The 72,089-nt window shown below is 43.1% G+C and overlaps 1 protein-coding gene and 1 long non-coding RNA gene across 3 annotated transcripts; one reads left to right on the forward strand and one right to left on the reverse strand.

The window, feature by feature from the left end:
- Positions 1 to 28,003: 28,003 nt before the first annotated feature.
- On the forward strand, positions 28,004 to 40,233 carry LOC130142696 (uncharacterized). Its single transcript, XR_008819482.1, has 3 exons — positions 28,004 to 28,170; positions 32,363 to 32,510; positions 39,668 to 40,233. It is a non-coding gene; the product is annotated as an uncharacterized LOC130142696 (long non-coding RNA).
- Positions 40,234 to 42,235: 2,002 nt separating this feature from the next.
- Positions 42,236 to 59,368, reverse strand: LPL (lipoprotein lipase). Of its 2 annotated transcripts, none has more exons than XM_056324896.1 (10): positions 59,103 to 59,368; positions 52,057 to 52,217; positions 51,742 to 51,921; positions 50,820 to 50,931; positions 49,426 to 49,659; positions 48,960 to 49,202; positions 47,721 to 47,841; positions 46,726 to 46,908; positions 45,446 to 45,550; positions 42,236 to 44,420 (listed from the first exon to the last, which is right to left on the reverse strand). In XM_056324896.1, exons 1-10 carry the CDS (start codon positions 59,182 to 59,184, stop codon positions 44,375 to 44,377), a joined length of 1,467 nt encoding a protein of 488 aa, XP_056180871.1. In that variant the 5' UTR covers positions 59,185 to 59,368; the 3' UTR covers positions 42,236 to 44,374. The 2 variants fall into 2 exon arrangements, with proteins under 2 accessions (XP_056180871.1, XP_056180870.1); XM_056324895.1 differs by having other exon boundaries at positions 52,057 to 52,220.
- Positions 59,369 to 72,089: the final 12,721 nt, after the last annotated feature.

Below are 72,089 nucleotides of genomic sequence, written 5' to 3' on the forward strand. Positions count from 1 at the left end.
TATATTGCTTATACCATACTTATACTTGCCATTCCCTGTGGTCTGACATGCTGAAGGTACATCTGCAACCAGACAGAACAGATATGAGAGCCCTGTTGAGCAGGGGATGATCCCCACAGACACACACACAGAACAGGCTTAGGGAAGCCCAGTACGTGGTACAGTCTAGGGTTATCATATGAACTAATATACTTCCAACTTCAATATACTATCAAGAACACTAATTTATTCTCCTGTCCTCTACATCTCCCTGTTAAGTCCCTAAGGTTGCGAAAGGAGTTCTGCTGCTGTCATGGCACAAATCATCCCTGGTGTACAGATTTCTTAGAGTTTATCCGTCTCTCTCGGTGGCATTGCCTTTGAATAGACACCACAATTGTTGCTGTACACTTAGGGAGCCAGTTCCAGCAGCCAGTCTGTGGGCCATCAAGTCTGTGGTTTAAAATAAACAAAGATTTCTACTTCATTCACTAGCTCTGCAGGCACACAATCACTTGGCTTGACAGAAGGGAGCAGATTAAGGAGTTGAGGATGAATGATTGGGATTAGGATTAGGGTTAGCACCTCTTTCAGCAGCAGTTCATTATTAGGTGAGCTTGGCTGAAGTACAAAGCCATGCTTTTCAGCTATGGGTAAGACCTCTCTCCCTATAGAAACCAAAATATAACTGGTTTTGCCTTGTTGACTAGAACTTTGATACTTACCACTGCAGTTAAACATTCAGTTCTCTTACCTCTGTGGTGCAAAGTCAGTATCTACTGCTAGGCATGATTGATTAACACTCTTGCTCAAGACACCAGTATGTTTGCTTACATGCTAGGAAACTGTTGGCTGCCCTGAAAGCTTCTGCTGATTTTTGCACTAGCACTCTTCATCTGTCTTGTTCACTTTAATATGTGAAGAGTGGGTACTTCTTACTGGAAATAATCCTGAAATTTGGAATTTTTATTTCTCAGAATGTTAACTGAGCTTAGATTGGCTCATTTTTGGTGGATACAGAGACAACTTATCTTCTTCAGCATCAGTAGACTGGGAAGGGAAAATAGGTATATTGGCAAAGATTATCCTGAAAGTTCAACTCACATTGCAGAAACATGTGCACAAAACCGAAGCAGCTGGGTAGATTGTCACGTACCTTAAATAGGCAAGCAACTTAGACTGTGATATACAGGTGTACAATTTACAGGGAAAGCAACACTTGTGCCAAAGACATAAAATCAGCACACATTTGCTCATATTTCAAAGAGCTTCCTGGAATAAAACTGTGTTGTGAGAAGCTTGAGATTAGTGTCAGCTTTAGCAAATCTGTGGTAACTATAATAGTATTAGCAGCAATTCTTTTTTGATAATCCTGCATATTTTTAATCATGAGGAAGTGGAGTACCAACTTTCCACAATGTGTATTTTCCAATATGTGCGCAGCATGAGAAACAAATGGGATGAACTGGAAGCACTGTCCGGTTTCCAGAGCTACAATATTGAGCCATATTATTACTGAGACTTGGTGGAATGTGTCCCACAGCTGGAGTGCTGGGATGGAGAGCTATAGGCTGTTCAGGAGGGATAGGTAGGGCAGGCAAGGTGCAGGTGTCGCAGTATATGTAGGATAGAGGTTTGATTGTATAGCCCTTACAGATAGTGATTATGTGGCTGAAAACAACATGTGAGTGAGGATTAGGGAAATGGAAAACAAATGATATGTTGTAATGGACATCTACCACCAATCACCCAGCCAGGATGCAAGCACTGATGAGTTATTATGTAGGCAACTAAGTGAAATTTCTGGGTTGGTAGCCCTTGTCCTTATAGGAGATTTCAACTTCCCAGATGTCAAGTGGGAATATCATACTGCTGTGAAAGCAGGTCTTGAAAAATCATGAAGTTTGTAGGCAGTAACTTCTTGTCACATGTACCCAGTGAACCAACTAGGAAAGATGCCCTCCTTGACTCCTATTTGTGAATAGAGAGGGAGTTATAGGGGATGTGATGGCAGGTGGTTGTCTTGGCCACAGTAATTATGAAACATTTGAGTTTAAAATTTTCAGTGCAAAGAGAAAAAAGGACAGTGGAGTTGCTACCCTGGAGTTCAGGAGAGCAAACTTTAAATTATTCAGGGAGCTGTTTAGTAGAGTATTCAGGGAATGTGCTTTTGAGGGCTTTGGAGCTCATGAGTGCTGGTCAGTTTTTAAGAACGACCTTTTTATAAGGAAAGGAGCCAGCAATTCCACTGTATCGTAAGTCAAGCAAATGGGGCAGACCAGCTTAGCTGAACAGGGAACTCCTCATGGACCTCAAGAGGAAAAAGAAATTGTATGATCTCTGGAAAAGAGGTCAGGCTTCACAGGAAGATTACAGAGTACTGAAGGAGCTGGTGGATGTTATGGCAGGACCCCTCTTATCATCTATCATAGATCTTGGGAGTCTGGGGAGGTCCCCACTGACTGGAAGACAGCCAATTTTATTCCAATTTACAAGAAGGATGTGAGGGAAGACCCAGAGAACTACAGACCTCTTAGTCTAACCTCAGTTCCTGGAAAAATTATGGAGGTTATACCGGGTACTATCAAAGGCATTTAAATCATAATGCAATCATCAGGCAGAGTCAGCATTGGTTCACAAAGGGAAAGTCCTGTTTAACTAATTTGATATCCTGCTATAGTAACGTCATCTACCTAGTGGATGAAGGGAAGGCAGAGGACTGTATTTTTTTTGGATTTTAATAAGGCTTTTGATACTATCCCTCATAGCATCTTTCTCAAGAAGTTGTCCAGCTGTGGGATGAGTGGGGTGACAGTGCACTGGATGAAGAACTGGCTGAACAGCAGAGCTTAGGGGGCTGTAGTGAACTGGGCTACATCTGGCTGGTGACCTACCACCAGCAGTGTTCCTCAGGGCTCAGTTTTAGGGCCAGTTCTGTTCACTGTATTTACCAATGATCTGGATGCAGCAGTTGAATGCACCATTAGCAAGTTTGCTAATGATACCAAACTGGGAGATGCTGTTGACTCTCTTGAGGGATAAGAGGCCTTGCAGAGGGATGTAGATAGATTGGAACATTGGACAATGACTAATGGGATTAAATTTCATGAGTCCAAATGATGGATTCTGCACCTGAGGTGGAAGAACACTGGACACAAGCATAAGATCCCTGCAGAAAGGGATCTGGGGGGGCCAGCTGACACTAAGGTCAATATGAGTCAGCAGTGTGCCCTGGCAACAAAGAGGTGATTATCCCACTGTATTCAGCATTGGTGCAGCCTCATCTTGAATACTGTGTGCAGTTCTGGGCCCCACAAATTAAGAAGGTGTTAAGGCACTTGAATGCACCCAGAGGAGGGCAACAAAGCTGGTGGAAGGGTTGGAAGGCATGTCCAGTGAGGAATAGCTAACAACTCTATCTTGGTCTAGTTCAGAGAAAAGGAGGCTGAGAGTGACCTCATTGCCCTCTACAGCTTCCTGAGGAGAAAAAGTGGAGGGAGGTGCTGATCCCTTCTCCTTGGGATCCAGTTGTGGAAATGGTTCAAAGCTGGACCAGGGGAGGTTTAAACTGGCCATTCGGAAACATTTCTTTACCAAGATGGTTGTAACACACTGAAACAAGCTTCCTAGAGAGGTGGTCAATGCCCCAAGCCTGTCAGTGTTCAAAAGACATCTGGACAATGCCCTTAATGACATGCTTTGCCTTTTGTTCAGCCTTGAATTAGTCAGGAAGTTGGACTAGGTGGACTAGGTCCCTTCCAATTGAAAACATTATTTTCTAACGGACATCTCTTCTTTATGTGGGCAATGTTTTATCATTTCTGCAAGGATGGGAGCAGCAGGGCATTTGAAACCCTACTTCCAAACAAGAAGAGAACATGAGTTCTTTCTCTGCATCCTGATAGTCTCTGTGGGTTATTGAAATGGATGAAGAATGAGCAAATGTCTTTCATGCCAAAACCATGACACAAATGCTGAGGTTAATTAAACCACTAGGAGACAGTAAGTAAAGGACCAGTTTGCTGGTCCTTTTAGCAACACCAAGATGAGGAGCAATGTTTGCAATATATCTAAGCACACAGATGTGCATAATGATTTTCTAATGGTGCAGAACAAAAAAGCACTTCAAACAGCCAGACTTGGGCACACAGAGACAGTTGCTACCTTCCTGGATGGTGGGTTTGGGGCATCAGTGAGAGGCAAAACATTGCTCCCTCTTGTTCCTGGATTGGTACAAAGGCCTACAGGGAGATGCAAGGCAAAAGCTTATTCCCCACTCTGCAATAATAATCAGCCCAGCTGATCACAAAGCTATTGCAATGTTTCTCCAGTTTCTGCCCCATGTCAAGGATGGCTGGCCAGACTTGTGGGAGGTCCTCATTTCACAAAATGAAGGCAGGAGTGTCTGCAGCCTGGCTGAAGGAGCTCAGCACAGGCTAGTGAGAGGTGCAGGAGAACATGCCAAGGACTAGGATTGTCACTCCAATTTTTTGCTGTGTTCAGAAGCCCCTGACCATCCTAAGGGACATTAACTGCTCAGGGGAGTTACAGGTGCCTGTGGCAAAGGTCAGCCTGGGCCTGGACTTCTTCCTATCATTCAGAGCAACTTAAGAGTCCCTGTGTGACCATTTCAGACTGATTCCAGGACTGCTTTGTGGGCTTTCTCCAGTGGAGAAACTCATTGCTTCCTGTGAAATGGATATCCATTTCAGGTGAGGATGCCTTACTACTCAGTGTCCAGGATATCCTTAGTTAGCCCTGTAGTTTCATGTCTGAATTACCTCCTCCTGGGGCACCTGTCTGAGTATTCAGTATCAGGCATGATGAATTTCACATCTGCAGACTGCAGCTTCTAATTGTAAAGAAGTTGTGGTGGTAATGTTAGTGGGTACTATCAGACTCCAAGACATTGCCCACTGACACAGGTGAGTGTAAGGCCATGACAACCAGGCAGCACTAGGATTACTCGTCCTGAGACTCTCAGTTATGTTTAGCTCACCAGATGATGCCAGTATTGTAATAAAAGGTGAGGGCAAGGGTGTCTGCTAGGATTGTGCATTGCTGTGAAATTTTGCAGTCTAAAAATTCTCTGAAGGATTAAGTCTGTTCTGCGTAACAAAGCTGGCTATGAAAATTGATCTTAATGTTACCCTGAGAAAATAATTTTGTTTCAGACTCAATAGAAATGCTAGATTTTTTAATGCATTCTCCAAACCAGTAATTTCTAATTTCTAAAAAAGGGAAAGAAGATTTTCTCCAGCCACAAGAGGATTGTGTTGTCTCTGGTCTCATCAGAGGATGATATGAAAAATAAGCTTGTGTCTATTTGGAAGCTGAACTGGTTGAAAACAGTCTCTCAGTTCTTCTTGGTTTTACATAGATGTGAAAAATAAGACAGATATGTCTGGGAATGAAGGGCTTTTCATTATTTCTGTTTCTGCTCCAGCTAAAGAAGGGATTGAAAGATTCATGAATTTGAGATAAATAAATAGATACCAGGCAAACAATCACATACAAATCTAAGGCAACCTTTCATTCAGGTAATACCTAGCCCTGAACTACTTCATATTTCATCAGATTCTGTTCAACCAATAGTAATTGTTTTCCCAGCTCTTACAAGAGAAAAATATGTAAGTTGTCTGAAAGATGAGTTAGAAAACCTACAGGGACCTTGGCATAGCTGGATAATTTCATGGGGTATCTCTTTAGTCTGGAAAAAAGAATATTTGCTCCATTCCCCAAAAGGAAGAGGAGGGGAAAAGTGGATTTTTTTAAAAATTAAGACTTAATTAAAGGAAAAATAAAGATTATTTGTGGGTTCCAACTCAAGTACTATACTGTAACTGCTTTAGCTTGCAAACATAAATGCAGCTTAAGGACAGCACCAACACTTGCTTGTTCTTCCCAGGATATAAATCCAGAAAGACACTATGCCTTCACTCAATTTCAGCAACAGCTTGACACAGAAATACAGGACTTGGTAATCCATGTCATCCTGCTCCCTTGCGAAAAAAATAAGCAACAGCTGTAATGGAAACAGAGAGCAGAGTGAAAATGCTTGTAATTGATGGCAAACACCTTGCCAAAACAAATGAGCCTGCTTTCTGCTTAGAATAAGAAACAACTGTGTCTGAAATACAGTTGCCCATGTAGACCCCAGGCAATAAGCAGAGAAAATGCAAATAGTCTGTGTCTATCTGCAGCTGGCAGAATTGGAGGTGGTTTTCTCCTTTCTGGGCAGATCCTCGGTGACACAAGGGCTGCATGGGGAATGAAGAGGAAAAATCTATATCCTGCAATGTCAGTAATCTCGTTGCCCGGGATGGGATTGCAAGCCCAGATTTGGCTATGTGGGCATGCAGAGTTAAATCCTGGCGCTGTTGATTTGATATATGCCTTTACACAAGGGCCAGATTCCACATTCCTTCTTGATGCCATTGACTTAAATCACTCACTAGGGCTGTCACTTTGTCACGTTTGGCTTCAAAACAGAGGCAGGCTACAAAACCATTAGATTAGAGAAGAAAGATAATTTCACTCAATGTGCTGGCAATGTTCTTCCTAATGCAACTGAACAGAACATTAACCTTCTTTACCACAATGGCACATTGCTGGTCAACTTGATGTCCATCAGGGCTGCCAGGTCCTCCTCTTCCAAGCTTCTTTCCAGCTGTTTGAGGCACAGCATGTACTGGTGCACAGAGTTATTCCTCCCAAAGCACAGAACTTTGCACTTCTCTTTGGTGAACCTCATGAGACTCCTCTCTGCCCATTTCTCTGACATGTTAAGGTCCCAGTGAATGGCAGGACATCCATCAGCTTCATTTGTCTCTCATCACAGTTTTATATCATCTACAAACTTCCTCAGGGTGCTCTCTGCCCCATCATCCAGGTCATTAATGAAGATGTTAAACAGTATTTGAGCCAGTACCCACCCTTGTGGTACACCACTGGTACCTGGCTTCCAGATGAACTTTGTGCCATGGATCATAATGCTTTGGGCATGACTGTTCAACCAGTTTTCAATCCACCTCACTGTTAACTTATCTAAGAAGTACTTTGTCAGCTTGTCTACACAGATGTTACAGGACACAATGTCAAAAGCCATACTAAGTTGAGGTAGAAAACATTCACTGCTCTCCCATCATTCACCCAGCCAGTGATCTCATTGTACAAAGATACTAGGTTGGTTAGGCATGATTTATCCTTTGTAAATCCTTGATGACTTCTGTTCATCTTGTCCTTTATTTGTTTGGAAATGGTGTCCAGGATTAATTGCTCCATGATCTTCCCAGAGATCAAGGTGAGGCTGAGTCGCCTGTAGTTCCCTGGATCTTTCTTGCCCTTCCTGAAGATGTGGGTGACTTTTGCTCTCTTCCAGTGCCCAGAAACCCCCTCTGTGACCTTACAAAGACAACCATGAGCAGCACTGAAAAGGCAACAGCCCACTCAGCACTCATTGATGCATCTCATCATTCCCATGGACTTGTATATGTCTGGTCTGTCTAAATGTTCTCTAACCTGCTCCTCCATCACCAAGGGAAAGTCTTCCTTGCTCCAGGCTCTCTCTCTGGTCTCAGGGGCCTGGGATTGCTGAAGGCCGGTCTTACCAGTAAGGACCAAGGTAAAGAAGTCATTGAGTACACTGGCCTTTTTAATGTCCTCTGTCAGCAGGACCCCTGCATCATTTAGCTGTGGGCCCATGTTTTTCCTGGTCTTCCTTTCACTGCTCTTGTACACATGGAATTCTTTCTAATTCATCTTTACCTCCTTTGCCAGATTTAATTCTGGGTTGCTTTGGCTTTCCTAACCTTGTACTTGCATAACTGGAAGTATTTCTGTATTCCTCCTTGGTCACCTGTACCTGCTTCCATAATCTGAACACATCCTTCTTATGTCTAAGTAGTTAAGTGCTCCTTGTTGCAGCAAACCTAGAAATCAAACTGAGCCATTCTGGTTGCTCCCAGAGGAATGTGTCTTTGAACCAATGTCTGCATCCATGAATCACTCTCACTCCATTTTACTGGCAAGTCAGGAGCCTGTAGCTGTGCAGAGAAGGACTTGGTACAGTTTTCATGAACTGTAACATCTATACACTGAGACAGTTTTTAAATTCAGTCAGTAATTCTACAACATGGAATTCAAACAGACCAATGACACTTTGGATGGAATTAAGTTTAGGCCTTTGCTATGTAAATTCTTGTCCCTGGACAAATTGTCCAGATTTCCTTCTTATTCTGGGAAGTGGAGTGGATATGCGGGAGGATGCCTTTCATTTCAGCCCAGCTGGAAAAGAATTGCAGAAAGCTGTGGGAGCACCCTAGGAAATACAGTCTCCTGCTAGCCTTGGGTCTCATATTGTAGAATAGCTAAAGCACTCAGAGGAACTGTGTCCTATTTCTCTCTGTCTAGAAAGGAAGACTCAACAAACAGCTCAAGGAAGCTTTTTTGTTTTCCCTGCTTCATCTTTCTCAGGATTCTTTGAGCACAACCAGGTGAGGTAGGGCTGCTGGCCCGGTCTAGCCAAGAGATCTCAGAAACAGCTCTGAGATCCTCTGGTGCCTTTTAAGTAGCTCTGAAATGCTTAAATAACATATTCCTTTGGATGTTGTCTCTGTCCCCGCCTGATTCATCTGTGGATGCTGCTGCTGCACCAGCAATGTTGTCTGGTCTGGAAACAGCCAGGCAGGAGGCAAACCTCATCCATAGCTTACCTGCTGCTATGACAACAAAACCTTTGCATTCATGAACAAAATTATGCTTTACATTTGTTTTCTGTTTTTACAATTCTGGGGGGGAAATTGAAGGGTTTTGATTTTTAAGTTGTTTACTTTCTTCCTAAAATACATCTGGTGCCCTCTATACTTTGTTATCTGTAATAAATAAACATAGAAACTAACTAGGCCTTCCATGGCTTTAAAGTCATCGATAATTTTAATTTAAAAACCTAGTTATTTGAGTCAAAAAGGGCAAAGCTGATCCAGGACTAGAGCTACAAGACACAAAATAAATGGAGTTTCCTGGATCTTATGTAGATTTCATATATGATTTTTGATTGGATCACAAAATCTTTCTAGCCTTCAGCATTAGATTTGACAAGTTTTCCTTACATTCATGTTCTTAGTTCATGAACTTTCTTTATGCCCACCATGATCACTTTTCCCAGTCCCTGCAAACATACCTACTTTTGACCCAGCCATCATTCAGAGACTTTTTTCCTTGTTATGAAGCCAGATTAGAAAAAACTCATGAGAAACATCTGGAATTATTTGATTGCTGGTTTTGTATTACAGATTCATATTCCTGGCCAGCTCTGTTCTGCTCTTTCCTGCAAATTGGGCTTATCAAAGAATTTCTCATGCCCTGATCTGTATAGATATTCAGGTCAGAAGCTATGTCCTGCTTCTGCCATTCACTGTTGTGAAATAGCTGTCTTTCCTGGAAAAGATGGCATTCAGATGGTGCCACAACACCTACCTTTGGGAAAATAATATATTAACATGTGATTATTATATTACAAACATGAGTAATGTTTTATAATTCTTACAATTATAATAATAATAATTGTTATATTATAATCATAATGCAATTATAAATTGTTATTAATATAATAAATATAATAACAATAACTAAGAATTGTTACTAACAGAACCTCCCAAATTGGTTCACTTCGGGTTTGCATGGAAGGGAGATCTGAACCCACACCTAATCCTGGATTATAAGCATTCACTCTGGACTTTAGCACAATAAACCATTTGCAAGGTGGAAATTTCCTGGCTGGCAAGTGAGAAATTGAACTAGTGTTTGCAGAGTTAGAAGGATGTGCTACACTTGCAGGAGGAATACACAGCCTGCTCACATGAGGTTAACCAAAACCTCAGGAGTGCAGAAGGAATACTGGCCTTCAGGAGATAGTTACAGTCTCTTGAGCACAGGAAGTTGTTGGCTCTTGCTCCCAAACTACATTCAGTTGACTTAGTTGACTAAGGGCTCCCACAATCCCAGATTACATCCCAAAGTAAAAAAGACTGTACATGGTACCTGTATCTGCTGGGCAACATTATGCAAAGTACCATAACATCTGCAGGAGCTGCACAAGCTTGAACGTGAAGGCAGGTGTTTTCAAACCCCAGTGCTTTATATGTTCTTCATAAATGCAAAAGAAAAAAACATGCAAACCATTTTAAATAGCTTAGTATTTTGAGACAATCAAGTTTTTCTCTCGATGTTCAATTGGAATTCTACTCCTGTGTACCATTACAGCAGCTTTTTTATGACATTTCTGTTAAAAATCAAAGACAGCTCCTATCTGAGTGTAATTTCAGCTTCTGAGTTACAGGCATTTTCTCCACACAGTAGAGCAATGAATCAAAGTATTTAAATGGAGACTGCTGTAATATTTCACAGTCCTGCTGGAGGCAGGAACACAGTAGCCAGACTGCAAACAGCCTTGTTTCCTCGCAGTCTTGTCAAAGGCCATGCAAGCACTTATGTCTCTCTCTAGCACTGAACCCTATACAACATACCATGAGTGTAAATCTAAGCTGTGCATAAGCACTTGCAGGACTGGAACATTGAGATCTACCTTCAGGAAGCGCAGGTATTTTAGATGAGTTCTTGAGCATCATGGTGCAGCCTATAAAATATTGCAAGCTTTCAGATTCTCACTCAGAAATGGTCTTGGAGTTTGCAGTGTCTGAGAGAAAAAGTGGAATTTCAATTCATTAAAGTTTTTGTCCACTGTTTTTGTATTATTATTTATTTACCCCCAGAAACTGTAGCAATACCAGACTATTTTGAAACCTAGGACAGGGAAACCTATCAGACATCTTAGACACTTTCTATATCATGCGTCTTCATTCCCCAATCCCCCCCTTTTTTTTTTTTTTTTTTTTTAATTAAATGAGCTGCCCTAGGCAATTAGCCGAACTGGAGTCTTCACAAGTTACTTTTCAAACATTCTCAAGAGTATAGATAACATCAGGCAAGATTTTTATCCAGGAAATGAAAACTAATACTAATTAATTGCACCTCACTGTAACACAACTTATAGAAGGAATATGACAGAAAATTTTGACAAATTTGTTTGAGGAGAAAATGTTTTTTGTATCACCTGGCTAAAGTTTTGCTGTTTCTCATTGGAAGGACTCCTCTAGCATGCCTTACCCATGGATATAAACAAATCTCTGTGCAACAGAAAATGGCTTGATTTAAGTCTACTAACCCACAGCGGAGTAATTACATCTCCCAACAAGCAGTTTAGCTAAATATTTGCTGTCATTCAAGAACAAGACTTGGTTTACTGTAGAGGTATAGCTCTATGTTCATGTATTCAGGATCACCCTCAAAAGTACAGTCTTTCACAGGGTTGTCTTGCTGAGACAGCAACCTAGAAGATCCCTGAAGTCTTGCCTTGTACTACCAATCCAAGAAATTGTAAGAAATGAGTCTTACAACACAGCAGGGAACACTGGGAAGCACAGCTGCCTAGCCATGCCTTTTACTGATGAGAGAGGGAAGAATATACCTACAGCACAGCCCTCAGCTGTATTCATTTCAGCAGACCATTCACCACTTACTAACTCCCATCACGTTATGAAATCACAAAATTACTTTCTACCCAAACTAGATCAGTCCATTTTTAAATCTGCATTCTACTGGGGATCCAACCACTGTCCCTGGGACAATACTCCAGGATTTGTTGCAGCTCACTCTTGGGGATATTTAAAAAAAGCAAAATAAAAATACAGTTAATCTCAGGTTTTTTTGATCAGCGAAGTTAGCATATAAACCCTGCCAAACAAGAAGTGGGACTGAACATACTAGCAGAGAAAAGGTTCACAGATTGCCAAAAAGCAGATTACAGTCTTCATTCTCTGAATTGTTACCTGCATAAAAAACATTACTCTTTCTCTGCTATGTGTTTTCAGCAGAACTTAGCCCATTATCACTTTCAACCCTTTATATCCCTGCAGCAGGTGACTTACGCACTCCAATCTCAGGCAATACCAGGCTGCACCTGAATTATACGTGTTTACTTACAAAGAGCTCCAGCTATTTGCAGTGTCACAACTGGCCTCCCCAATTTAAACTCTGTAAAACAGACCAGCCAGAAGTCATTTGGGTTTTGCCCACCACCTAATGCTTTATCAGCTGCACTATCAGTCACACGCGTTATTATGTCTTGGAAGTGTTTTCTGCTCAAACTAAACCAAACCCAGTAAAACAAGCATGATCTAAACAAATCTGAACAGGTGTCACCTTGTATGTATTTGGGAAAGACCATGAAGAGAAGGTATGCCACACATTCTTGTGAAACCTGAGCAAAATATGTTCTAGGAAAACTCCGACCATGGTTTCACAGCATGTGCTAGGAGCCCATTACATCTCAAAAAAACAGGTTGATTTTGCAGGTAGTGTTTTCAGCTGACACTTTCCCCTCAAGAGATAAAAAGAGTCTTTAGAGAAGAGTTTCACTAATTTGCTATGAACATCAGAAGATTTTCCCGCTTTTGTTTTGAATTCTACTAAAGTTTTTTAGTACTTCTAACTAGCAACAGTGCGTGACTTATTTTTTTTATTTTTTTTTTTAAGCTAGAGTCTGGCCTTCATCATTCTTGAAATAGGCCTTCTTGTGGAATTTTGCAGTGCTGTAGTGAGAGGGATGTAAGAGATGCAAAGGTCACTATAATCAGTTTACATGTTTTAAATTGGATTTCCCCACTGCCATTGTTGGTCCAGTAACATTCTTGGGAGGAGTTTCTCTATACTAAACTGAAGTCAGATTGGCCAGCATCCTGAGCACTGTGGCTAGGATTCATGTTATCTAACTTCAAACAGCTCAATATTAGGCATCTAGACCAAACTAAGAGTCAAGGCTCTCTCTGAACTCGTCACCTCGGACAAGATGGCAGGTTGTCAGTGCAAGGGAAGTATTCATCCCGCTTCTCTGAGAACAGTGATTTGCCACCTTGAAATAACTAGAGGCATAGTTTTTAGTGGTCTGGAGTTTGGTCAGCAGATCCCCTTTCCAATCTTCGTTCAAAATTAAAATATATTTTTATACATTTTTAGATATATATTGTATTATATATAATATATATACATTAAAATATATTAAAATATAAAACTATTTGACTTTATGCTAAACAACATTGATCTTCTCAGCCAGCATCAAGCAATGTCAGAAAACCTTGGAGCCCCATACTTTATTTTTCAATGGGAATCAACAGTAGGTCTTTAAAAAAGGATGAAATCATTTCAAAGAATTGAGAGAGTCCATCTAATTAATTTTATGCAATTGGCTGCAAAGCTGTAATCTGATGTGTGCAGCACAACAACATCCAGGGGTTTGAAGAGAAACACACAGCATCAAGAATATAGACTTCACTTCTTTAGTTTGTACTGACTCACAAGCAGGATTTCAGAGTTCACATGTGACTGTAATAATAGTCCCCACAACAGCATCTCATGCAGCAAGTAAAGAAATCAGAATCCTTTCTGCACAAGCCATGCCTTACACATAACAAATGATCTCGTCTTCTGAGCCAAGGGATAAGGAAAAACTACATCTCACGTGGCACTGAGTAGTAAAGGCAGAGAACCACCAGCTTCACCTGATTCCCCAGGTGCAGAATCATCCACTTCTGTACTTCCCAGGCTACAGCTGATTTGTGATGGTTATTTGTGATGCCTTTGTCCAGTTTCAGGCAGGTGTAAGTGCTGAACAGGTAAGACTGAGCATTCCTGTGTGCTCCAGCTTGTCTCTGGCTGGCTTCACAGGCAAGACAGAGCCTTCACTGTGAGAAGCAGCAACCTTAGCTTACTTGCCCTCAGCATAAACCAAAAGCCTCATGCAAAGCCTGCCAATGCCACTAGGCTGCAACTTGTTCCATTTATCCTTTTGGTCTGGGCCAGAAGGCAATCTCTTATACTCTAACCACATGCTTTTGGATAAAGCAGCCACTGCTGATGCATTTCTAAGCAGGAGCAGGGGGAGGCTGGCATGAAGGTGTAGCTGAGGGCCTGTGGGTACACGGGACTAAAGAAGACAGGAGGAACATGCAAATACCCTGCAAAGGTACAGTGCCTTGCCTGCCCTGTGGCAACCAGGATGAGATATTGGAGAGTAATTTCTCATTGGCCTGCTTCCTACCTACATCGCTATTACTTTGTGTCCCTTCCACAAGTGTGGAAGCGTTGTCGTTTTGAAAGACAGACAGGTCTGAACTTAAAACAGTCTGAAAAGATTATCAGGTTTTGGACAATCAAAAAAGTGGCCAGCAGGTGTGATCACACCAGTCTTAATAAAGATCTGCTGTAAATAGACTAGAATGACTATGCAGGTTCGCTGCCCTTGAACTAGATTTCCTTGCTAAGTGACATGATTAGAAAGCAAACTTTCTTTTGTGCTTTTGCTCTAATCCCTTAAAAGAAGGGTAGGCCTATGCTGAGGATCGTTAGCCCAGGAATGGAGCACAGTACAAAGGTACCCCAGGCAGGGGTCTGGCCATGCCTGTTTCAGCATGATCTCATGCTCACATGGCTCTGCTGTTTGGAGAACTCAGGCAGTTGTGAGTTAGTGTGTCTGCACTACGTCCATCATGAAGAAACTACATGATGAAGAAACATAGTGTAGATACTTGAGTGTGCTTAGGAAATATGTTTCTGCCAAGAGACTACCTCTTCTGACAAGAAGTACCAGAACAGGTTAAGTGACCATGTTTTCACCCACATAGTCTTTGTAGGAAATGAGTTCCTTTTTCTGCAGGTTCAGATTGATGGTTACAACTGCCTCTAAATAAATTGTAAATTCTCCCTGCAGTCTTGGCCAGGGCATTTGGTCTGTTTGTTAAAATGTCATCAGATCCTTTTTTGCTCTGTCCTGGTGTGGACGAGCTGCCTTCTCTCTGCAAAAATCCCAGTTCATGCTAGGAGCTATGATTTGTTCCCTTCTGTGTGGACAGTGCTGAGCACTGTAGCTATTTTTGCAGGGTAGTAATGTGTCTTTTGGTGAATATCAATCACAAAAAGAATCCCACTTGTTCATTTGTTAGAAAACCCATCACTCTGTTAATAGTGCTAAAGGATACATCTTTCTGGTGGTTACCAAAAGAAATTTAAAACTAGGCGGGGAATACAAAATAGCTCCATTTCATTTTCCAGAAGATAAAAAGCATTACATCCTCTAAGTTCACTGGGCTTGTCAGTCATCTCTTCCCTGCTCTTTGAGTCTACATGCACTGGCACAGACAGCAGGATGCTCTCTCTGCCTCTTCTTCTCCCCTTTGTGTGCCAGGAGCTCTCTGGAGCCAGAGGATGGGGTTCAAGAATGCAACCTGGTCTTTTGGTGCCACCTCAGCTCTGGAAGTATGAAAGACGGCCCTGATCTAAGTGTCTTAGTCCGTGCATGATGTTTATTGCCAAGGAAACAGTCAAGTCCCATCAGAATAACTATGGGAACAAGAACAGAGCTTGGCCCAATCTCACTGTCAGTCCCTGCATGAATGCTTTGCTCCAGGAATAACAAGAACAAGGCAGCAAATCTCTCAGGCAGATATGCCAACTCCCTGCAATAATCTGAACGCTGTGCTCACGACATAACAGCCCAACAGCAAACTGCTAGACCCCACCCATCCACTCCCCCCCTTAATGGGTCAGGGTCTCCTGACAACTACAGATCTCTCTGGGGCAAGATAAGGAAAGGCAGAGCAGTTTTAATTCAATTAATAGTTCCCTTGGAAGCCCTAAGAAAAGGTACTATCACAGACAGAAGGCTCACCCTGCAAATGCAGGATGAGAACATAGGTGTTCTCTGCTGCCACCGGGATGAAATGTATGTACTCAACCAGCAGGTACTTGCAGTGTCTGCAATAGGAACAAGACTCATAGCTGAAATCAGGCCTGGCAAGGGTTCCTACTCCCTGAAAAATCTTGCATGTGCTGAAAGAGGGAGCAGGAAAAGAGCATCTCAAGCGGTTTATTTAACGTGTTAAATAAAATCTGTGCTGCTTCTTCACAGTAGCCCCTGCTCAAAAGGTTGTTACATAGTCATTTCAGCCCAATGGAAATCCGTATCACCACAAAGAGAGGCAGCCCCATCTCACACTACAGCCCATTGCAATTCAGTTATGCTTTCCTTGTGCTAGCTGAAGGATACAGGCTATTTTACAACAGCTCAAGTCTGACATTTTTCCAGTATTTTTTAAATTATATTTTTCAGCTAATCTGCTCTTAGACCTGGCTGACTGTTCAGTTGCACAAACATTTATGCCAATACAAGCAGAAGAGTGGGACCTGGAATGCTAGGGTGGGGAGAGGGTGGGACCTTCCCTTGGGGCACTAATGTAGGCATACAAAAGTTTAACCAGAAAACCACTGGGTTTTTTGTAGAAAGCAATACCTAGAAAAGAAAACATCTTGTTAATATATAACCTTGAAAATCAGACCGTGCCCCTGAGGTTCCCAAATGTAAGCTAAGTTCTTCATAAAACCACTTCCCTTTTGTTTACCATTCTCTTCCCTCTAGTAAGCTTCATAGCACAACAAAGGAAAATAACAAGTAAGTCCTTGACAGTTAGGTGACATTATGACACAACACTGAATAATACAAATTAGAGCTTTGTAGTCTCTAAGACTGTGATCCTTGTTTGAGGCTCGAGCATCTGGATGCCAGATTTCTGGGGACTTTAAAGATGAACACTGAAGTACAGCAAAGAAGTAAAAATGCAGCAAGGGAGAGCTGTTACGACAGAAAGCTTAGTGGGAAAGATTTTTCAGGAGTTACTGTAATTCAGAAGACTTACTCCTACTCCTCCTAAAAATGTGTTAATATAAGTAGACAATTATTCTGCGCTGCTGTCTGCCAAAGATTGCCAGGATAAGGCAGCTGGGATTTGGCTGCCTAAGAGAAAGAAATTTTACTGGAAATCTTTCTTTCTCCCTTGGCTAATTGCAGACTCTGGCTCTTTTCTGTAACATGACTTTGCAAGCTGATTCTCCTAAACTCTTAAGCAAAAATTTGAATACATGATACCAAGTTTCCTTGTTCAACAGAGCATGTGAGCAGCTGGCAATAGGGCCTGTGTCTGCTGTCAGTGAAGAGCTCATGAAGTGCTTTTTTGGATAGAGATGGATTAATGGACTGAGACTCCAAAGGTGAGTACAGCAAAGTGTGTCTCTGTGTTTAGCAAAATCATTCTTTGAAATATATTCTCTCTTACAGCTTTCCCTTTGGGTCACATCCAGTTTTTGAGTGCAGGAGAAAGTGATCATACATACTTCTGCCTGTCATTATCCTTCCGTCCTAAACATCAGCTTAACCCTTTGTTAAAGTACCAGTCTAGTTTAGCCTTTCCAGAGAGCTTTATCTATCAGTGAATCCCAGAGCATCCCTCTGCAGATCCCTGAATCCTCAGAGATAAACAGCCCCCAATCCACTTACCAGTATAGTGTTATACTCAGTTTCTTAGTAGAAGAAGTATTTAATACAGCCAGAGAATGCAACAAATGGAAAAAAATTAGCTTCTGGAATATAGGGAATGTAAAAGAGTATCTGTCAATGCATCTATGTATCTTCCCTTTTTATTGCTGGCACATATTGCTGTATAAAACCTACAGAACTATGCTTTATCATTGATAAAGCATAGTTGTAACATTGATACAAGCACACTGGATTTTGCAGGGTTTGTGTGGATTATCTCCTGGGCTTCACACTGTATCCTCTGTATTTAATGCAGGGGCTCTGGACTCTTCAGAGCTATTGGAGAATACCAGGATTTTACCCACCTCATAATATTTCCAGATCCTGTCAGCAGACATCTTGCAATCATCAGACTCATTAAATCTTTGAACTAAGGCTTGGACATCTAAATTGCTAGTGACACAGAAATCTGCAGGTCAATGACAGCCTCAGCCATCACAATACAGTTATCAATAACTGTGTAAGTCCTTAGGGCTTTCGTGAACCAGCCTGGAGGCTGGCTCAGAAATTCGGGGGAAGCTGAGATTCACCACGAGATTTTTCTTCCCCATGATGAAACAGACATGCCCAAAGATTGTCCTCCCAATTTCCAGATACCTCTGGATCCATGCAATTGAGTTGTCCTGGTCTGCCCTTGTGTACACATGCGAGGAAATAATGAGCTCTCCAGAACCTTTAATTGACAAAATTTGTTCAGGTATTCTGCAATTCTGCTATGATAAGCGGACGTGCTCTGAATGCTGCCATACTTATGGTGAGAGCAACAACCACTTCTGTACAAGTTTCCTCCCTAGTGCTCATGTCTCTTTCCTCAACAAAACAATTCAAAGACTGTAATAGAAAGCACATAAGGATAGTCACACTGGATCACACAAAAGGCTCATTTAGTCCTGAATCTCTACAACACACAAGACCAAATTAAGAAAGCACATAAGGTCAGGAAAGACCTGCAATGATACTACCATAGAATGTCATCACAAACATTAACAGTTTTGTGGCTCTGGAAACTTCATAAACCACAAGCATTTTTCTATATACTAAGCCCCTTTCAGGTGGGACAGAACAAATTCTCTTCTATGAATTTTTCCTGCCTCCTTCTGAATCCATGGAAAATCAGCCCCATAACACCCTGGAGTAAGTAGGCCCCCAACTCACCTACATATTATGTGAAAAGCCATGTATTTTATGTTGTTATGAACATGCTACCTTTGGTCTTTTTGGGGGTCCCCTGTTTCTTTTATTACAAGAAACAGTAGTTTCCTTATTTACTTTCTCCACTCCTCTCAGGGTAGACCTCTATCTTATTGACATCAGTCAACTTTTTTCAAGCCCAGAGCATCCTGGTCTACTTAAGCATTCCTGCTTTGCTCCACACCTTCAAAATCCCTGCATTACGTACATAGAAAGCACCACAGGGCACTGGTACTTGAAAGCTACTGTAGCACATACAATAACAGATAAAAAACCCTGCAAATCCAAATCTAATATTGTCCAAAAAATATTAAAAAAATAACTGGATGGAAGAAAAGCTATCAGAGTATCTGTTTTCACAGCCTACCCTTCAGTGCAAGGCAAAATCATCACAGCAGTTTCCCTTTGAATTTCAACCACACTTACTTTCAGACAAATGTGTGGGCAGGGCTGCAAATCAGAGAAGACAATAATGTTTCACTGCTTTATCAAAGACTCTGGTCATTGTGTCAAAAAAATCACTTGTGTACAGCTAAGCATCAGCAGAACTTGTTATCATCAGAAGCCTTAACTGTCCCACTTTTCCCTCTGGTAAACTATGTCTGTGGGATTCAAAGCACATTCGGAAACAGCAAAAAGTAAATCTCATTAATCATAAAATCCTCTGATGACTGGACTGACAGCTACTAGGAGAAATGTCAGTTTCAAGTAACACAGACACAGAGAAGAAGCTTGTAATGGAAAAGCTGCCTTACTTGTAACTAGAACATCAGGAATTAGAGGCAATAATTGGCCCTACAAGCAGAGGATAATGTCATCATTACTCTTAGTACTTGTCACTTTAAATCTCTGTATTAGATGATGGCTTTAAGATGTTCCCAGTTAAAAATTTCTGGCTTTTGTCCCTGCAAACACACTATCCCCTGTCTATGTGAAGCAGAGGCTGTAAATAGCCTCCTCTGTTGACGGCTTCAGGAGTGCAATGCTGGAATTTGAGCTGACATCATCCTCACTTTGAAATAAACTTTGCTAAACTCTCTGTGCATGCCTCTCAAATTAGTGTATTTTTTCTTTGGTGGAGCTTCTCATTAAACTGAGTTTGAACAACCTATTCAAATACAATTGTTCTTCCTGAGAAGAATCTGTAAGCACAGATGGTAGCAGGATACATCTGGATTTCTCTGTAAAATCATAATGGGAGTTAACTGTGTAATCTGACCAGGCTGACTGAAAAGTAATTCAGGGTAAACTGCATGTGATCATGAGTCAGATATCACTTGCCAGATCTTTGCTGTGATGCTTGAATACAACCCTTATTTGTCCAGTGGGTACCAACTTTGTACATCTGCCCCTCTCACCACCTCTTATTTGGCCTAGCCCAAATCAGTTTGGGTTGTCATTTGTTGGGTTTTTTTTTCCTTAGCTACTCCATGCCCTGCTGGTTTTGGGGCATTTTGGAAGTAGACAGTATCTCTTACCAAGTAGGGTATGTCTATCTTCTCCCTTAGGCATCTAATGTCAGTGATCTAAATCACAGTGGCCTGGAAGTGCCAGGTACAGAGGAGATGTTGTGCACTGACTTCTTCCCTTGAACCACATGCAGAAAATTCACAAAGTGGATTTTCTTCCCAACATGATGGGGAACATTTTCACGCTCTCTAGTCTCATCACACTACTGACAATGAATTAAGATAATAAAGGAAGCTGTCTTCCACACTCATCCGATAGTGTTAAGTCCTTATTCCTGCCAGGCAACAATACCCATTTTCACCAAACGGACTATTTCTTGACGATCTACATTTGTAAGTACAGCCAAGGTTTTCCAGTCTTCTAGGCTAGACCACACAGTACCTGTCTTCAAACTGCGTGGTGCCTTTTCCAGTAGTGAAGCAGCTGAAGTCCACCAGGTCTGTACCTAAAGAACTGAGAATGTGATGTAAAAGTAGATGAGGGGATTTAAAAACAGCCAGTATCACAGTTACCAATGAATGTCTTCCTTTAACATCCCATCATATCACATGAAAGACAGGGAATCAAAATGTTATTTGTCTGACTTCCTCAGGGTTTTATTTTAATGCTTTTCCTCACAGAAAAAAAGGAGACCAAATCCAATTGAATGTAATTAATCACAAGGAAAATGTGTTGGTTCAAAGTCCAGAGAGTTATCACTTAATTAAAAAATACTAAAGGAGAGCAAAGGGGTTTGAATAGCATTAAAGTGAATGTCATTAAAATCAAAGCAAGACAGCTTCGCTGGACTGTGTGAGAGACATCAGTTTCCAAGGACTCTGGGCTAGCCAACAACCAATGCAGTTAACAGGTCTTCGCTGGGAGAAAAACATCTTCAGCCAAGCAGGGCAGTTAAAGTGATCTAACAGGAGCCAGTGGCAGGACAGGCAGCAGCATGATACCTCAGTCTGCTCCACCTCATGACCTATCTCAAGCACCTTGCAAAACTGGCTTAAATCCACAGCACCTCTTGCAACTCTGATAGTTTGAGAAGGTATGGTTAAGACTGCAGCAATTTATTAGGCTTTGAAATAAAGCACACGGAGAGATGTGACACTTTTAGTTCAGCACTGAAGAAAGCTACTGGATCTAAGAACAGGAGAAAATCCTGGTTCTAAGCAATAATTATGATTGATGTGCAGTCCTAGAAAAGAGACAAAAAGATATTAAGAAATAAAATTTGTGATTCTGTTTCCCCATATCTGAAGTGTCTGTAGTGGGCCAGACACTTTCTAAATTAGATCTGCAACCATGTAATATTTCTTTCACTCTGGGAGAATCTGTGGTATGGTTAGAAGGTGGGAACTGGAGCATTCAGTTCCCTTAGACTTCTTTGGAAGCCAACACTGTCAAACCTGAATACTGAAGAAACTTCTGAGATAGGATTGCTATCTATATAATCAAAAGACTAATAATTTATCCCATTTCTGAAAGCCTTGAAATTTAAGATTCCATAGACAGAAACCGGCAAAATACATCTATTTCCCAGATGAAAAGGCATTCTTCAAATTCCTTACTGGAAGTGTATTTTGCAGCCAAAGTATAAACATTATTTGAATCAGAGGAGGAAGCAGAGCTGGGAGGTCCAGCCCCTGAAAATAGTCTGTAAAGTAAGGAACCAAGGAAAATGCCAAATACGAGCCCGCCTCCGCATCTTAATGAAACAGTCCACCTGGAGAGAAACTATTTGTGAGGGCCTTGGCCATGACATGAGGAAACTGGAACTTAGACTCATCACATGAATTAAATGTAGCCATGTCCCAGTTCAACATCAGAGGGGTTTCCCCTCTCTAACCTTTTGATGTCTGTTACTCTCACCTAAATGTGTCACTACTACGGTAGCAGGACAGCAGATAAAAGAAGTGCCTTCTACAATGGCTGTCTTCACATTATCCTGCTGTGCCGCAATGCTCTTTTCATCAAGCGCTACGGGAAACCTGATCATGGACACCACAAAGGCTTGTGGCTGAGAGCTCCTTTGCTAGCCTTCTTGAAAGAACACACACACTGTCACTGAGAACAGTCCACCCTTCTTTTCACCTTCCTCTGTGGGGTCCCATCTCTTTATAAAGCTAAATATGAATTGGCTGGCTTCTCTTCTGAAGGCCTCTCAGACCCTGCTCATGCTCCAATGTTCACCTCATGGAGTACCTTGGGGGCCATAGCAGCTGCTCAGGACCCCTGCAAACCTCACTACAGTAGGTTTTCTAAGGATTATTAAGATTGAGGGAGGCTAGTCAGATGAGAACATTTGTCCTGTTTGCAATGATTAACATCTGTAGAACAACCACACAGTTCTTCTTAGCCCTCCCAAGTGCTTCCCTTTCTTGAGATGCCTCTCAAACTAAGCTGCAGGGATAACACAACAGTTTGCCATGCTAATCAGTGTTGTCTCCTTGTGCGTGGTCTTCTGGCCCTGTTCCTCTGTCCTTTTGTGCCTAACACTCAAACTGGATGTCCTCTGGAAAGGGAGACAGCCTTTATGCTCTATTTTTTACTGCCCACAGAAAACCACACAGCACCAACATGGGCAAGGTTCTTAAACAAAACATCAGGCAACTTTATAATAACAGCTCTTAATTTCAAATATGGTTGGTGGTAGGACTGATTCCCTTAAGTCCTGAAAACCTTTGTATCAGATGGGCTCTGGAAATGTGTATAAGGGGGTCTCAAAAATGCTCATGCACACACACATGCCTCTATATATTGATGACATGATAAAGGGAGCTAGCTAAAAGCCCTAAATGTGCAGTAGACCTGTTTCCTGTCTCAGCCTTCTATAATCAAGCACAGATATCCTTGCAAGGCTCCGGATGCGTATTTATAATCCAGCTCTCCCCCTCTCCTATACTCTCCTCTGAGCTTGGCTAGTGCTATCAGCCGCTATGCCCAGATGCTGCCAGAGCACACATCTGCTTGCAAAGCAAGGTGAGCAGGCACATCTCACCAGGGGCAGCACACCCTGCTTTCTCCTCCCTCACACTACAGCAGAGCACGTGTCCAGCTGTTTGCAAGGAGAGACATGGCAGCAGGTAAAGAACCATCCCGTAGTCCACCCCTGTGCAGCACGAAGCAGGCAAAGAGGAGGATGTTCTACAGGCTAAGTTTTTCCATTGTTTTTAAAGTTCTGTTTGTGATATGAATGGGCACAGCTCTGGGCAGGGAGTCATAGTAATACAGAACCATTTCACTGTGGGTACACTAGCTCTGAGAACCAAATAGCCACCAAAGGAGAAACCATCCCTTAAGGCCTCCCACAGCTGAATGGCTGAAGTACAGCCAGCAAGTCAAGGAGTGCTCTAAGCAAGTAGCACAAGTCTTCAAGACCAGGCATCCTGTGGAAAGTTTGTGTGACCAGGAATAAGAAGGTCAGATCCGTGAACTGGAAGTGTTTGGTAGCATGGATGAGGCGTCTGTGGATGGAAACCGGGCCCGTCATGGTGGCCAAGCCTCCCTGCTCTTGGGAGTCAGACAGCACACTTCATCCAGGCCTTCAACCCAGACCCACTGGATTTTTTGTTAAATGTCCTTTTAACTGTCCTTTCTACTTCTGGAGACAAAAGGGCATGGAACAATCTAAATTAGATGCATGTGACACATCGGGATAATTTAAACAGTCATTTGGAAAGAAATCGAGACACATTGATTAGATTTTTCTAATTTGGACAAAACACTCAACAACCTAACATTGTGTTTTGACCATCTGTGGAAAGGAGTCGAACTCTTTGAAGTTCTGGGAAAAGCTGGAGCTAGTTAATACGTGCTCAGAATTTTTTTGGTTTGTGGGCTGACTTGCAGTTGTTTGCCTTTTTTTCTGTTACTGATTTTGGTTCCTGTGTGCGTTCAGAGCGTGGTGTGTCCTGCCTGCTCCACGGGGTCAGACTGTCTCACATCTATGGTGGAGGCTGCCCTTAGAAAGTGATTTAGTGGTCTTTCTTATGTACGGGCTAAAACATACAGACTGTGTTGTCTTCTGAAAAGCTCCTTCGAACTATTGTGGCTGTATTTTTAATTACAGGTTCTGACTTTTCTCCAGAAGCATGATTGAGTTCTCTCTCCTGATTATTAAGATTTCTGAAGTTCTAGCACAGGCATTCTTTGATATCAAAAAGTATAAGAACTGTAATAATTGCCAGTAATGAATGGAAGTGCTTGTACTACCACAGAGAGTAAGACTGGCTTTTTTAACATGTGAATAGATCTGCAGCCAAGGGGAGACCTCCTGCTTTGTCTTTGTTAATTTTGATATGGAAGGTTATAGCTGAGGGTGCAATTAATAAAGTGGTGTTAAATCACAGTTCCTGGAGCAGATAGAGAACAGTCAAGATTTTATGAGCAAGAATACAAAAGATGGGCAAAAAAGAGGTTGAGTTGCAGAAAATACTGACACTGTGCAAAGACTGTATTTAAAAGATCAAAGATACAAATTTATGAATAATTTTGGAAGTTGTTTACAAACAACTGGAAAGTTGCATGAAAGAAACCAAACTATTCCTTGAAATGGAGGTAAATGATAAACATTCTGTATTTTCCACATTTACCTTACTTACTATTCAAGCAAGTTATTTTCTGGTCTTGTTGGTAGTGTTTATTTCTCGTAATTAAAGAGATTTTTCTTAACACTGTCAGGAGAGAGCTGCAGTGGCAGAAAGTTTCTTAGCCATGTCCTGATGTTGTTGTATATGCAGAGCATGTTTTCATTGTCAGAGTAGAGTCATTTCTTTGATGTATGCCGTGACAGTACCATACATTCAGCATTAGCAAAATGTGTAAGAAAAAGCTTTTGTTTTTTTACCAAATACAATTTTACAAAGCTGGCTCTGATTTTACATTATTTGTCTAGTGTCTAGCCCTACAGAGCTACAGAGCCTATGGAGTCATTAGACAAATATCAGAGACCTATAGTATGACCTTCAGTATGTTGCTATGTAGTCATTAGCCATATATAATTAAGCAGGTGTTACAAAAATAAAAGGAGCTATGGCAAAAATAACAACTGATACAATAATATTTGCTCCATGACTCACTAACTCATCATCGAGTCAAAGCTTGGACAGGTCCACAGGGCAGGAAAAATCCAACAGCCCGGAAGATGTTCTCCTCCTCATCAATCTCATCCCACCCGAAAGGGAGGACAGCATGACTTTGCCTTGCAGGATACCTGGCCATGGAGGACCTCCAGGAATGCTTGGGACCAAGTTCTTATGGTCAGAGCCACCTCACTCAACACCCTGCTCCTCCCACCTCCTGTTTACACAGAAAATTGAAGTAGGGATAACTGCTTTTATCTGACTTTGTAGTGTTCTTTGCATTACTACTTACTATTTCACAGAGGCAATGAACACCCAGACTTGTTCCATGGATCAAATCATGGTGGTGTGATTAACATTTGTGCTTAGTGTGCGCCAACTCAAACCATGACACCAGGTTCCAAACATCTCATGCAAAGTAACAGTATTGTATGGAGCAGCAGATAAAAGTCATGACTTTTTGTATCAGCTGCAAACATGATAAAAGACATCCTGTTTCTTCAGTAATATAAACAAAAATGTGCCACTGCATGGAACAACATCAACTGTAGGAGACTGCTCAATATTATAATCTATAATGCACTTTTCATAAAATTTATAATTTCTGGGTTTCTTTCTGTGCTTTGAACTTACATGGCCTCAACTTCGTATCTGAGAGGCACACAAAGCAGTTTGGTGGGATAAGTGTTAAAAACTTTGTCTCATAGCTGAAGTTATGAAGGCACAGACTATTCAAATTATTTGCCCAAGGTCACAGACACAGTCTAGTAAACTGATGCCAAGTCTTCTGAAGCACTGGACTGGTCCTTAGGCTGCTTTCTGAACCTTCTTTCTATCACTTGCCTCATATCCCGCTTTCTTGTGGTGAATCATTTCATGAAACTGTGTCACAAAATCAGCCTAGATGGGGCAGGATCTGGTACCACTGTAACATACCTGCAGATTATATCACGACTTAACTCTCAGAGCCACAACAAACAACAGACATCAAGCCTATACTGACCTTCTGAGGCCTCTGCATTTAGCAAAGCAGCTAACGTGCAGACAGCCTGTTGTGGCTTCCATATTTTTGATTGTTTTACCTGCCTTGAAGTACTATCTAAATGTTCTTTCACAAATATTTGGAAAGGTCATTTAGACTGTGCAAACCTCTGCATTTTCTGTTCATTAGTTATATTTAACTTCCTCAGGCCCCTTCCCTCCATGAATCATTGCATATATAAAAAATGTGGGTGGAAGGTAGTTTATATATACATATTTCTATGTGTGTATATGCATATCTGACAGATATACCATCATTCAGTATTATAAAATATACCCCCAAAAAAAAGATCAGTTTTCTTGTAAAATCCCCTATTTTTCACTTACCTACCACTTCCTGGGCATGTGTTACAAATAAGCAGAACAGTATCAGTACCCTACTGCAGTTAAGTTCTTTGACTTTGGACCTGTATCCTAGGTAGGTTTATCTCCTCTAGGTTGCATCTGAGCCAGAGCTTGCCCACACTCTCTGCCTGTGGGTGTCTCTGTGCCACTCTTCCACTGGATTTAGCCTGGACACAGAGAGCTATTTGACCTTACTGGTGCAGGCATTTGCTTTGTTTGCCTCACATGTGAAATTACATCAACAATTATTGAGACAAGTTTTTGGAGGAATCTCATTCCCTTGGGATGAAAAAGATTGGGTGGATGCAAAGTGGGATTATGCTTGAACCCATTTACAGAGAAGGTCAAAGCATAGCGTGCTCTCATTGCAGCTGGAAGCTCCATATGACTCTTGAGTCAGAGCTGTATGCCTCTCTCCTGTGGTTTCTTTTGAAGAGCCCAGCCTAAAAAGTTCTGTGTAAATCAGCCTGTTGTAATACAAAACCTTTCTGAGAATGTCTCTTCTCTTCACGGATAGACATTTGCTATCTTCTTTCCCAGTGCAAGTGAGCTAGTCCTGTCTGCCTTCATATGCGTTCCATTTGGAAATTAGACAACTTAATCCCATACCTTTTCTCATTGACATTTCTGGAGAGTTATTGCTAAGACAAGGCATATTAATTCTTCACAGCTGGTACATTAGGCTGTGTGTCTTCACAGTGTTTCTATTGTGATCAGAGTTCCAAGTGAAAGAAGCAAACAGATCTTATTTATACAATCATGCAGCCTTTCCATAATGCTGCATACTTCTTAAAAAAGAAAAGACCTTGCAATAGTCAGAGAATATGGGACAAAATTATTCCTACAACTGAAATTCCTCTAGAAGAATAATAACGAAAAAATAGTAACAGGACTTGGGGACACATGCAAGTAAATCTTGCTCATGCGAGTGCCCCTCTGTGTAATCTTGCCCATAGCCTAATGCCTTTGCTGTGCCTTGACGTCCTTTTCTCTCTCCTGTTCAGATGCTGAGCCCTGCAGGGGAGGGGTACACAACATCGGGCGCAATGGGGTCATCACTGCTGTGAGGAATTCTCACCGTTCTTGCAGCAAGAGTAGTTTCTTCCTTTCCAGTGGGAGAATTGTGTTAAACGGGGTTTAGATTAAGCTAGAAGCTCCAGGTTTCTCCCTTTTGCCATTGGCAGTCCTTGGAAGGCCCTGACGGCTTTAGCTGGCACTGGCTTGTTTTTATTGTTAGTGCATGGGCAGACGAATTCTTTAGTGGATTTCTCCCACTCTCAGCCTGTACCTGTAAAGAAAATGGAGCCCAGGCTCTAGCAGAGCACGGAGAGATGTGTACATTATTGCTTTACTCCTCTAGAGGGAACTGTTACTGTGTTTTAAATCTCCCCACGCATTTCTCTGTAAATGCTGCAGGCTGGCCGAGATGAGGGAAGAGCTGCAACCTCCTTTGCCAGAATGAAACCTGGCAGAATCCCACTCTCTGGAAACCAGCAGTAGCTGTCTTCAGGTGACAATGACTTCCAGTTTTGCCAGAACTCCTTTCTTACCCTGGCCTGGTATTTCCACCCCTAAGAAACATGCAGGACAGTGGTAAGTATCCCTCGGAGCACTGGATTTAGATCTTCTCCAGTCCTGCTGCAGTGCATGCTATATCAGGTTTACAAGCTGATGGATGAGGCTTGAATTCTCCTGTTTGTGTATTGGCATCAGACAATAGAAAACTTTGTCCTGGGGGTTTAACAGAAGAGACTGGGGGGCAGGGGGAGGACTGGGGAGAAGCGTGGGGAACAGCAACTGTACTGCAACCATTTCTAACCCAGACCGTCCCTTTACAAAGCTACTTTGTTAGCTGCAGAGGCTGAGGCCTCTTTTCCCTGAGCATCCTCCACTAGTTCCCGTTCACCCACCTGCAGTAGGAACTATTACTTAACTCAGCAGTGTAACTTTCAGGCCCCCATAGGTTTCAAGATCCACGGGTGGCAAATAGAAGGAAAGAACTACTCTGTGGGAGGGACAACTTCTGCATTCAGAACAGAGAGCAGTCTTTCTGGATATCATGGGGTCTCTGTTTTGGGCTGAGCTGGTCACAGTAGATGAGTGCAGCTCTGTCACAGGACCTCAGGGGAACGACTGGGTAATAGGGTAGGCTCCTTCCCAGTTCCCTCTGCAGTTCTGTGCTGTTCCTGAAGACCAGCATCAATCTGCCAGCTTCTTAGATTACCCTTATATGGAAAAGTCATAAATCACCACTTCTGTTCATGCTGCTTTGGTGCAGTGCCAGCCTTCCTACGCTCCACAGATATCTTTATAGGGAACAAGCTGTGACAGAGTGCAGATGCAAACCCAGTGGTGCAACCTTTGACTAGCTTACTACTGGGAAAAGGGACAGCCATGAATACAGAAGAGCTTTGGTCCGAGTCATCATCCTCATCAGCTGGAAATTATAATAAAGAAAATGGAGAAAAGTGAACAGCTAAGTCTTTGCTTTTGCATACCTTGTCTGCATTTTGCAGAATTCTCCAGTCTACCAGCTTGGCCTTCTGGTGTGAACTCCAAGAAACAAAGCATTCCAAGAAACAAAACTGAAGTTATGAGCAGTCTGAAGTCCCATCACTCAGCTGGATAGGTCAGGTAGTACAGGAGGCCTGTGTGTGCTTGGAACCAGAAAGAAAAGCAATAATAAAACCACAGATTTCTGTTCTTCTCAGGTTTTCTAGATGAACAAAGACTTACTGTAGGCAGGGATTTCAGATATACTCACTATACAGTGTGAACTGTGTATTCTGTGTGAATTTCAACTCTGTTCTGGAGCAGTCATTCCTGATCTCTAGCAAGAAGGCCCTTTTTGCAGATCACCATGACAATGCCATGCTGCTAGGTATACACATTGAATAATGTGTGTCTTGAGGAGGACAAGACAGATTTGAGCATGCAAGTGTTGTTGAGACAAAGCTGAAGGACTCTCATGTATGTGCAGTACAGTAGAACTCAGTCCAGACAGACAGCTTAGACCAAACTGTCATCACAACAGCTAACCTTTCAGAGGGAAGCCCAGGAGCTACATCGCGTGTGTGCACCATGATCAACAAGAGGACTTGAGCCCAGGAGTACAGTGGGGACTGAGCCAGCTGAGCAGTTGAATACACACACTGCTGAAAAGGTAGTAGCATGCATCTGCTTTTCTATGTCAGAGGGCAGCTGGCTCTGGGTTTTGCAACTGCAATTTCTCTCAAAAGCTTTGCAGAAGCAGGTGGCATGGTAAAGTACATGTTTTGTGGCAGCATACGCAGCAGTCATATGTGCCACTTTTGGTCTGGTGTCAATCTTCCCTTTCTTACGTGTGCTTGCACTGACATACTCCTCTCAACTTCACAGCCCACCTCTGTTCATAGTCCTTTGATGAGGGCTGCTAATCATCAACATGGCTGGCTGCACTCCTTGCCTACTCAGGGGAGAAACAAAGGTAGAAAGTCCCACCGCTGCTGTGTGGGCAACCCCACAGCATAACTGGCAGAGTGAGGGAAATTCATGTTCTCAGAACTTCTGTTCCTCTGACACCATACCACGCACATCGTCAGAGCACCTTCCTTCCCTAGCAAAGGGGAGGAAGAAACCCAAAACACAGAATAATCTGTGAGTAAAAGGAAATAGGAAAATGCTGACTCGTGAATCCCAGTTATCATGTGGCCAGCTACTGGGCTACTGTACCTAAATTTTATCCCTCACTTTTCCTACACCTTCACGGGGCCTGGCGCTTCTGCCTGCTGGGGCTAGAAGGGAAGAGGACATCTTTCCCATGATAGCATCTGTTACTTGGCACTGGGGAGAAGTCTATATGTACAGCTTTTGGAACATGATGATTTCAGGCTTCCAGAAATAAGTTATCTTTGCCTCAGGAGCAATGTTCCCTCAGCATGGAACAAATGCAAAATGTTTTCTCATGAGCTGAGAAATCATTAAACCAAAACCCACTGAGTGTGAAGATACTCCTAGCTGTTAATTAGCCTCTGTCTGCCACCTTACTGTCCTGGGATCTGGGATCCTTTTAAAGCTCATTTACCCAGTGAGACACTCCGGCTGTGTCTACATGTGAGGCAGAGTGGGTCTTCTAGGGGGGTCTAGGTACACTGAGCCATAGTGTAGAACAAAAATAAAGAAAAACAGCAAAAAACATTGCAAAGCCTTAGCTTAAAGTCTAACTCATTTGACATGTCAACAAATGAACATTCAAGGACTGTGTACCTTAGGCTTCAGTATAAACACTTTAGCAATAGCTGGTACTATTTAACACACTGTGCACCTGCATACGGTTGGTGTACAGTTAGGTACAAAAATTGTACTTCTGTGCTAGACTTGTCAGTTTACCCAGAGGCCTTCACTTTATAAACTGAAATCCTCACTGTCACTACTGAATATTTCGAATTTCCGTTAAGGCAAGCACTGTTGAAGAAGTTAGAATAGAAAATCAAAGATATTATTTGTCTATCATCTGTGACATTTCACATTTTAGGGTTTTCCACAGACAAGGAAAAGAAAAAAGAAAAGGGCCTACCTCCAGCGCTTTTCTAAGTCCGATGAGCAGGTTTTTAACCAAGTCTTTAGGGTAAGCCTAAGAACTGAGATGTTTAAATAAACTTTGTTTAAGTGTACTAGAATTGCTCTAATTTGAAAGGTGAATAACCAGTAAATAGGACTATCAGCCAGAATATATGACAATGGCTGGACCAGGTTACAGTTTTCCCAGCTGGGAATCCTTCTCTGACAGCCGCTAAAAGCAAATACCTGCACAACAGATCCAGTGTAGCCAGGTTTCTCCAAGATGCTTTCCCAGCCTCCAGTCATCTTATGCCCAGGGATTTCCAGTACTACATGTAGTACTGCTGTGCATGACAGCCCTAGATGGACTTTTCTTCCATGAACATGTCTAATCACTTCTGAACCACATAATCTTTTGGCATCTAAAATTCTTGTGTCAATGTGTCCCGCCTTTAAACTACATGTTTTGTGAAATATGTGCTTTATTTTGTCTTGAGATTTTGGGCATATCATAGATAATTGCTGTCACCATCTAGACTTGAAATGTGAGGAGGGAAAGTTCCCACAGGTCTCATCATCATGTGAGGGTACATCGCAGGCTGCTGCTTGGGTGAACCAGCTAGGTTTGTTGGCCACATAGCATGGATTTCATCTATTGTTACACATTAAGCAGGATTGCAGTAATAAATTCCCCTTCTTGAGAATACCCTGAAAGGTTTTCCAGAGAAGAAGAGCACCTCACACAGCAGCAGCACGGCTTGGAACACTAGTCTGTGCAAAGGCACACATAAAGCATTTGCAGAGATCTTTCTCTCCCTTGTAGGGCTGCTGTAGCAGTCTGGAGAAAATGGCGTCCATCCTGTCCCAAAGGATGCCTGTGGTCTCACTGCAGTGTTACTGGTCTGCAACAGTGGGGCAAGGAGTGGGAAGAAAGGGGAAGAAGATCCACTGTCTAACAGTGAGAAATGCAAAGCATCTGCCCCAGGGTTAAGCCTGTTTTATGTGGAAATTACATCAAGACACTATACAAATGCTCTGCTGTGGTCCTCAACACAGCAGTGTTCAGCCTTTCAGACCAAGGGATGCCATGTTGACAGCTCCCTGAAATGATGGAGTGACCAGGGATCAGAAACAGGAAAGAAAGTTGGTCAAATGAGGATGTTGCTTTGTTTCCTTTTCTTTCCTAGGACTCACTTGCTCTTGAAAGTGATCTGGAACATTTTTTTGCCATTGTACCTTTTTACAGAGATCCCAGGTTTTAATACACTTGAATCTGAGGTGACTGGAAAACTATCTTCTACTCTTAATTATGTTCAAAGTACCTGGCAGGAAAGAGGCTGATGAAAGAATTTTTATGAGCACTGGGAGACCTGAACTATCCACAGTCTCTGTAGGTGAGTCATTTAATCTACCCCACTATCTCTGTTTTACATTTCTTAAATACACTCTAATGAGAATAAAACTCATTAATGATTGTTGGATAGGCAAGCTGTAGGAAGGTGTGGGCCCACAAGTGCCTAGATAACAAAGTGGAGAAAAAAATAAAAAGAAAATAATATGCCAGTTAAAACCTATGCTCACCAGCAGCATCTTGGGGTAAAAACAGTCTTTAAGCTTTGTCTAACATTGTTCTTCAGAGTGCCCGTATCCATAGGCAAAACAATCCTTTTGTACATTTTACTTCTAAAGCCAAGTGCTTGAAAACTGCCTAGCATCCCAGACCTTGTGCTCACCCCTGCAGTAGCAGTAGTCACATGCAAATGGCCATCCTGCCACTTCAGCAGGAATTTGTCCGAAAGTAACCTTTCTCCCCTGAAGCAGAGGCATTGTTTAATTCCCTTCTCATGTTAGTCTCATGGTGGGCTGCTTTGTGGTGGCTGTCAGGCAGCAGCTATCCAAATGAAAAGATAAGCAGGGAAAGGAGCTTAGAGGAGTCAGTATGTAAATATGTATCTAATCCATGTATAAATATATACATATATATGTATATGTAGTGATTTTAGAGGGGGGTGGTACCAGAGGCTGCTGATCTCACGGAGTTCAAGACTTGCTCTCTCCTGGAAGCAAAGGAAGGTTTCATTTTCATGGCTAAAGTGACTGGCACAGGTTGTGTGACATATATTTGTATACCTTCCTCTTCACTCCTTTCCAGTTTCCCCTATGTGCCACGTTCTGGGAAAGCTGCTGCAGAAAGGGAACAGCCAGCCTGAAAGGTATAGGAGGGTCATGTTGTGATCACAAAGGAGAAAGAGGTCAGGAAGGCACTGGAAAAAGCTGTGTCCCTGGGCATTCATCCGTAGGCTAGGGACGAGGGACAAAATACATTTGGGAAGGTGGGTAATGTGACAAGGATACAGTAATGTCTCACTGCCCACTCGTGCCATTTGCATGCCATTTCTTCCAAGTCTATACTGTTTTCAGCTTGTTTCTTAATCTAAAGAAAGTGGTTCCCCTCCCTGCCTGCTTGTGTTAGCTGCTCCGTAACTGGCACTTTAGTTCCTCTCACAGCTCTCAGACAGCTCTAGGTCCTTCCTGTGAGATTGTGCCCCCCCCCCCCCCCCAAGCTGAGCCCTCTCCTCCTCACCCCAACTTATCTCCTCACCATGGGGCCTCTGAGGGATACAAACAAGTCTCCCAGGAACTGATAATGGGTAAATGGTCAGAGGGAGACATGAAGCCTACCCACAGCTCTGCGAAAATACCCCAGGCTCAGAGCCTCTTTTTTTCCTGTGAAAAGTATATAAAGAAGATGTCTTTTAGGGAGCAGTAGTCAAGGGTTGGTCTCACCAGGAGAAGCAAAGGCTGCTAAATCTGTCGACCTGATTCTGCCACTTACCAAGAGAGCACAGGGGATCACTCTGAATAGCTGAAGCAACCCAGTAACTGCTCCATAAACTATGAAGAGTCTGTGCACAGCTGCAAGAAGTTTTCTTTGGCCACGTCTGGCAGGAAATTTCAAAATGTATGTGTATGTATGTACACACCGTCTAGTACATTGTACTACGTTAAGCAGAGATCTGATGGACAAGTCTAGCAAAGGAAACTGGACCTCAAACACCCGCAGGGAGGGTACAATGGCAGACCACTGGCCCTCCTGCAAGGCTGCCCTTGTATGCACATCCCTGGGAGCGTTCTTGGTAGTGCTGTAAAAGGCCATTTTCACCTCCAGCTTTGTTCTGAGTGAAAGAACACTTTTTTCAGTGAAAGAAGGAAAACCTCTGAGCCTAGAAACACTGCCTGTCAATTGTAATTTGTGAACACAACAGAGGACAAGATGAGATTCCTGAGTTTACTGTTATGTAGTCTCAGCTTTTAAAGAAAATGGGTTGTTCTCATGCTGTCTGGAGGAGAAAAGGAAGATCTGGGGTCAGTGACAATGCAAGACAACATGTCTGGTAAGGGATGCTGTAAGAAATTCAGGAGCTCAGACCTAGCCGTGCTGTAACTAAGAAGGAACCAGCTAGCTAACTGCCACATCTTCATGGGCTGGGAGGGTGAGCATGCACAGTATCCCAGCACTGCACAGCAGTGACTAGCTTATCTTCAGCGTTCAGTCTTCAGAGTACTGAGTTACTAGGAAAGCTTTTTTCCCCCTCTCTCTTTCCCTCACTGGTTTTTAACTTTAACAAATGTGAAAGGTGCTGATAAATACTGCAAGTGAATGATAGAGTATTTACTCACTCATGCTCCCCCCAGTTTGTGAATTTGTCTCAGCATTGTTAAAGAGCAAGGATCTTTCCTATATTACATTACTCTTTCACACAGCAATGGCTGAAGCCTTAATACTGACCAGTCTTTTCTTCTGCATCAACCCTTGCTGCTTCCAGCTACTCAGGGTGTTACATTGGACCTTTCTTTCTTCCTGGAAAAGTTATTCTTGGGTGTGTACTCTGTTGTTAATTCAGCAGAGGTAGAAGGAACACAGCCATGTTTCTTGTCAGCCTGCTTGTGCTAAAGAGCTGTGGGCCTGGCTACTCTTCTGTATAGCACTTCACATGTCTCTCCATGGTGACAGCAATATTGACAGGTTTTCTCTTAGAGGAGAAGATGGTGCAGAATCAATGGAAGTGCCTTGGTAAAGGCAACAGAAATATTGTTGACAGAAGCTGCCTTGTGATGTGTTCTCCTGTGTCAGTCCTTAAACAAAAAATGTGGTTTACTCTTGGTCCTGGCATCCACTGTCTGTTTTCTGGCATAGCTACTCTCACAGGATGGCTTTCCTAAAGGCAGAGAGCTGTGTGATGCTGTCCCCAAAGCAGCAACACTTGAAATCCACATCTTGAGAACTACAACAGTGATTTAGGTGTTCCCACAGGTCAAGATGTTTCACTCCCTAATGACATACATTTATCAAGAGATAGGAGTAAGGGATCTTACTGTCTCAGCTTTAATGTGACAGTCGTTCACTACTTGGTTGTATTGATTCTTTCAAAGTGTATTGATGTAGAAAGGACTTGTATCATAGGGAAAAGGTGCAGGAAACCGGTTACGGGATTTTTATTAGGCTCAGTTGCACACCTGACCAAGCTTGACCTGTAGGGAGTAATTAACCCTCTTCTACTGTAATCAGACTGTTTTTAATATAGTTATGAGGATTCATCAAAACCCTATTCCAAATCTTCAAGCATCTCCTCCACAAACAGCTGAATTTATTTCCACTTAGCATCAGTTTACATAATGTAAAAAAAGTCTAGTCTGGCACAGTGGTAGGAGAGACCTGAACTTAATGCAGTTCTTACTCCATGGGCAGCCTTTCTTTCAGTCTAATATAGCATGTGATACTTAATTCAATTATTAAAGTGTTTGTCTTTCAGGATTTAATATTCTGTGTCTCATCTTTAGAAACATTAAATATGGGACTCAAACTGAACTATATAAAATACACATTGGTGAGGTTTTGACCAACACTAGACAAGCATATAAAAGTTAATCCCCCCAGCGGCATACATACAAGACTTTGTAGGGAGAAATGCATTCCTGTTTAACAACACTGTATGTACCTCAGCAATGAATACTATAGAAAATAAGACACAGAGTGAAGGAGATATTCTCTGTAGGATATGGATCTAGAGTCCTGAAGATTCCAGCAGGTTGCACAGAGCAAAGTCCAAATAAGAGACTACTGCTATTTCTTTAAATGAACATACAGTGCAATGGACAGAAGATGGTTTAATGGATAGGTTCTCTTATGCTGATTTGTTAGGAAATCAGCTCATGGAGGACTTGGAAACACCTCTACTGTTAGCTCAGTATGGTTCCTTTCTCTCCCCATCTGTGAAGGCTTTTAGACCAAAAGCTGGGGTTAAAGTGAACCTAACAGGAAAGGCAAAAAAAGTGTTGCAGAGTCCTTGGAGAAGCAGCTGATGCAGACTCATCTCCTAGCTGGCTGGAGGGGGTATAGTCTTGCAGAGGGTAACGCACAAATTCACCAGGATCCTATGAGGCCATGGGACAGGGAGCACAAGGGCATTGGTAGGCGGAAGGATGACGAATTCTGCAAAATTGGTCAGAAGATAAGTGAAAGGAGAAATGGAAAACAGGATTCAGCAGCAAGCTAGTGTAAGTTTGAGGAGAAGGTCATAGAGGCTTAGTCATACCTACACAAAGATGTCCAAGCATCTGGTCCAAGCTTGGTAAGGAAATACAAGTTCTCCTCTCTGATTATTTAAAAGCTACTTTTCAGAGCTCTTTGCCAACTTGGTTACGCTTTGTCTGGAGGAAAATGCTCACATGTAACCACAGTTATTGCTACCCCTAAGATGCCCAAGAAAGTCTTGAAGGCAATGGGACTACTACCTTGACAGCTAACACGGTGCCATCACGTGGACCCTGTCAGTGAATAGGCAAAAGCAAATGAAGTGATGGTCAGGAACCAGTTACTCAGAAGTGGTACCACTCCACTCAGTAACTGAAATGTCTCAGAGAGGGCTGCCTCAGCACTGACAAAAAGCCCCAATTAAACCTTGTATAGAGGTTTTGCCCTCTTGCCCTCTTCTAAAGCTCCCACACGAATTCAGAATGATGCTTTCAAATGCAGAGGGGAGAAAAGGACACAAAAATGTGAATGTGATTGGGTGCTTAAGCCTTTCCTTAAAAATATCCAGCCATAAAAATGTCATTGTTTTTATGCTCCAATTTAAATCTTCATACATTAAGTAAGGGAGTAAAGTTACTGTCAAAAGAATGTTCCCCGGCATTTCCCTGATTTCTCCCCAGGGTCTTTAAATTCACTGATGTCAAAAGAAAAACAAAGAACTACAGCAAGGCACATGAACACAGCTCTATAAATAAAAAAGAAAATGGGTCTGGGTGGGGGGAAGCAAGCATCTTCCATTTCTTGAATTGGCCATTGTGTAAGCATTTGCTTACTCCATCACTGCTCTGTGCTCAGGACATTAAGAGAAGACTCATATTGGAAGCAGTCTTTCTATTGCACTGAGCCCAGTTTGTGTCTCCTGTCTAAGGTCTGGGAAATAAAATCAGAGAGATTAAGATCTACTTTTTACCCTTGAACTGGAAAACCTTGCAAGCAAAGGGCAAAATTTTGCCAAGATAAACAAGAAAATTTGACTTAATTTTGTGTCTGGGTTATAAATACAATAAAAAGCGGGAAAAATTAGTCATATATAAATAATAGCTCAATTACATTCATGAAAATGTGGGTGGGTGTTCTGGGTGGAATAATTTGCTAAGGCAGAGCTGCTCTTCCTCTTAATTTATTCTTCTTGCTGAATTTGTGCTTCTACTTTTTAACCTTGATTTATATCTTGCTCTTCATTCTATAATCTGGGTGATCTTTCTATAATGGGTCTTTACATACTTTCCTTTAGGACTGGTTTGTTATGGACTAAAAATTTTTAATAGATACAAACATAGTGTAAAGCACTTCAGTGTATACCTAACCTCAGGTGCACACTTCCATCTTCCTGATGTCAGGAGAATGTGTATTTAAAATCAAGAGAATGCTTAACAGCTTTACTGTGCTAATCTTGGTATGGCTGATTTTACTGCGTTGAAGTGCAGTACTGTACAACCTGCTGCAACACCAAAGACCCCTCTTCCGTCTTGCCTCTTCTTAGCTATTTCTGCTCTTTCTTTTTGCTTTTTGTTTTCATTTCTCTCAAAATGGATGCTGACATGTAACATAATGCTCCAAAATTTAGACTTTTTTCAAGCCTCCTGGCTGTTGAACCTCACTGCTACAGATCAAGAAACCACCTGCTCCAGCTATGCTATTACCCACTTTGCAGCTTGGCAGCCAGTGAGGAGTTTAAGAATCAGTGTGACCGTGGTTGGCTTCAGAGCAAGACCCAACAAGGGGCTGGAAGGGGAACACCACCTGAGACATGAGCGTGCCACACATAGCAGTGAGCTGGAGTTACATGAGAGCATCCCTGAGATGGCTCCCATTGCCCGCGGGAATGTCTGGCCTGCCAGCAACAAGGCCAAGGCAAACAGTGGGGTTCGCTTGGGATTGTCTTAGTCTCATACCCTCTTACAGGGGTCCCTAGATGTTACATGAGGTGCTATGTACCATGTCTTTCTCTCTCTTTCTCTCCCCCCCCCACCTTCTTAATTTTAATTGGGTGCTATTTACATCACTGCAATTATGCTGTTTGTTCTGGCCTCCCATAAATAAGCAAGTCTGTACTGGCCAAGAGATGCTTGGAATATCTGTGGGAAGTCATCCAGAGCTGGTATTTAATCTAGAGCCTGAGCAGACCATGACTTGACATTGTATACACTCAGTCTGATAACAACGCATAAGAGGAGCAAAGGCAAGAAAGCTTGAGCTGTGCTTTCATTTTAAAACTGGAGTATCATGCCAGGTGTTAGGAAAGCACTCAACAACCCCACTGTCAACAAAAAGACTTTTCCCAGCCTCAATGAGATTTGGATTAGGCCTCACACTGTGAGGGCAGAGTTGGCCTTTTCACCTGGAGCACAAGCCTGGCAGCCCTCTCCTCACATCCAAAGTCAGCTGTGGGAAAGGTTTTTAATCCCAGGGGTTAAAGAAGCCTTGTGAAGCAGCAGCGTCCCAGGCTGAGGGACAAAACACCAAAAGCTCCTGAATGCGGCATGTCACAGGAAGGAAGCAAGGGCCTCACCAAAGGCTGAGGATCTAACAAGGAAACGTTCTGAAGTCTTTTTTTCAATGTTTCTTTCGAAAAATTGTAGCTATTCTTAGCATCTTTTCAACCTGTTCTAGCATAGGAATCTGTCCGTGCTGCAACTAATTTCCATGGCGCGCCTGTGCATACAAAGAAGCAAAGCCAGCACTGGCAGTCCTCTCTGTCTGTGAGAGTCCTTGTTTCACTACTTGTAAGATTCCAGGTTTACAGCTAATTGTGGGTAAAAAAAGCCATTGGTAGGTGGAGCAACACAAGATGTGTCCTCACTTCCTGGCGCTTTTGAGGACAGACACATGGCCAGCCAGGCTGTCTCACTGCTTAAGGAGTGGTTCGACAAGGTGGGGTGATGAACAGTAAGAGAGACTTTCCAGAGTCATTGGTGAGAAGCAAGACTAATGATATCAGGTTACTTCCCACAGGAAGGGTCTACAAAGAAGAACAAGGTGTTTATCTGATGAGAATGGCTGGGAGATTACATCATTGGACATACACTGCACCCACACAGTAACACCTGCTACACCCAAAGTGGTCCCTGTTTAGCATCTGCTTTTCTGATGTGGATGCATTGTTCTGGGTAAGCTAACTTGAAATGATTTAGGGAAGCATCACAAGCATTGCTGAACAGAGATAGCACCACACACGGATATAAAGGCATTGTTGAGACAAGCTCTACGTGGGATGTTCTGCCAAATGGTTCCCTTCCCTTCCTCTTCTCATTTCCTTGTTCTCCTTCAGTCAATGGAGAATGCTAATCCCTTTATTTGTTTATGTGTATACTGGTGACTTTCCAGACCTGCTACAAAAGTCATTTGACTAGAAGACTTTTCTGGAAAGAGGCAGCAAGGGAAGCTGGAAATTTCTTTCCTGAATGATGACTTGGTGGCAGTTGGATTGGTCCCCTTGGACCTGAGGATTTTGACATTGCTGTGTTTGGATTGACTATGGACAGCCCTGCACTGACAGCTGTAAGCAAGAAGGAAAATATTACAGCTACTTTAATTCTTCCCTTTTGTATTGAAAGTTTGTTTTCAGTATCTGGTTTTGACCAGTTTTAGAAACAACACATTTGCAATGTCTTGCTCATCCAAAGCAGCAAGCTTCTGACATTTTGTTCACAACACACAGAAAAAAGCAGACACACAGCTATAAGTGAAGGGAGAAAAGTATTTCCCATAGCTAGTCATCACAGTTTGTGAAGGGAAAAAAAGCACTGGTATACAAAGATGTGAGATTTATACAGGCCATCATGATTTCAAGGCTCATGGAAATCAACCACCCACTTTACAGACATGGAAAGAGGAATAGCTTTCTCACTGCTAAATCAATTTAAGTGCTTTCTCAGCTTTTATAGAGGAACTAATTTTGGATTTCAGATGATAAGCTATTATTCTTGCCCCATGCAGTCTAATGTTTAAAGCACGTGCCCCCTGATGCGAATCCAGGTGCCACATTTCAGGCTTCTATGAAGAATGTGCTCCCTCAGCAAGGCAGTCAAACCATCTAACTAACAAACTGCTAACTGAGTATGGAGACACCTACAGACAGCACATTCGTTGCTGGTCTAAACAATTTCTCAGAATGAAATATGCAGGCAAAAAATCTAGGCACTAGGTACTTAAGTCAGGACTTCCTTGCCTTGCAGGTACGTTGGCTGAAATTGTTTTCTTCGCCCTTTCTTTCTAGCTAAGAATGGCTTTTTCTGCCTGTTCAAGCCATTGGTTAGCCATGGGACAGCCTGTCTCCTCCATAGCCTTCTCTGGAGACAGCTGGCAGGGTGAGCAGGGATCATCACCCTTCTTGATGTGGCTGTGCACTGCAGAGCAAGATGCGAGAGTAACAGGGCCAGCACGGCTCTGAAGGCTCGCAGGGGAGACCTGGGTTCTAGTCCCTGCACCAAAAAAATAGTTCTCTTTTACCTCATAATGTTTTTAGCGTAGCGAGATTGTTGTGGCTTTAAAAGAGTACTAATACCACGGTGCTTTCCAGAGATGTGGTCACAGGCCTTATCTTGTACAAATGCAGGAGTCCTTCCAGGCACCCAACCCAGCTACTAACACAGGGAAAGCAGCAGAACCCTCAGAACACCTGCTGCCAGCATTTCCATGCACTCCCTCTCTGCAGTCTGGATTCCTCCCACTTTCCCCTCTCCCATTCATTCCCCCAGGTGACCCCCCAGCTCCCTCCCCTTCCCTCTTTCATCCCTCTCCCTCCATTCATCCTTTGCCTTTGTGCCCATTGGGGTTTCTATTGCATACATCCCCTCTGATTCCACAAGGAGTGAAGCTCTGCTTCCTGTGAAAGAGCTACACGACAGGGTGTTGGAAAAAGTTGGGAAGAAGTCCCAAGGCCGCTCAGAGATGCTCTAAATACTCCTCTAACATTGTCCCTCACATCCATGTCACAACTCTTCTTAATTCTGGCACTCCCCTGCCAAGGGTCTTAGTAGAGCCTTGCTACGTATTACACAGAGCAAACTGTTCTGGTGACAGCAACTTTTGAGCTCAGCTGTGCTCACATGTGGATCAAAGTGGGTTTTTCACTGTTACCGTCTTCAGCAGTAGTGGTGGTGAAGGACTGGTGTTTGGTGTTTGCCTCCTGTACCCACAGGGTCATAACATCTTTATTTTTGGTAGTGTTCTGACATTTGACAAAAAAAGAGGAAATGAGCCTTGCAAAGTAAGGGCTGTTCTTAAAAGAGCATGAAACTAAAACCACAAACTGCAGGTGACCAGCTACTCAGCTACTTCTCTTGTGATAGGGATACTTGCTGACACAGTGATTCCTTTGCATTTTGATAAGTGGATTTTGCATTTCCCAAAAGGAAATGGGAAGAAAAAAACCCCCAAAATCACACATTGTTTAAAAAAAAAAAATAAAATCAGAACTACCCCATCTTTTTACCCCAGACTCCAAGTAAATAGCTGTGGCCTTCACATAAAAGATATAGAGCAGATTGTTTCATCAAAAGTAAACTACTGACTTTGGCATCAGTTTGAGAATTTTATTAAAACCATAGGTTTCCATTCTGTACAAAACTGAGGAGCTTCTTTAAAAAAAGTATTAACCACATAGGAAATAATGCAGTGTAAGTGGTTTGTTGATAATAATCTCTCTGAAAGCTATATACAGGATTAATACCACACAACTGTACTAATGTGCTGACTGTCAGCAACTTTAGCAATATATACAAACTACCTTTACACACATAAATATCTTATTTACAGCTAATAAATAACATCCAAAGCCAAATCATGTGTCCTCATGTACAAGACCCTTCACTACTTTGTATCCACGTTCTGTATGTGTTTGTATTTGATCCTGTATTAAGAGCACATCTGTTCAGACACCTCATTTCCAAAAAAAAGTAACTCTTAAGAGAAAATTGCAACAAAATGTGAAGTCTATAGGGAATATATCATTGTATTTATTTTTAGAGGTCTCAAATGCAGTGGCTCAATACTCAACCCCACCCTCAGTGACTCATCACATCTCTGCTATAGTTTAAGGGTTAGGAAATCAAATGTGAGCAATTTCAGAGTTATTAATATCCCAACATATTGCACTGTTTCAGACTTTTATCCCCAAATACACTAGCAGCCATGGCTGGGAAAAAAAAACCAAACCGTGCATATAAATGCATACACGTTGGTTTTCCTTGCAAGATCGAATGACATTGGAGAAATCACCACCTCCACACTGTCTTGCACATGCAGGAAAAGACTACAAAAGCCAGCATCAATTGCTCACGCTGCAGTTCTCCAAGTGTCTACCTTGAAGACCTTCTGCCTCCCCAGTACTTTGTTTATCTTCTAGAAAGCTAAAAACAGGGCTACTGAACCTTTCAGAGCACTAGAAAAAATTACGTGTTACTTAAAGGGAATGCAGAATGCCTTCAAGATACCCATTTTTGGCAACTTGCAGGATGTCTAATTCAAGTGTTTTTCAAAGCATTCATTCTTGTGCATCACACAATCAGGCTCCTTTTAACTGTCACAGCTCCTGCTCCTTGCTGAATTCTACCTCATGTCAGAAAACTAAGCAGCTCCTAGGAACTAGCACTGTATCACAGTCAGGCACCAAACCAAGGTGGGTCACTGGCAGTCACAATTCCCGCATAAGGAAGCATGAGCATGCTTGTCACCTGTCAAGCAGTTTCACTTGCACTGAAGACTGCATACAGCAGCCACTCAGCTGCATGACTGACATTTGGTGTCAAAGAGCAGAGAAACTGTCACAGTTTTGGCACATGGGATGCAAGCAAGTAGTGGAGAAAATTTTTTTAAAAAAATAAAAATAAAAATCTGTTTCCTGCAGTTTCGGATAGCTCAATTTTCTTTGCAGCTCCTTATTCACAGTGTTAGAGGCTAGATATTTTCATTTTCAAGGAATGAAAGCACAGATGAAAAATTGAATGCCTGCACAGGACACTGGTATTGCTGTCTTCTCCTACAACTGCTACGTATTCCAGACTCAGCTGCATAGAAGTATATAGCTTAACAGATCATACCTACTGCTAAGCGGCACTGGCATCTACCCCCAGTAAAACACATTCATAACCACAAACTAGAAAATTCATCCCCATATCAAGTCAGTGCAGTGCCTAACACCTTCTGGTAATACAAAGGTGGCTTTTGATGAGAAACCTACTCATTTGCCAAACACACAAGACAGTGAAGTCTAGCCACTGAACTGTCTGAAAATTCAGCTAGCCAAGCCAAAAAACAACTTGTCCCATTTCAGAAGACTTCTGAAAAGAAAGAAAAGCCAGGTTTGGTTTTGCTTCTTTGCAATAAATACTAGAAAATTGCTATAGAACATCTTATGTCAAGAAACCTTGTCACAAGGCACCATGATTAAGCAAAATTACTTATTCCTTTCCAGCACTCAAGCCTTTGGCAAGTTGTTTTGTGGGTTTCTTGTTAACTATGTAGATAATGTATCTTTATGGTTAGTAACTCTGTATGCTGAGGCTTCCTTGCAAGAAGTCTCTTAAGATAGCTAGGAATAGCAGGCAAAAAAAGCCAGCAGTGGATAAATATTTCTATATATTTGGTTCTGAACATCCAGTCCATGGGGACGAACAGACTCTCTTCCTCCCCATTGTGGAAAATCTTCATTCTTGTCACTTAAGCAGATTCATGAGCAGAATTTTCTTTAGAGGCTTTCTTGGCTCTGTGGGGAAAAGACAGATAAGTTGAGGAAGAAGATGTAAAATACTTATTCCTTCTTGTCTTATGTTTGAAACTTAGGATTAAAAAAATACTACTTAACAGGGAAACAAGTTTTGTGATTGGACTTCTCCTGGCTGCTGCTTGATTTTACATATCAGATACACACAGAGCTCTCAAGGCCTCCCCAGGTCATTGTCCTGGAGTGAAGGTCTACACACATGCCTTTTTATCCATAACTAGATCTCTGTTTAGAAGCGTCCCCATGAGACCTTTCACACACAGCAATTGCACTAAAATAAATATAAACACTTCCCCAGCTCAAACTTTAGTGGATAAAGTCCAAATAAAGCTGGCCCCACATTTTAAAGTTTACTCTGGGTCAGAAAAATCATTGATTAAAAAATTGAAGTACATCAAAGGCTTTTAAACAATCTCCAGTCCAAGTCAGAGATGCAAATCTCAGAAAGTCACTCGCCTGACAGCTGCCAGCAGAAAGCAGCGCGCACCAAGAGCACACCTGTGTATGCTTGCTCAGCTTCTGTACTGGCATCTGAATCTGCTGCTGGCCAGTGAGGGAGAGTGGGCTCTGGACTGACTCAGTATGGGTGTTCAAATGTTCCTCAATTAAGGGTAAATGTAGGGCTTCTTTAGACAGAGGCACACTTTCCTCTTTTTGTTAGTGCCTGGCCTGTAAACCCTCCAACGGTCATTTGTACTTGGCCACCATATGAATGTGAGAGGCAATGACCAGTACTTGCTTTTCAGACATGCTAACAACCACACAAGGAGATGGTTAGCGGATAACCAAAGGGGGGGGGGGGCGGGGCGGGGAGGGGGAGGGGGGCGGTGATTTAAGCTGCCACAGCAGCCACAAGCAAACCTCAGGTTAGTCTGAGCTGTGATGTGATTCTTCTGAAGCCTTGAGAGGACTACTGCCCAAGTCAACTAAATCAGGAAGTTTTTCTAGATCCTCCTGCTACCACTCAAGTTTCCCCCAAACCCAAAAATAACAGTGATCACTCATACCCTTCTCTCTTCTTGTTGATGGGCTGCTCCAAGCATTTCACGAATATTGCTGCTTCTTCTCCCTTACTGAGATGTGAGGTTCCATCTCGAGAACAGAACACCACCCTGTGGAATAAATATTGCACAATCATATGGCTGAGCCAGATGTCTCTTTTTAACTGCAGGGACAGGACTGGTGCTTGGAAGCAGTCTTTATACTTTGCCATGTGGGGCACTACTACCTCACAAGCCTGTGAGAAAGTTATTTTTAAAAGAATTTTGTGACAAAAGAAACACTGAGCAAGAAAAACTGGTGAACGCATTATGCGTGGACCTCAAACTGCAGCCGTAACTTTTGCTGGTACTTTGCGTAAAATCTTCTTGTGGCTAAGGGAGCAGCAACTCCATCTCAAAGTCTCTGGATCTTTATTTACACAAGTCCTTGTGTGACTTTTGTCAGGTGAGTGATCTTGGAAGAAACCCTTACTCCCTCAAATGTTTGCAAACAAAACAGGTTGCCAATTCCAGCAAACCTGAGCAGTCACTTTTCTATTTATCAGTACTTTCCCCACCCCTATATTTGTTCAGCTCTGATAACTGTTCTTTGATCAAGTGACTGCCTTGTTTATTCAAGGGAGGAACATGTTATTCACAATACTGTACACAGGACATGCATACCCTGTTCCAGGTCCATTTTTCTAACAGATCTTACATCTAGTGCACATAAGTATTTAAAAAAATTTGGGTCAAAGCAGTTCTGTTCAGATTTTGCTGTTTTAACATTCATGCTTTAGCAATGTCCTGCAACAGTCATGTATTTCAGTTTTTACCCACCATTCAGGTATTCAAACCCCAAGAAAAATCCAGCTTAACAAAGCCATGATTTCTTGTGCAAATGCACTTTTGGACGGCTTTCTAAAAATCTCCTTTTAAGCATACTCTTCACAAGAAAACCTATGTAAATGCTCAGCAAGAGAAAGGAAGAGAGTAACTGCAAATACAATCAGAGATGCTGGTTCATGGAGATCCTCTCCTGCATATTGTAACTACCCTGAGGCATATGAAACAGTGGCATGCAAATTAGTTCTGTGGGAGTAAAACTACAGATTGCAGATCCCAGTGAAAGCAAGTAACTGAACCTGGCTGACATAAAAATGCTGGTTTGGTGCCACTGGAGCCCTTATTATCAGTGCTGCACCCATTTATAACTGCTTTCTGTGCTTTGTCCTGCCCTGCAAGCTACCAGGAATCAGGAAACACTGTCAATTATAACCAATACAGCTTATAACAATCAAAATTACTTTTTCTGAGTTTCTCCTGATTTCACTCTGACTCTCTGGATGTCAAATGTAAAAGGAGTCCACCAGTCTGACCAGCTGAAGAAAGTGTCTTTCTCCCACTGCAGTTTCAGCATAAGCAGGTCACCAATGTCCACCTCTGTGTAAATCAGGAAGGAGAAGGTCTTGTTTGAGGAGACTTCAGGCCTGCGAGGAGGGGAATAAGGAAAAAAAAACAACAAAAAAATGGAAACTGTTGGACAGAAAGAAAATTAAGGCAAAACAGAACCAAGACTTCATGCACTTCAGAGAAGAAGGAAGCAACCTTCCACATAGTTCTGATGGATGGAATAAGGGGAAAAAAACCACCTTGAGCTTTTGTACAGGCACAAGGAAAGCTTTCCACAGAAAGGCTGGTAAAAATCCTGGGACAGACTGCCATGCAAGCGGTGTCTTTTCGAGCACTCATGGCTCTCAGAGAAGCCAGACAAGCACTAGCCAGAACAACTTAGGTTCCTCAGAGTAGAAGACAGACTTTGGTGCTTTCCAGCCCCATTCCCTGCCAGCCCATGTGCAGGGATGCAAGCAGAGTTCTACTTATTTGCAGAGCTGTGGAAGCAGATCTCACATCTCCCTTTGCTTCTGCACTTGATGCCTTCAGACCCAGACAACAACTACAGGTTACAGTCTGCTTTTCAGAAGCTTAACTCAGCCATGTTCAGCTGGAACATGGCTTAAAGACAGTGAAAAGCAAAAGAAACAAGAAATGTGCCACATCAGATAAAAATCTTATTAGGCTGAACCACATGTCAGAATTCACATTTCTATATTTCAGATCTCTGATCAAGAACAGCTCCTATAGAGCTTAGATCATTAGCTTTAGCAGTGGATACACTCCCTTGATCAAGGACAAGGGCACATTCTGGGACCCTGTAAGCTAGAGCAAGTTTTTCAGCTGGGGCTGTAAGAAATTTAGGCAGACTCAACAGTGCGTTGTAGTTGTTTCTGTAGCTACTCACAGTGTGAAAGCAATGTTCTCACTCTCATCTAGAGTGCCATAGAGAGAGATCAGGAATGGCTGGTTTGTCTTGGTCGTATTAGTCTTTCCAAAGAAATGGATCTTGACCTGGTAATGAAAGACTGGAAGAACACAAAAGAAAGAAGGCCATTAGGAAAAAAATCAACCTCTGAAGAGACTGCTGGTGACAAAGCCACGTAAAAACCCCCGTGTAAACCTAGGCTAGACTATGCCAACATCACTAAACTGAGGAGTTTAGCTCCCTGCAGGTACCTAGGACATTATCTACGTGAAGAGGTAAAGATTAGGATGCAAGGCAATCACAGTTAAAAAACACCTTTGCAGTTCTTGCAACTGAAGTCTGCATTTAAGTGGACTGCCACTATTATAACCCCAGAGTCTGCAGTATCACCTTCAAACCTGTTATAAATGTGTAAGACTTGCTGTCCTTGACTTGAAACAAATGAGTTCTGTCCTCCTCATACAGGAGCCTTAGCGAAAAAAAAATTCAACCCACTGACACTTGCAGATTAAGCACCAAACGCCAACAAATCTCTAGACTTGCAGCTGTTCTAACACTGCAGGAATATGCCCTCTGATTCTGGTCTATGACACAATGCATGCGATGACCATACCATGTGGTACAGTTATTTTTTTCCTGCCTAGCTTTAAAAGTAGTAAAATCCAACTCAGAAGCTATTTCCCTAGCTCAAAGCCTTCCAGTTCTTTCAGGCAGCATCCTTCTCAGACCTACCACCGTGGCAACAGGAATCAAAAGTGCTGTGATATTTTAACATGGGCTGGTGCCCCCCTGGCAAAGGTACTACAAAAAGCAAAGTCTGATGGTTGCACATCTTTAAAGCTGTGGCTCATCAGGCTGAGCTCTGCTATTTCCCCAGCAGCAGGAAAATAAAAATCATTTGGTTGAAAAATACTGAAAAAAATTTCAAGACTTAGTTGTTCCAAGAGGCCAGGCTGCGGAGCAAATCTTAATTTTGCTACTTAGAAACTTGTTACAAACATCACCCTTTATTCTATCCTCTTACCTCTGTCTTACTGTGAGTAAGATGACGCTAGTTCTTCTGCAATGGCGCTTCACACCGAACTGCAGGCAAGCTTCACCCCTGCTCACCATAGGCACCAAAGCAGCAATATTGTCACCTGCAGCACACACCCATCCTGACACACAACTAAGCAAAAAAGTACCAGCCTTGCTCACCAGTAAGCAAGCAGGACCTACCTTTATAAGGCATCTGAGCACGGGTCTTCAAGTACATTTTGGTGTTTCTCTTTGTTCTCACTCTGTTGACCTTGTAACCCAAATTATTGCAGCGGTTCTTCCGACAGCTGAGGCAGAGACCCTTCTCAAAGGCCTCCTTTGTGTTGCAGCGGTAGGCCATGCTAGGCTTTTCTTCATAGAGGAGGGAGTCAATGAAAAGGTGGATGGATCGTTCATGGGAGCATTTTACCAGCTGGTCCACATCTTGAAAAAATGAAAATGTGTAATATTTATACACACATGCATATAATGATATAAATCCCTAAGCAGGCACAATCCACTATGCCAGAGCTGGACTTCATAGGATGACTTTAAAAACACTTAAAAGATCGAGTTCCTGTGCCTCTCAGAGATCATTGCTTGCAGGAAGCCTGCAGACTATTGAAGATCTCCCTTTGGATGTTACACTATTGCACAGCAGTCTCACCTGCAAAGCCTTTTTCAGCGATCAGACGGAGTGCTTCTCCTAAGTTGCAACCTGGCTGGAAACCTCCACCATTAGGATAAATATCAATGTGTCCAACAGGCTTCTGGATCCCAATGCTGCGGTCTGGAGAGCCTCGAGTGTAAGTGTGTAGAACATCTACAAAGTCAGCATCATCTGGTGAGAGGCGGATGAGGGCATCGGCATATTCAAAGGTAGGACCAGCTGGATCCAGCCCTTTATGGGGCAAACCACAAAGAAAAACTTAAGATTACTATCTGCCAAAGACACTGATCACAAATGCCAAACAGCTACCACATTGGGCTGTAGTATTGCAGATGGTGTTGGTGTCACTGCAGGCATTACAGTGGGATCATTTCTAGTAGCATTCATGTGTACAGGAGAATCAAATACACTACCTTGAAAAGCTGTCACGGTTTAAAAAATGAGGTGTATGTAAACATGTAAAGAAGCAGAGCTAGCTTCCTCACAGCTGTAACATTTACAGTGGAAAGAAGAAACAAGGTACTAAATATTTTCTAAGTGTCTTCCTCTCTTGTCAAGAATTGCAAAATTTCTATCTGAAGTGTGGAAAATGTCTTGCTGCTAACTCCCTGCTAGGGGAACAGGTGGGAAACAAACAAGAGCTTCACTGTCTACATGCCTAAGGGGGAGGGGATTATTATGGTGAACTGTCAAGCTGCAGCAACACTGACATCAAAAACAGCCAGAACTACTCTGCCAGTGATAGAGTACTCTCTCTTGGAGCCAGACAAGAGCTTGAGAGATGGCTGAGGGCAAAGCTGAAGGAACATGTCTTTTCTGCAGTCCTCAGCCAGGGTTAGGCACCTGGGCTGCCCACCCCTGGTTAGCCTCACCCAGTCTGAGCTGCCTCCCTCTTTACTGTGAGTACCTGACCACATGGTAAAGGTCCCACAGCAATGAGTTCTGCAGGAGGATCTACCTCCTGTTCTTTTTGAAACAGCTCCCACCAGCTGCAAGGGATGACTGCCTGGGTTGAAGACAACCACCTGAAGTTCTCATGCTGCAAGAGATACTGTGTCCTTCCCCAAGCCATTCAGGGATTTGGACATTTGGCCAGTCTCAGTTACATTTCCCCAGATAGTCACTTTTCACAGCCAATGAATCCCTGCCTACTCACTCATTCTTTGTGCAGAAGCAGATCAAGGCTTCTCACCCGTCACCTTTGCTGTTCTCTTCTGAACCTTTTCCAGTTCTACTACACAAATACCAGCCCTGCTGATTTAATAAAGCATGAACAGATAACCTAGGCACTGCTGAAAAGCCAAAGTTATTCCAGTGATTTTCCAGAGGAACATAGTATTTCAGCATGCAAGAGACAGAACTCTCCACTCTACAACCACAGGTGTTCTTACCAGTAATTCTGTTCACCTTCTTCTTGGTCAGGCTCCCAGCAATCCCAGCAGCATGTGCACCTAGACTGTACCCCAGCAAGTGGACATTGTTGAGAGGATAATTGAATTGCTCCTGCAGAAGAGAGCAATTTATTTAAAGTTTGAAGTCAAATAGGAAAACATTAGCAGACACAAAGGAAAATGTTTTGTAAACACTGGGATTTCTTTGAGCCACAAATAACAGAAGGAACACTAAATACAATTAACACAATTTTATGGCATACTAGGTCACTTGAGTTAGTTAAGAAAAAAAATCTAAGCAGAGAGGAATGCAGAATGAAGGACAGACCATAGGGCTGTGTATATTGAAGGTTTTCCACCACCCCCTCCTCACCAGTTTCAGTTCTAAGTATTTCCCAAAGGCAGGGCAGACTTTGTTTCTCAAGGGCTGGCTGCTGCATAATATATGGCAAGGGTCCTCACACTTTTTAACCAGGGGCCGGCGCGGATGCAGTGGCAGGCAGCCATCTGTGGCTGCTTGGTTCCCCCCCCAACCCCCAGTGGGGGGGGCAGGGGGGTCTGTAAATACCGGGGGCTGGATTGAGGACCCTGGGGGGCCGTATCCGGCCCGCAAGCCGTAGTTTGAGGACCCCTGATATATAGGGCTGTGTCTTTCATAGTTGCAGAACCTTCTGAAATACTGTGGACTCACAGGGCTCCACAGTCCACAAGATGAAGTTTCTGGAATGCACTGTAAGAGGCCTCCTTGCATTAAGAGAGAACTATTACAATAAAGCTGGGATTTTACTAGTCCAACAAAAGCACTGTCTGCAACAGCTTAATTCCATCTACCCAATAGGAGATGGTTAACACAGCTGCATCATTGCTGTTTTGTCTCCGACATCATTATGTAAAATGTGAGACATGTGACTACATGTCTTACCTCCATCCAGTCAATAAACATAGCAACATCCTTTCCCACCAGCTTAGTGTATGCAGCGGACACTGGGTAGTGCTGCTGAGCTCGAATTAGCCAGTCCACCACAATGACGTTTGAATCGGGTTCTCTCTTGTACAGAGCATCCACCAGCTTCGGGACCCAACTTTCATACATTCCTGTCACCTGTGGGGGTTTTTTTAATTAAAAAAAGATGTCTTAATATTATCCGTGGTGTGTAGACACCTTAGCTGATGTACCTAGCACAGCATAGTTTATCAGGAGTGTGGTTAAAGGGAGATTCCTCCCCTTTCTTCTTACCGTCCACCCATGGATCACCACAAAGGTTTTACTGGTATGGTTGAAGTTGCACTGTGCCAGGCTGTCCACCTGCCCAGGAACCAGGTAGCAGACATCCTCATCGGGCTCTGCAGGCGTCCGTAAGGAGAACTTGCTCTCAATTCCCTCAAAACTGGTCTCGGCTTCTGCTATGAAAAAGCACAGGAAACGTGCATCAGTGTTTTAGGAATATTAGGACAAACAGTTCAGAAGCTACAATGTTGGAGAGGTATCAGGACTGGCCAAGAAATGGGGCATGTGTTTTTCATTTCATACAGCACTCCTTTTGTGACAAAACAGCCACCATGCAAAGATGGAATCAAAGAGTGAAAATCGTTTGCCCTCCAAGATCCTGCTAAAGCAGTGAGAATCTGGCCAGCTGTCAGAGAGGTATGAATTCCTTTTAGGAGTCACTATTTTCCCCATTATGTTATTAACAGGAAACCAATATAAACAGGTATATTTATAGATATATAGATACAATTAAACAGGAAATTACCACAGTTCAGGACAGTCATAGACAGTATATGCAGGAAAGCAGCAAGTTCCTACCATACTATTACATATTTCTGTGGTGCATCTTCCACAACACCAATAATCACTGCCAAAGAAGGCTCTTTATAGTACACAGTAGTTGCAGTGGATTAAAAATAAGAGCTGCAAACTCACCACTGTTTTACAAAATGCTAGTTTTAACTTTTCACCAACAAACAGCAAGTGAGAACATCAGACACCCATTATGGAAACTGCACTAGCAAAGCACAAGCCTGTATTTTGAAGGCAGTATTTTTTCAGACCATCTGATAAGCAACACTGCAGAAAAAAAAAAATCTTCCTCAGCCTGTTTTGAATCCAGGGGCTGGGGAAGATCATGTACTGGTGGTAATAAAGCATGAGATGGCCTGAAAAGATCACTTGGAGAACTCTCTCCATCTTCAAAACAAAAATTTTCCTTTTGTTCCTGCCAAGGCTTCATGCTTACCATTTCCTTTGTCTGGAAAGAAACTTAAATACCTCCTCTTTTTACATCTGATTCAACACTTAATTACCTCTATATCCAACAGACCCTGTAATTAACTGTGGACTTAAAACTTCAATGCTTTTTGAAAACCAAGCCTTACTTTGGCAACTTGCATTCAGCAAATATTGATTGCCTGTTTTCCAAGTGCAGCTGAAATCAGACCAACTCTGCCTTCTTCAGTGTTGTTTCCTGGCATCATGACTACGAAGCTTTCACAAACTCCTAAACGCACATTAATGAATGGCTCCAAGCCACTGTAGGGAATGCAAAGGGACACAGTGAGGAGGACCTGATGACATGCAAAAGAGATTTCCACTCCTTTTCTTTTGCCCGTTGCTGAACAAGTTTTCTATGATAACTGGTAGATTTGTATTTCTCCATAAAGTTGTGCTGCATCACCCAGAGGCAACAAATATAATGAACTTTTTTTTCCCCCCTAAAACTTATTTTTCCTGGTCTTCTCATTCAAGCTACCATACTCAGCAGGACACTGACTCAGGCTCAACCTCACTTTGCCCTCAGGTAGCTGTATAAAATCTGGGAGGTTCCTGCTGTGCCTGAGGGGCCACAGAAACCAGAGTCTAACCTCTTCCATGAGATGTGAAACAGGCTGGCAACAAAGGCTCACATGCAAGCCTCAGAGAGACTGCCGACATCCGAAATCAACAGCTTAACTTTGCCCAAGCTCATCAGGACTTCTCACCTGCTGAAAGCAAGGCACATGCAGGCAGGTAACAAGAACCGCTGGCTGAACAGAGGCAGTGCTCAGCTTTAGGTTTTGACCTTGACTGCACTAGGCTGGTTAGCTAGCTAAACCTGGATAACTACACTGACGGCCCCCTTCCCCCTAAAGAAGGGGATAAAGTTCATTCACATAATGGTGAATATAAGACTTTACCTACTGAAACCAAAATCTACCAAACTAACCAAATGCTGATCTTTCTCAGAAGCTGCCCCTTTCTTGTATTTTTACACTCAAAACATCATTTTCTCACAGAGACCACACAAAAACTCTTTCTGGAACAAATCTTTACTCTTTCACTGTTTACTTCTAAGCCAGAAAACATCCCAAAGGCCAACTGGTTAGGTACCAACTGTAACTTTTCACTCAGCAGTGAATTAGTAAAACCTTGACAGGACCAGGAACAACTTTCAGCGGCAAGGCATACAATGCAAGGACTTCCAATTATGATCATTCCCGCCCCGCACAGGAAGGCTAACAAGAATAGTCCACCTGCTCACAAGTTAATAGTGCTTCCTTTCATACTTGGATATCATTTCCTTTCTGAATTAAACCTATCTGATAATCAGCCAAAATCTGAATGAAACGGATACCCTGTCTTGCAGTGTGTTTTCAATTACAAACACATGCTAGAATTTGCATGTAAGTTCAGCCTGCATTGCTTTTGGAAATAAGCTTGCAATAAATTAAATTTATAATTTTAAGTGCACCGCACTTAAAGGTGCACTTAGAAAAGTTGCAATACAGTGGCACCTAACACTGAAGATGTGCACAGTGCTTCTCAAATATTTGTGCCTAAAAATTTTTGGGTGGGATTTGAAGACATCGGAGCCCTCAGATGCAGTCACCACCAGGAAACAAGCAGCTGCAGAGCAACAGCCCAGGAGTTTGAGAAATGGCAGGAGGCCACTCTGCTCATTTAGTTATGTTATACGAGAAAAAGTCACAATAAATTATTATTAGCATATTTACAGTCACACAAAGTATTGCCTAGTCCAGTGTCCACATATGCTCAATTTTCATCAGCAAGATACCCTCTGGATGAGGGAAGTGTGTGGGGTAGGATTTGTTACCTACTTATTAATGATACACTCATTCAGAAGCTATCCCCAAAATTTTCCAGAGTTTGGCTTCGCAGATTCTGTATGACTTAGAGCATAAGATAACTTGTCTACACCTCAGGTTGTGCTACACACAAGCTGCAGTGCCACATCATTTCCCACCTTCTGTAGATTACATTTTCCACACATATGGACATCTGTATGTATCATGCTTTAAACTGCAGCAGAAACACTACAAAACATGTCACTTCAGAAAACCAGCATTTCCCACTTCTACTCTTGTACCTCATGAAGTACCTTGGTCTATTTAAAAAAATTATTCAGAACCAGACCTTTGTCACAGACCTTTTCCTCATGAAGTGAGAGATCTCCTTGAATCATGTTCTAGCTGAGCTAGACACACTATTGGGTCTTATTCTCACAGCCTTACACAAAGCCAAAGAAATGCAGTCAATGTACAGATTCACCACTGGTTAGTTACAACATGTTTTAACCGAAATTAATTAAACCAGGGAGAACCCAGAAATGGGGAGTCTTCAGCATGCTTCTGAAAGGTGGATGGAAGTTTACCTGAATTTGCATCAGGTTTTACATAACGTAGATATAGAAATTAGATAAATCTATATGCATCATTACTGAGACACTGGAATAGTTTTTAGTGACAAGAATTAAAGTCTGAACACTAATGCATAGAATGCATTTCTAAACAAGGCCTTGAAGAGAAACAGACCTGGAGATAAAAATGCATAGACAAAAAAATCCATGCTTTTGCTAAAAACCACATTTTCCCAGGCTTAGTTCAGCAGATGTATAAAGGCACGTGTTCCATATTGCAGAAACTTTACCCATACAAGGACCTGCTACAAAAGTTTTCTGGCCACTGCCACGTGCTTGCAGTTAACAAGGTGACCAACAAAGGGTTTATTCAGGGAACTGAAGAGCGAGTGGAATTAAGAATGAAACCACCAATTTCAGGTCAGAGTTGTCTTTTCTAAGAGCCTACAAACTCCCATCATTTGGTCACGCCTTGCAAAATTTCTGATCCTTTTCTTACACCTCCACTTCAATAATCTTAGCTTTCGTATTTTAAAGACTTTGTCCTGTATGTCAAGCAATACCAAGTATCTTAGAACTCCCAAGAAGCACAAGAAAAAAAGCTTAGAAACTGGGAAAAATTAGTAGTTTCATTTTCCTGTTCAAACCTTGTGACACTTTGGACTTACAATTTGTAGAACTCCATTCAGTTAGGGACTCCTATCGATTTTGCAAGCATCCCACTACCTTTAACCATTCTGACACAGTACAAATACAAGTTTACATACTAATTAAGAGAACTCAGCTTCAAGGCTGCTTCATGGAAGCTCAAGGCAACCTGGCAACTGATTTTGGTGAAGAAAACTGTTTATCACTGGTCAGCTGGGTGGAGAATGTGAGTATTGAGGAAGTAACAGCATCTGGAATATAAATCAAAAGTTAAACTGCCCACATCAGATACAGGATGCCAGTAATAGTAACAATGCGTTTGCCAGAATCAGCGCACCTGACTATGGTTTTGGAAAAGGTAATCTTTGATAAACAACAGTTTCCTAGCATTATGTACACAGAAATGGAGATACTGTTAGCTAAGTGCAAAGATCATTAGAAATTATACAGCTAGACCGTGTAAACTCAAGCCCACACTGAAATGCACACACACAAATATGCACTGGAGCCAGCATCTGCACATAACATCAAACATTTAAATAACCAGCTGGAGTTAACGGGAGTAACTCTTCCCTCAGCTGATGACCAACATTAGGATCATCACTCATACTGAATTCCTAAACGAGTTCTGAAGCAAACTGGTGGTCAGATGAAATAAAGGGGTTGTATTATAGAAATTATTATCATTTCATTTGATCTACACTATAAGTTGAAAAACAGACAGTGTACTATGTGTTGCAAGCCCATGAAATCTACCCCACAAGTCAGGTTACTGTAAAGAAATTACAACTTCAAGTTTATTTATGTATTCCTTAATGGCAGAGCCCTGAGAGTACCTTCTCCTTTACTTCCCAGGCAGAGTCAACAGAAAGAGCAACACTTCTGAAAAGCATCTGGGCCCAAGCTGAGATGCTGAGCAGCTTCTCCCAAGTCCTGCAGCTGGCAAAACAAGGGCAAACTGCTGTTCTTGCACTGTGCACACAAGTGCTCACCCCTCTCTAAGGCACTCCCTGTCAAATAAACCCTTACTCAGCTGCAGCTGGGAGGCTTGTAACTCAATCCAGCAGAGCTCTTGCCATCCATCAGTCCCTCTGGGATATCCGGAATTAGCCCAAGACAATAAAATGCAATCAGTCACCCTTTGCAGTAATATAGAGGAAAAGATGCCTGAGAAAGCTGTACCAAGCAAGTACTTCCTGCACAGGAGACATTCCAGCAAACTTTTAGGTGTGCTAGTGCTCATGTTATTCTCTAGCACAGTTTTGATGCCTGACAGCCTCACCTCTAAGCCTTCTAAGAAATGCATTTTTTCTGGAAAGGCCATGCCACAGCTGCCCTGGTAGGTCTATCCCAAACACCACCATAGCAAAAGTCAGCAGCTAACATCACACAAGAGTTTAACTCTGCTGTAACTCCCAATTGTGGATTTACACTGGCAGAAATAGAGATCAGAATGTATTCCTAGTAATGTTTTTATCTTTTCCTGGAACACCAGTGCTCCCTCCACCTAGAATATCTCTGCCCGTGTTGTTTGTTAAATACTCTGGATTCCTGGCGGACTGGATCATGAATTTTCCATGATTTCAAAACATCTTTTCACGGTGGTGTGCAAGACAGTGTGGGACTGAAGGCTTGGACAGCTTTAGGATGGTCGCACAACCTGTTTTCATATAACCTGTTCCTAGGGAGAAATAATGGAATCATTAGTAAGTCTGTAGAAAATCACTTCCTACAGAGATGAAAGCTTCTTCTGGGAAGATAGTTATTTTACTGTATGAAACTTCAATACTTTGATGAAAACTGCTTTTGATTGCCATGATGGCATAAGATTGGATTCAAAGCAAGAATACATTCTTTGGCTGTGCCCTAGCACCCCATCCGCTTACTTTTGAACACTTCCCTTCAGCTTCCTTGTACACAAAGGAAGTAACAAAGGCATCTGCAGTGAAAAAACCAGCAGTTTCCACATTCCATTTTAGTACCACACAGTAGCTCTAAGAGCTACAGCCACATTTTCTTCTAAGGCTGTAGACTTTTAAGGACAATCGTGAGAGATTAGTGTAAGAAAGTAAGGCTGTGATAGGGCACTGCTAGCCTAAGTTTGAGGAGTAGTGGCTTCCTAGAACTACTGTCTTTGCTTATTAAAGCTCCAGTCATGTTGTGATGAACCAAGAGAGCATTAGTGAACATCTAGTAGTCAACATTCACACCTGGTCCACTTCTTCTACCCTGGAGGGTGGCTATGCACAAACACAGGTACAACATTCACACCTGGTCCACTTCTTCTAGCCTGGAGGGTGGCTATGCACAAACACAGGTACAACAGGTTATGTGCAAGTACAATCACATGTATATATACAGACACTGTGAGAGTACACCCCTCTGTCTACTTTTCCCTCAGTGAATTCTTCTGCATTAAAGGCATTATCTACAGCCCAAACACATCATCATGACACTGACGAAACTCAGCCTTGCCTCTGACAATTCAGACCAAGGACCGTTGGAAGCTGGGATGCAGGACTCCCATGGGATGGGGCGAGTGCCATGCAGAACAGAGGGTCCTAGCCCTGCGGTAAGCCGAAGGACGCTACCGTGCTGCCACCGCCGTGCCAGTCCACCTGCGGCAAGGGACACTTGGAAGCCACCTTGCACCTGGGGAAGAAAACACATCCCAAAACTCCACAGCCTGTGCCATCAGCCCGGCAGCTTGTGCCTTCGATCCCGGTAGGGAATCGGCTCCAGCTCTGTCCTAACAGAATACAGGTCCCCCCAGCATCGCTCTCCCGCGCCTTCCGAGGACAGCTCACGCCACCCAGGTCCCGCGGCAGCCCTAGCACCCCGGGAGAGCCCTGCAAGTTGCAAACGCCCCCTTTCCCGCCACGCCGGCGACATTCCCCCTACACACACCCCCCACCAAACGCAACAGGCGTGCCCGGCAGCCCCGCCGCGCCGCGGGCCCTGCGCGGTCCGCGCTATGCTCCCCGCCGGGCCGCGAACTTACCGCCGGCGGCGGCCGCCGCACCCACAGCAGCCGCCCAACGCAGGCAGAGGCAGACGGCAGCCAGAAACGCCTTCCTCCCCATCGCGCCTTCCCTCGCCCTGCGCTCGGCCGCGGCGCAAAAGTAAAATAAAATTAAGGAAAAAAAAAAAAGGGGGGGGGGGCGTCAGAAAGAAAATACTGCTGCAGCGCAAAACAATAACGCGACGGCAATGAACCACTCTGGCAACAGCCCGCGCTAGCGCGACGACCCACCCACCCAATGCCACTGCCGCGCCCTCCACGGGCCCTTATGTCCCCGCCAATATGCAAATATGCAAATGAGCCCCCACACCTATTGGGCGCGCGCGGCGGGGCGGGGCTGGCCGGGGGGCCGCGCTGCTCCGCGGGGGCGCCGCGGTCCCGGTCAGCCCGCGTGCGGCGCGGCCCTCGGCAGGGCGTCACCCAGGGGTAACCACGGCCGGGCCCGGCTCGGGCGAGACCCAGGAGCTCGGGCAGCTGGCATCGGTGTCCATGGGCCCCTCGGCTCAGAGCCCTCGAGCCTGCCTCCCGCTGGCCACCCGCATCTCCCTCAGCTCTGCCCTCTCCCCCCGGCGCTGTGCCCGGCCAGCCGGGTTATGGCCCCGCCGCCCTCCCCCTTGGTCCTCCGGGCTGCTGGTGACCTAGCTCCCCTGCACCCCAGATAACATCTTCCATCTTATCCATGCTTTTGCACCAGGAACCAACTGCTAACTGCATTTCCAGTTCGGTGCCTGCAAGGAGCCTTCTGCTGTTCCCTTGAAAAAACCGTTGCCAAAGTCCTGTTTTGCCTGCACTCAAGGGGATACAAGTTTGGAGTGTAAATTCACTGGAGACTGCATCTGTACTCTGGAGAAATGCAAAGTTTGAGCTTTTCAGCTCTTTCTGCCTTCCTCTCAACAGTATGGTTTGCAAACAGCTTTGCATCGGTGGCCACTGGGTAAAAGATCAGTTATGTAAGGACATGTAATAGAGAAATACTAAATTAATAACAAGACCAGATTCCATTTCAGTGTGCAGTGTGTTGTCAGAGGCCCAGCTTCGTAAAGAGGCTTACGACAGTTACAGGGAATGAGGACTCACTGGGTTTTGCAACATGAAGGAAATGGGATTCACTTTGAGGGTAACTGATCCTCCTCTGACCAGGCACCTTTGGAGACTAAAATATATATGGTTCATATTAGCAAGGCTATTCAATAAGAGGTTGCTTGAGAGTAAGAGAACTGGGTCACCTTTGCAACGTTGGATTCCATTAAAAGACCAGAATATCTGTAAGTGAGAACACATCTCTCCCAGGACTCAACTTGAAGTTCCTCCACTGCCAGTCCCTATTTATATCCAAAAGGCATTGGAAGAATTTAATGAGAGTGCAAACTGATCATGCTGAGACTTTCTTCCCAACTGAGGCAACCAACCAGGGCAACAGGGTCAGGGAGGGTGGCTAAGGAAGTGGGTGAGGCAGTGTGAGAAGACGGGAGTCAGAGGCAGGGGATAGGTGGTGAGGAGGCTGGGGCTAAGATGAGAGACCAGCCTTCCTTACGGTTTGTGCTGCAGGTTGCTAAGTATTGAGCATATCCTCTAACCAGTGTTAAAGACCCTGTCATCAAAACAATAGCAAGAATTTTCTCATGTCTTCTTCCCCCCCCCCCCCCCCCCCCCCCGCCAAGTGTGACCTAAACAATGCATTTCATCTTGATTTAATTTACTTGAAACCCTATAGTGTAATTTCCCCCCCAGAAATCAGCCTGGGTCTATCTAGGTTCAGACATCCTTCCTAGCAATTTCCAGTCTCTGCAGGCAACATCTGGCAAATTAAAAGAACAGTTTAAAGGGAGCTGCTGTAATGGAGGCTGTCAGGCCACCTTAATCACAGGTGATGCTACTAACCCAGTCAGAGCAAAACAGAGCAAGAAGACTGCTGTTTTACACAGCGACATCCATGGCTACTGCAGCAAAAACTTATATTACTGTATGATGTGGGAAGACAACTAGCACAGCTTTAACTGCTGATGGGACCAGACTAGGCAGGTAGAAAGAGTAGTGATAATGCTTGACTGGCCAGCCTTGGATGGGCCCTACTAACCTCTGTGAATCCACAGGCTATAATCAGCCTTTCGGTTCATTTCCAATAGAGATGGTAAACCCCATGAATAGCAAGGCCAGGCAGATTTACGAACTACTCAGTATAAAACCTAATCAGTTACACTGAAAATGCCTGTTTGAGTCATTTTTTGTTCCTTCTCATGCCCAAGCCTCATTTTAAGACATAATCTGAAAGAGTTATGCAAAGTCTCTACCTAAACCAAAGAAAGAATGTTAAAATCAAAACACTAAAACTTTAAAGTGATGAAAGATGGGGTTGTGTGAGTGTGTGTGTGTGTGCGTGTGTAATTCTAGTTTCTCAGATCTTGAACAAGTTGCCTAAGTCTGTTGTAAACCCAGCTGCAGAATAATCTGAGATACATGGGGCTTCATGAAGGCAGAATGTGTCCCTGAACACTAAATGATGTGCTGTTGCACCAGTCTGACACAGGACATTTTCCAAAATTTAAAAACTTTCTGTCCCTTGCAGTTAATCATGATCAGATGAAGAAGCGGCTTCATGGCATCAACTCAGTGTGCTTCATTGCAATCATTAACTGGATTTGAGTTTTGTTTCCTCTGTAAAATACATAACCTATAGGGGAAAGCAAAGCTCCATCTGTAAAACAGAGCCTGATTTATAGTACTCGGGATTATGAAGTGGGCGGAAGGTAATAGAGTGTGAGCTAAAATACATTAAGTCTAACAAGGGGCAGGGGGTGGGGGGAAGGCTGGAGGAATGGAGACAGGAGTTGCATAACTAGACTGATACTTGCACCCACAGACCATGTGGAAGGTTAAAGTCAAAACAAGCACAGTGTACCCAGCACAATGTGGGCAGCATTGGCTTGCGTGGTGCGGCTGTGCTAAACCCTGAGCACATTCACTGGCCTCACACAACAGCAAGCAAGAGGAGAATCAACCCAAAAATTTCATTTCCACAGCAATGCTCTGAAGACAGCTTGAAACACAGGGCAAAAGGGGAGGAGGGGGAAGGAGAGAGAGACTAACGCTATCTTTGAAATTTCTGTGCTGCTTTAATTGTATTCATATAAAGTATTTGAGAACTGAGGATGACAAGTCTTCCCGGGTGAGAGGTCTTCCAACAAAAGTATCTGCTTAAAAACAAGCAAAAACCATGTTCTGCTCTCCTCCTGACTAGGAAATACAAGTAAGAAAGGGGGTTGGGGGGGTTTACCCCTATAAATATTTAATTTTCTTTTCCTCCCCAAGAAAAGAAAAAGTGAAATTAAATCCAAAAAGTCAGCATGAGCTTCCAGGTGATTTCTATGCTAATACGTTCAAATAAACAAGGACACTTTTTCTCTTACTTTAAGTTTGTTCAAAGATATCAGTGAAATGTTTTTAAAAATATATATCTTTTTTTTTTTTTTTTTTTTTTTAAACTAGCCATTGTTAATGAAACCCCAGTTTGGGGATAAAAAATTACTGTTCCTTGCCTGTGTCCATAGTGACTGATTGGGTTATTAGAACAGCAACGGCTTCACTTGCAGTGGAGGCGCTCTCGTCCTGGGCTGAGCCCCTCTGATACACTCTGAGTAAGGAGCACCACAGCATCAAGCCCTCCAGGACTTGAGGGTGGCCTGTGGCAAGCCTGTCCCACCAACAATGATCTGCAAGCCCTTTTTGTGGCACAGTATTGCCTGCTTTTCCACACTGGCAGTGAGTGCGGGGTGCAGGTACCTGTCAGTAAGGGCAGTGGCAGCCCAGTGGCAGGCAGGCATGCAGACAGGTGAGAGCTGTATGTGCCATAGTTATCTTGAATCTCCCTAAATGTGCAGCAGTGGGAAAGGTGACAGTGGGAGCAACCTGGGTGTCTGTTTAAGAAAACAATCCCGTGCAACTTCACCATTGTTGGTACCTGGAAGAGCCCAGCTGAAGGCACAGGAATACAGGAAAGCTGTGCAGCAGCTGCAGCTCTGACTGCAATAGGCAGGACACCTGTTCCTCCCGCTCACTTTTCTGTATTGCAGAGGCTCCTTCAGTCTTCACTGCCATACAGGCATGGGAGGAGTGGATCCTCCATGTGTTAAAATAGCCTTGAGCTGTCTTGCCTCGCTTATCCTTTTTATCGCTGTGGTATAACTTGATGTTCTGTTCTCAGGTTGCCTTATTTTGCAGACAGGGGCCTCTCTCACTGATTAGCACAAGGATTCATTCCTCTTTATCCTGCTCCTTTATTTTCAGTGCAGAATTCAAGCTGCCTGCTCCTTCAAGTAAAGAGATAGGGGCTAGAGCAGGAAGGATGCCCAGCTCTGCTAGCAAGCTGTGTATCTGGCTGTGGAGTAAGCTTGCGCTACAGTTTTCTCAACTGTGCTTTAATTAATTATCACACTGCTGGTAGTGCCTGCCAAAGTCAGCTAGCTGTCTCGCCAGACACATCTTTCAAAATGCAAAGCTAGGGGAGAGACATTCTTGCACCCCTTTTGGGGTGGCGGGTAGGGGAGTGTAGTCCAGCTCCCCACTCATTGGCCATGGGGCTGGTGTGCTGATCCAGTGTGGACCCCCTCGCTGTACCTCACGTGGATCCCAAGCCCTGCCTGCAGTAGGTTAAAGATGAGGTTGTTTGAAACTTTTGCAAGGTTACGAAAATGTACAAGGGCAGGGGGGAGAAGGAGAGAGAAGAGCTCTTGCCTGACTGAAAGCACTCAGTGCCAGCAGTGCTTGGGCACCCATAGGGGCAGGAGCAGGCCCTTGCATCTTTCCAGCAAGGTGCCTGGTGGAGAGACTTCAGCAACCCCTGCTCTCTCTTGGTTTTCTCTCACAATTTGCTAAACTTGTCTTTCTAATCTTGGGAATAGAGCCTTCTCACTTGGGATCAGCCTGGTAGTCTTTGTCCCTGCTTGCCAAGGGGAGAGTGAGTAGGACGAGAGAGCAATGCACGGTGTCACCAGTGTGGGAAAATTAGTGTGTCATTTCATCTCAAGAAATGTATCAGGAAAGAGAAGCCATTTCTCTGGTCTTTGGACTCTCCAGCAAGGGAGAGGATAATCGCATGCTTGCTGTTTTTTCTTTACTTTGCTCTGCAAGGCTGACAGATGGTGTGTGGTGCAGCCAAGGCTGGATTCCAACTTGTATCTCCTTCGGTCGCTTGCAACTTACTGAGAACAGATTCCTCCTTGGGCTGACATTTCCATCGCATCCCAAAGGGGATTTGTTTTAATTTTCATTTAAAGTTTAGGCTGAGTTAGCATTGCTGCTCTGGGATTTTGCAACTGGTAAGTAAAAACTCCCTCTTGGCCCAACACTCTTGCAGCGGACATGCAACTCAAGTGCTCATGGAGTGAGGGCTGTGCTCCTGAAGGACAGTTCAGCCTGCCTGTGGTCAAAGTACGTTTGTTCAGTGCCTACAGGAACTACAGAAAGATCCTGCAGTGATTTTGTGCTCCTAACTTCTATGTGCATCAATTTTTAGGTCTCACAAAGATGTAAAATGTTTCAAGTAAAGTTTGAACTCAGTTAGTGACCTGTCTTCAAACTACGGACAGGAACCAAGCCAACTTTGCATATGCACCATAAAATTTCCTTGTCTGGTCTATTCTGTTTGCCACATGTAAAAAACCAACAAATAGTATTTATTTCCACCCACTTCTTTTGTCATACTTCACTATCTTGACAAGTATGCTGACACTATGTAGGCACATGCACAGCTACGGTCCCTGTCACAGAGATACTCCTGCCAAAATTAAGACATGGCAACAAAGAGGAGATATAAACACGAGGGAAAGGAGAGAGGGAGGGAAGGGCTACAGCAACAAGATCCCACCATTTGTCAATAGAACCCAATCACCATGCAAACTGTGGGAGAAGCCTGAAGAATGGCAAACCAGATTCCTTGGCCATGGAGGGATTCAGATCCCATTGACATGATTCTCCAAGTTGGAAAGTGACATAATCCCTGGGGGGCCTGCACTCAGAGAGAGCCTGTGAGGGAAATATATCAGGCCTTCAGGACACTATCATTGTCATCTGCTCATGGCAGCCACCGATCTGGTGAAGACTTTTTTTCTGTTTTTAAAGATCCAAAGTGCTCAGTCTGGCACTTTTAATGTGAAAGGCACCTGCCTGTCACTGGAGGCATTGCCAGGTGGCACACCAGAGAAAAGGCCTGTTCCAGCTCCTGTGGAGTCCAGGGATGCCAGCCTTGGGTGTCAAGGGCAGCTCCAGAAACTCCAGTTCACAGCCAAGTCCTCTCCACCAGCCAGAGCACACACAGATCAGAAGGAAATTTGGCTGGTTTGATGGTTTCTGACACGATCTTTCTCCTGACTCACTCCTGCTGCACCCAGTGCTTCCCTGAGGCTGTGGCAGGTATCAGTGAGACCCCGTTGCTGTTCGAGAGGGAGAGGAAACCACCGGCAGCAACTCTTGTCCTCTGCAGCTCCTAAGGCCTTGTGTAAGCACTTCACAGAGAGAGTAGGAGGCTGAGGCACCCAAGACTGATATGGCCAGCCCGAAGGCTGTGTGCACAGTCAGGAGCACAGAGAGACCCAGAGCCCAGACCCCCTTCTGCAGGGCAGGCTCCCACCAGCTGGCCTTCCTAAGGGGTATAGAACCAGAATAAATAATGAAAAGCAGGAAGAGTATTTACTGCCTCCGTCTTCTTTGGACACCATTGATACTTCACCTCCTCCACATTCACATCTCCCAGCACATCCTGAAGTCCGTTGGGGAATTTTTGTTCTCATGTCTAGTGCTGAAAAAGTAGTCATGTGTATGTATGCACAAGCCTGCAGTTGTGTAAGTGGTATGATGCCAAACAAAAATGACTATTCTTATAAACCTTCCTGTTTACTTACTACGGCAGCTACCTCAGTAAATGTCCCTGTGTTTAAAGTTATAAAGAGGCCATTCAAGGGATAACTAAAAGGCTTAGAAATCTCCAAGGATCAGACTCCAGGCATGAATTAGGTAATGGTCGTATTAGCATAGCCTGTTTTATGAGGTAGCTGATAACATTGTAACTAAGGAAAGTATGACATAAATTCGCCCCAGGAAACAGGAAAAATAGCTCTGTGGGCTGTTTCAAATTACTTATCCTGTGGGAATTTTAAGAATTCCTGTTAAATAATTAGCGACATGTGAATTTGATTTCCAATCGGTCTGATGCCATGAGAAGTCTGGGGATGCGGCTTTGTTAAGGAATATTGGTTCCTTTGTTGTTGAGTGAACTTCTTCCTCAGATTTCCTAGGGTCATGTTTACAGTAATTTACATCATTAGATACTATTTTATATTGGACTAAGAAGTAAGGCTTTCAGGCCCTTGCGTTTAGGAACACAAAAAAGCATTTTCAAGACAATAATGAAAAGCATTTTTAATCTGAAAATCTTGGGAAAGTAAAGTCAGCTGGAGAAGTTCCTAGCGCATACAGTCTTGTGGACTCACACAGCTGAGGTGGGGGATGCAGATGCAGTAAAAACTCTTTGACAAGCTGGAAGGTCCCAGGAACACTTCTGCTTCGCTGGTGGCAGTGGGCCCCCACGCCAACTGCCCACCTGCCTCCCAGACTGCAGGATGGGCTGGGTGTTTGCTGGGCAGAGGAGCAACCACTGGCTGGGTGCTGCCTCTGACAATGTATCTGTGCTGCACCAAGGCTTTCATTACTGGAGCTAGACTCTTCCTCTACGGGAAAAGAAATCATTAACTCTCCACTGCTGTTTTACATTTTCCTCTGACCACTGAGGCTTGTCTGAGGCCACTTTGATGTAAAACTGATGAAATTTTCTTTTGCACAAAATTTCCCATAGACCACCAAAGAGACTCAGTCTGCTTGGTGCTCAGACTTGCCACTCAGCTCCTACCGAACACCTCAACTTGCCTCCAGCCCAGGACCAAAGAGCACTCTCCCATCTGGCAGCTGTAGCCCAGGTTGTTATGCAAAAGGCAGTTTCTATCTATTCCATGTGCTCAGACTGCTCCTAACAGAAATGGCTTCTTCCAAGGACATCTGCATTTACCAGTCATGGGCTACTTCTAGTAATGCGTGGCTGTATGATGCTTAGGCACCCCAGAGGACAAAATGCAGGACGCTCTTCGGCAACAGTCCTGACCTAGATGTGATCTTGAATTCAGGTCTCAGAGATGCCCTCTAAACCTGTTGTAACCGCCACTGCGGAAAATGTGAGGAAATGCTGGGAATGGGATGAGACAGCCCTCCCTTCCCCACAGGAGAGGTGGGCTTGTGCATGAACCGACCCGACCTCATGCATACCTGTTCCACCACATGGAGAAGCAGGGGTGCATCCAGTTGCATACATATGTTTTAATCCTGTGGTTTTCTACAAATGTGGTTGAGGTGTAGGGTTGAACTGACAGGCCTGAGAAGCTGTGGAAAATACGTGCTGCAGAAAGAATGAATGCTACTCAGTCCAGCTTAAAAACTGCTAGGCTTTCTTTGTTTTGTTTCAAAAGACAAATGCTGGGGTATTTCTTATTTGCCTTCTGGTCTTTGAGGTTTAACATTCTCATAGTCAAACTCTTCTCTGTGGCCATGAAGGCTAAACATTTACTCTTCTGTAATGCAAGCTGTGAGTCATAAGTAATTGCAGGACTGGAAGAGGAATCTTACATAAACTGACTTCTTCCAGGAGACTTGCCCTCATTCCTGAGAGCTTCAACCCCTCTTAGGATTAGTGCAACAGTTCACAAGCTGCCCCTGGTTTTCTGTGGCACGTTAACCTCCACTGAATACTTCTTTTATCATTTATTTACGTTTGCTAGCAAATTAGTGGAAAGCCATCCTCTGACTCCTTCAATGCTTCATATCTGCATCTTGTGGTTTGTCATCTCAGCCAAGCAGGGATTTTGTTGTTTGGGTGTTTTTTTGTTGTTGTTTTGGCCAGTACGTTTATTTTTCTTAACAGCCTGGAGAGAAAAAAAAAAAAGCTTTGTAAAAGAATTGGCCTCAGAGGAGCTTCCATCTGTGGATATGGAAAAAACAGTTCCTATGTAAGAGTTTTCCTATCCCAAGGGAGATGTAAAAATTTTTTTTCCTTGTGTTTTAGCGACATTACAGGACCCTGATTAGAGGGGAGATCCACCCTGTGAGTTGCTTTGCAGAGAAGTGAAAAGGACAGTTGCTGCCTTGTTTGGTTCTGGGCTGTCACCTTTATTCCTTCCCAAGATAAAGCAGAGACAGACAAAAGAGCAAACAGAGTTAATAGATTAAGGCAAATTTGGGGCTGATTAGGCATGGTAAAGGAAGGAGTCAGTGCTCCATGGATAATTCACTATGAAACAGCTGCAGGCTTCTCTTTCGAGGCAGAAGGAGAGCTCAGCAAAGATTTTCAACCTAAATAGTTCTTGGCTTTTGAAACTTACGTTATGACTCAATCACAGCATTTTGCAGTTTTGTGCTGAATTAACTAAATTGCTCAAGATTAAAAAATAATGCCACACAAACTTTTTGGTTTGACACTTTTTAAAGCAAAACACTGCTTTTTTAAAACTTTCCGGTTTGGAACCTCCTTTCAAATTTGTTTTTAAAAAGTAGAAAAGAAATGACCACGTAAGCCTTGAAATCAAATTCAAATATTGAACAGTTTTTGATTTAATGAGTAGTTATTGATCACTGATGGTTTTAATGACTAGCTGTGTTTGTCCTCAGACAGGTACTTCAGCTGTAAGGTTTTTTTGTTTCACTGAATGTCCTCCTGCATCCAACCACTTTCCATTCCAATATCCTATGTAAATCCACAAAGCCCAACTCAGCTCCTCTGTGCCCTGTGCAAGTGTCAGTCTCAGAGGTGCTAAGCAGCTATAAACTTGGTCCAGCTGGCAGAGTAAGACATATCTCCGTTCCTTTTGCTGGAACAGTTCTAGCCAGAGAAGTGTACTACAAACATGCCAGCTTCCCTGATCCTGGCAGAAAATGGTTACCCAGTGCCATAGTTCTTGGTCTGTGTTTTTGGGATTGCTGCAAAAGATCACTTGCACTTGTGCAGAGAAACTCAGTATCACAAACATCATTAATCAGACATGCTCCCAGATATCTGGGACTTGCTGCAGGCAGGACTCATAGGGGCTGTTGCTTTTGGGCTTACCCACACTGACAGGTCCCTGCAGACAGATCTATGCATATGGGTCCATGACGAATGAATGCTGCAGGACCACTCTTTCCAATCTGCCTTGCAGTGCCTTAGAACAAAAAGTGGTCAGTTTCCACTTTTCTGTAGAGTAAGGCAAAACCAGGTCTGTATATTTATAATATATTTAGTCTCAAATTTACCCAGCCATTTAAAATTTCTGCCTCTGCGCTTCCAATTTCCTTTACTTTTCAAATTTTCATTTTTCTGAAGAAAACAAGCCCCATAGCATATTTAGATGATATATTTTGTAAAAAAATGAAACATTTCCATTCCCCAAAAGTAATTTCCAGAGCTTTAGAATAACAGCATAAATCTTAAAACCTGGAAACTGAATCTGAAAATGCAAATACATGAAAACCATAAATGATTTTGCATAATTTGGCATCTGTATGATTGTTAGATTTGCTCTGTTTGGAACGGTATTTTATTCTGGAATAACACACTATATACAGTAAAATAGCTCTAATCAGCTGCTATTAACTTTGCAATAGCTGGCAGTGAAGTCTAAGGTTTCCTTACAATGAAACAAGACATTTTACTAGATGGCCTTTTTCCTGGCTAGATGACCCTCTTTCTGCAACAAAGGGTTTACATGTGTGGAAATAAAATCTGGTACCTCCTCAAAGAGGAGAATCACTGCTTATCCCAATAGGATTTGCAAAGCAACTGCTTATTCCTCCCAGCCCAGCCTGTTGGTAGATTTTGGTCCTGTTGAAGCACAGGGCTCAGAGCACTAATTGACTTGAGCAAAGGACAGTGTTAGTTTCCTGCTGGGGGCCTGCTGAAAAATGTCAGTGTGTGTATCTGTGCCTATTTACTCCTTCTGCTGTGCTCTCTGATGCTCAGGCAGAAATCCCCTTCCTCAGAATTTTTTCCATGGCTGGATGCTGGCACAGTGAGTGAGAGACTTGCAGCAACGATATATATTACCTTCCATCTGATGACCACAGCGTGCACTGAAAAAGCTACATTTCCAAAATCTTTATAGGCTGGGTCACCCAAGGCACTGGAGAAAGGAAAGTTTGGAGGAAAAGGACCCTTGCATCTCAAAACTGCATGTGAAATTTACACGGACAAACCTCTATAGGAAGGCATGGCCTCGAGGAACATGTGAAGTGTGTAACAGCTGAAGAATCCAGTACGTGGTGCCTGAAGGCACTTACTCCTTTGTGTCAGCTGGCTAACTAGCATTAGTCATGTAGACTGGTATATCTGCCAGCCTTCCCTTAAGCACCTGTTATTGAGGCAAAATTTTGGGCTGGCCAGACAGTGGTGTAGCCAGTCTATCCATCAGTCCATGTTGCTTGTAACAATCCTGTAGCATCCAACCCAAAATTCAAAGTATCAAGGTGTAAAACATGAGCCCTTGTGAGAAGTGTTGTGAAAAGAGATTCTGAAGTTCCAGTAACTCCATGGCCCACCAACTCTGCAAAAATACAGCAGATTCATGCAGAAGTTTGCTACTTTCTATGTTGAATAATTCTTGCAACCTCTGGATAGCACAAAGGAGACCTCCCATCCACCTGACATGAATACAAGTAGGATCAGCTCAGTAGTTTTGTGTGTTATGACTGCACAAGCTTGAAAGACTTCTGGCCTTTTAAAACATTCAGGGTATGTGGTCAAACCAGGTTACTGTGTTTTCATGAAAAAAACTTGATTTCTTGCTAAAATTAAAAATCCTGCTGAGAATAAAAGTGCATAAATTGTAAATTCAGTTATTAATTTCTTTTTCTGAGCAGTCCTCGTTTTTATTTGGTGGCTGTTGATTCTCACATTGCTACCCAACCTACCGAACTGGCAAACTGTAGCGATGACGTAGACGCTGCTAGTGCTTTTGTACGGATAAGGTCTCATGTGCTAAGACTCATGTGAGCCCCTTTTTTTCAGCTGTCACTGTACAGGTCTGTATTGCATGAATATACTCCTTTTCTAAATCTTTTTGTTGTGTTGATAACTTTTCTGCCTTGTTCTCACTTGAGAACATGGCTTTCTGTTTCAACCCACTGAAATAAAACTTGAGCATAAGGGTTGTTGCACTTGGGTAAACCATTTCAATAAATCACTGCCTAACAACTCAAGAGGAGAATCAGGCCTGTTCCCCTCTAGCCTCCAACTTGCTTAAACCCCAGCCCGACATTTTGTTCCAAGACCTTACACCATCGTTTCTCTCCCTATACCCACACCCATTGGAAAATTAACCTCTTCTCCAAGGATCAAGAAGGGCAATCTAAGTCCCTTGGGAGTCCAGCATGACCTTTTTAAAGTTAGAGGCCCTTCCTGTCTGACACAATCCCCTGGAGGGGGTACACAGCTGAAATTGCATGAACTGAGCTTGCCTTGCAACCAGCTCAGCCAAGTGATTGCTAAACGCAACTGAACATTCACAGCAGAAACTTACCTACAGCCTGCAAACACTATCTCTCTGTAGTGAATCTGGGAGTTGGTGCAGCGTTGGGGACAAGTATTTTATGCAAGGTTGATGTGCACACTGATGAGAACTGAAAACACTCCATTGTTTTCAACACTGAAAACTACTCCTGGAACACAGCTGTGGCATGTCCCCACTGCCTTCTGATTCTTCTCATTCATTACTTGGGTTTGTGCATTTTGGTCGTATCAAGTGTTTGTACCTATGTCCAGATACAAAAATATAAAAGAAAGAGGGTGTTATCCTGGAAAATAACTTGATTATCTGATACCTTCACTGTGAAACCTTGTCATGGATTTCAAGCAGGGCGTCTAAAATGCATTAAGCTCTTACACAGAAATGTCCTGAC

The sequence above is a fragment of the Falco biarmicus genome, chromosome Z, assembly GCF_023638135.1.
Source record: "Falco biarmicus isolate bFalBia1 chromosome Z, bFalBia1.pri, whole genome shotgun sequence".
In the NCBI taxonomy this organism is placed as follows: domain Eukaryota; kingdom Metazoa; phylum Chordata; class Aves; order Falconiformes; family Falconidae; genus Falco; species Falco biarmicus.

What these genes read in the sequence shown, in the direction of transcription:
- LPL (XM_056324895.1), bottom strand. Translation starts at nt 59,184, where the DNA reads ATGGGGAGGAAGGCGTTTCTGGCTGCCGTCTGCCTCTGCCTGCGTTGG. An exon ending in TGGTGATCCATGGGTGGACG is followed by an intron (nt 51,922 to 52,056) that starts GTAAGAAGAAAG and finishes AAACCCCCACAG; the next exon opens with GTGACAGGAATGTATGAAAG. An exon ending in TGTTTATTGACTGGATGGAG is followed by an intron (nt 50,932 to 51,741) that starts GTAAGACATGTA and finishes TCTCTTCTGCAG; the next exon opens with GAGCAATTCAATTATCCTCT.